The 54,591-nt window shown below is 32.6% G+C and overlaps 4 protein-coding genes across 5 annotated transcripts; all 4 read left to right on the plus strand.

Moving 5' to 3' along the window:
* The first annotated feature begins 3,479 nt into the window (after positions 1-3,479).
* On the plus strand, positions 3,480-29,293 carry LOC109546760. The gene is made up of 3 exons (XM_019917864.2): positions 3,480-3,778; positions 26,948-27,058; positions 27,941-29,293. Exons 1-3 carry the CDS (start codon positions 3,746-3,748, stop codon positions 28,454-28,456), a joined length of 660 nt encoding a protein of 219 aa, XP_019773423.2. The 5' UTR covers positions 3,480-3,745; the 3' UTR covers positions 28,457-29,293.
* A 1,419-nt stretch (positions 29,294-30,712) lies between these two features.
* Positions 30,713-33,023, plus strand: LOC109546670 (cuticle protein 7). The gene is made up of 4 exons (XM_019917720.2): positions 30,713-30,805; positions 31,422-31,481; positions 31,544-31,733; positions 32,887-33,023. The coding sequence occupies exons 1-4, from the start codon at positions 30,743-30,745 to the stop codon at positions 33,012-33,014; spliced, it is 441 nt and encodes a 146-aa protein (XP_019773279.1). The 5' UTR covers positions 30,713-30,742; the 3' UTR covers positions 33,015-33,023.
* Positions 33,024-36,304: 3,281 nt separating this feature from the next.
* Positions 36,305-38,975, plus strand: LOC109546771. 2 transcript variants are annotated; one of them, XM_019917881.2, is made up of 4 exons: positions 36,305-36,368; positions 36,622-36,702; positions 37,552-37,903; positions 37,959-38,975. In XM_019917881.2, the coding sequence occupies exons 1-4, from the start codon at positions 36,354-36,356 to the stop codon at positions 38,765-38,767; spliced, it is 1,257 nt and encodes a 418-aa protein (XP_019773440.1). In that variant the 5' UTR covers positions 36,305-36,353; the 3' UTR covers positions 38,768-38,975. The 2 variants fall into 2 exon arrangements, with proteins under 2 accessions (XP_019773440.1, XP_019773439.1); XM_019917880.2 differs by having other exon boundaries at positions 36,306-36,368; positions 36,619-36,702.
* Positions 38,976-48,370: 9,395 nt separating this feature from the next.
* On the plus strand, positions 48,371-52,125 carry LOC109546679 (cuticle protein 19). The gene is made up of 4 exons (XM_019917728.2): positions 48,371-48,433; positions 49,957-50,205; positions 51,492-51,680; positions 51,734-52,125. The coding sequence occupies exons 1-4, from the start codon at positions 48,422-48,424 to the stop codon at positions 51,848-51,850; spliced, it is 567 nt and encodes a 188-aa protein (XP_019773287.2). The 5' UTR covers positions 48,371-48,421; the 3' UTR covers positions 51,851-52,125.
* The last annotated feature ends 2,466 nt before the right edge of the window (positions 52,126-54,591 follow it).

A 54,591-nucleotide genomic window follows, 5' to 3' on the forward strand; every position in this document is an offset into this window, starting at 1 on the left:
GCTGTTAGTTCTCTAGAAATGTATAACAGATTGGACCTAGGAAAATACAGTTAAAAAAAGACAGGAAAACATTTATCACTATCGACTCAATGATTATAAATACTAAAATCATGGTTGGATTATACTCGATTATTAATTTATATTATAAAGTTTGTTTTTTGCAAGTATTTGAAAATGTGGCGATAATATCAAACATTGCAGACATTACACTGAGATCAGATTGTCTTTAAATATTTATTATGCAAGAATACTTTCACAAATCATTGCTGCTATCACTGCATCGCCATGTCCCTCAAGAAAAAGTAAATTTATGTCGAAGTTTGGAATATGTAAATTCTGTACTGAAAGTCATAATAAACATCAATTCGATCTAAAAAATTGAGACTTTTATGAACATCCTTATAAAAATCGATATGAAGATGTCAATAATTTTCAACTTGTGCTCACCTGCTGTTTTGCAGTCGTTCAAAAAATGTATCCACTGAAATGTTACTATTCATTCGGACATATGTTTTTGTGAAAGTTCAATTTTAGGGGACAATTTTTTGAACTTCAGTCGACTCATTCAGAACAGGATTCGCAGTATCAGTTTCATGAAGAATTAAATTTTAACAATAAACATCCCTGAGTTGTAGCTGATTAATCACAACGTAACGCTCCGAAATGATTACTTGTGCCATATAATAGTTGATCAATAATTTAGCGCTATTGCAAAGGGTCATTAACATGATAGAATTCGCCTAAACAAGAAACGATGATAATCATCTTATAACAAATGAGTTTAATGGTGAAACTGAAAGTACTTTTTGATCGGGCTTGGAGAATAAGATAAATGGCCATAAATCTGCCAGCCTGATAATTGCAAATCAATTGATGCAGAATGTAATCTTGTTATCATCATGGTTATGCAGTTGCTTCCTTTATATCCCATAACAAGAAATAGCTCTATTGTTATAAAGTCGAAGGCTTTTTAAATGCCGTCAATTTCAACTGAAGATTGCAATTTTCAAGATATCACGCTTCAATTTTGCACAAAAATCTTGTTCCGCATTCTCTCGGATAAGCCTGGGAACGGGTGAAAAGTAAGGGTTTTGTCTTTGATTAGAGCTGAAACAGAAAATAATATTATATTTGCTATATATTTTATGGTCGGCAAAGCCAAACCAAGACCAAAAGTTGCAGGAATTTGATCTTGCTTTTTCTCTTACACATAAAGTCTTCATATTCGAATAGAAAAGCTGGGACATCCAGGAAATGTTTTTTCTTAGAAACAGAGATTGTGTTGGCAAAATGTTGCATAGTAAGGTTTATGATAGCAAATGAATAGTCCAAATAAAAGATAACAAATTAATAAATGGTACAAATGAGATGAAGTAAAGTGGAAATTATTTTTGATTATAAACAATGTGTAAAAATTACAAATATGCAACATTAAACGATGATTTGACTCTGTGCAAATGATAAGCAAAAGGGGATAGTGGCGATGAAAAAAGCAACACACAAAATGTTTTTGAAATCGACAGCGCTTCGACTCTTAAAGATACCCTTAAAAATAATGCAAAATTTTCGAAAATTCGATATCCAGTTAAATATTTAATCTTCTGAGATAAATAAAAAAAACCGCTTATCTCAGAAGAGGCAAAATAAATCTGAGTACTCCAATGCATATTTGGGGGAGCGCCTCCGAAACTGTTTCTAATTATGTTTTATCTCAACAAGTTTTAAAAAGCTCAAAATAAAATTTAAAAATTTGCATTTTCTTAATGTTCGATGGAGAAATTTCTGATCTATACTTCGCTATGCAGTTTTTATCGAAAATTGGAACCCTTTCTAAAGTATTAATTATAGTTTCCGATTTTTGTAAAATAAAGACACAAAGGGTTCATTACAAGTTTTTTGTTCTTCTTGAGTTTTGCAGTTATTTACGCAGAAACAGGAAGACATATATTTAAATCTGAATGAAAGCTAGATCACCAAGATAGATCACATAATTCGTGAAAACGCTATGCAAATGACTTTCTTTAACCAGGTCAGCGAGTATCTCAGACCTTCTTCACAACATGATTGAATAATCAGCCATGCATCATATTTTATCTAACTTGAATCTAAATGAACCCTTAAAACGCATATTATGAATGTTCTAATGAACCTCAAGCTTCATCCCAATGGTTCTTTGCATAACTAATAAAGAAAATAATACAAGGGAAATGAGTATCGCGTATTTAATTAGGGTTCAGCATTCATATTTGGCAAGATTGAATTGATCATAGAGTAATCAGGAAAAGGGTATTTGTCGCCTTGGGGGCGGTTTCTTTTTGATTAACTTGCTCGTTATAAAGGAAGCGATTTTTTGATTTGCCATTGGCAAATCGCGTAATTTACATAGATTTCGAGGATTCCATTATTCTGGTAGGAAAACTTTGCATAAGGTGTGGGTGAGTGGCGCAATTTACTTCGTTTGAAAATTGGAGTTGTTTTTGCGAAACATTTGAAATTCTTGGCGGTTTTCAATGCTTCAACCCAAACTAACCCAACGGTTTTTTATTGTTTTTGTTTTACTCGTAGGAAAGGCATGCAAAACACCATTTAGTGAGATATTGCCAACTGAAATGAATACTTCCCTAATTGCATTTAGCTTTAGCTTAAAATCCAATTACTGTGCTTGCTGATTTAAATTGGCGTATTTTGCCACTAGACAATTGATGCGGAAAACCTCTGGACTTTAAGCAATTGTTACATAATAAACCAAAAGCCTGCAAGCAAAGCAACCAGTCGACATTAACCGAAAAGGAATATCCTGACAGAGCACAACCAAACCCACTTTCGTATTTAATACCATGTTCTTTAGAGGGTATGACACCCTGAAATCAGCAATTGTATGAAAACTGATACCGATGTAGCCTGTAATCAGCATTTCAAAGTTATTTCCTGGTATCATGCCACGCGAGCCTCGAGGTGGGCGAAGAAAGGATACCATAAACTCTTCAAACAGTATTTGAAAGATGACGGCAACTAGTTGGTATCCTGGTTTATAATTGATATTTCGTAACGTTCTAAAGGGGATTTCGATAGATAATTTTAATGTTTTCAATTGGACATCCTTGAACAATCAGCGGTGGATCTTTTCCTGTATTTTTATGGCTAATTGCTCGCATTAATTGCACAAGGATGTGTAGGTGGTTTTATAGATTGTTACTGTATTGAATGTAATTGCATCTGCAGGAGCAGCAGCTACAAGGAAGAGTTTTTAAACCAGAAGGAATCTAGCTCAAAAAATAACTTTACCACACAAAAATTGTTACTATGAACATGCTTACCGAAGTACATGAAAAATTTTGCAAAGCACTGAATTTAATTAGAAAAAAAAGATATTGAAGCCTTGATCATGCTATCATTATAATTAATATCGGAACACGAAAACAAATGCTCCATTGGGTCCGTCGCGGCGCTCCCACCATTTTTCTCTGGGACGACCATGGTCGCTGAAGCGTCGTGAAACAGACGAGCATCGTGGTTCTGGTTGCGAAATTCCAAAGTTGGCTGCGACCATACCAAACCACGATTAGTTGATTTAGACGTTGAATGTGATGCACACGCAATTACCAAATCGTGTGAATTGATGCGCTCAAGTGTCTTCCGATTTTTTCTGTCATTTTTTTGTTGTTGAAGCGCGATTTTGTCCTTGTGGTGACTGGAACTGACTTTGTTTTTGGCTTTGGCAATTTGGTAGGACTTTGGATTAAAGATGACCGTGATGAATGGGCAATATTTTTGTATGGTAGGTCAGCTGATTTTATTTTCTAACTATAGAGACGTGTGTACAAGACATGTTGGAGTCAAAAAATTTGAGCACAGATAATGCCTATTAAAAATAATATGAAAACTGCAATTTTTTTTTGTTTACTTTGCAAATTACCGCTTATTATAGCAGTTTCTGTATATATTTTTAAAGATTTAAGCAGCAGTAAATGTCAGACTTAATACCTTATAAAACCCCTTAAAACATACAAAATATTTTTTCCAAAAAGTCCTAGTCACATTCAAAAAGGTTGAGAGCAGATAATTGAAAATTTTGTGGAAACTTCAATGTCCTCGTTATTCCGAGTTTCTACATTAAATTCTTAAATACTAAACGTATTTCTTGGTTTATTTTAATTGCGTCTCTATATTCAACTCAATATTCAAAAAAGCTGAAGAAAATATATAAGAGGAAACAATGATTTCAAATGAAAAAATGCAAGAATGGGTCGAACTTTTATTTGGAAATATTTGCTCACTTACTTCGCATTATTTTTTTCAATTTGTCGCAAATTTCATTTGCCTCAATTTTGTGTCAATAATTATCAAATTGTTTTACGCCTTTCGCATCTTTTCAATTTACAGTTTAAAGATTTAGAAAAAATGTTATTACCCATGTTTGAACTACACTGTTTTACGTACGTATATTTCCATCCATATTCAAACGAATAAAAATACTCAATATTCTACGCCGGTGGCTTATTTTGCTAGATGTTCTGGTGTCGCTTTTGAGAACATTTTTTCTTTTGATTTTTCAATGCTTTCGGCAATCTATAGCTTATATTTAATGGAGTATTCTGTTGAAACTTTAGAATTGTAAAAAAGCACATAAAAATAATTTGCAACGTAGAATCAATTTTATTTGATTCCCCAATTGTCTAGCCCATTGTCTAGTTAATTTGCACACACAAGCCAAATTTTGAAAAAAATGTGGTAAAAAATTCTAAAAATTGATCGCTGAAAGTTAAATAATCCTGATTAATTATACAAATAAAATTAGAGTTTTTCGAACATTTTTAATTTGCTTAAATTTTTGCCACCCTTTTCAATTATGGTTCTATAAAACTTTTGGTGAACTGACTGTTTGAATTGATTGAAAATATTTAGTCTACTTTTTTTAAATGTTAAGAATAATGGGATCAGCAAAAACGCATAATCCTAGTAATGATTAATAATACGTAGTCGTAAATTTTGTATGCAAAAATGATCCTGCAGGATGATGAAAAAATTTCATCGCTCATCTAGGGAATTAAAATGGCAACAAAATAACACATTTTATGAGGTTTTTGTAAAAAGTGTTTATAGTTGAATAAACCGACAAAGTCATAGTAAGGAGAGACATTTGCTAACTTATTTTGGTGCAGTCGATTCAAGTTGTTAACAATAACGGCATTAAAGTTCGATTTCTACAACTTTCGGCGTTTGAAAATTACCTTTGTTCCTAAAATGGTTATAATATGCAATCAACAGTCTCTAAGGGATTTTGTGTAATTTCAATAAATTTTTTATAATTAGCTTGCTTCAAAGAGGCAAAATTACAATTTAGTCTGCTATCCAGTAAACTCATCTAGCTGGTTTTTATAGAAGCACCTCATATACCTATTTGGGATAATCTCATATATATTTCCTCAAATAATCGGATGTCTTTAACAGCATAAGAAAAATAACCAAAGGACAAAACAAGAAAAGACACAAAAGAAAAAAATATATTAATTTGGATTTATTTAAGGCTTTTCACACAGCCGTTTCTCTGAGAGAGGGTTTGGGATTAACACTGCTGCACTTGTTGTATGCTCTTAATTCTAATGATTTCATGTTGTATTTTAGCTAATTCCATCCTTCGCTTTGACTTTTTTAAGTTATTTCTAATAAACTTTGAAACTACATTGGTAGAGTCTGGATTCTTTCAATACCACAACTTATTTGCATTTTTCCTTAGCTGCAGCCGTTGAATTGCTCGCTTGCCATTTTGATCTCCATTGTCTTCAACTTATATTATTTTCGTCTTGACCATTTTCAACAACCCAGAGTTAAAAGCGCTATTTTCATAGCAATATCTTTCATCTTACTTCATCTACTATTACGCCCAATTTTCTACATGTTTGAAAGGCTGAAGAAATTTCAAAAAATTCGCAGCAACACTCAACTGTGTAACTTTGTCCCTTGCATAAGCTGCAGCAGATGCACTTTCTGAAATTAACAAGAATCGCATCTTACTATTTCGCAAAATATTTTTTTGCATTTTTTGCTGCTTCCAAATTTGGTGCTTTATTATTTCCCCACTGATCCTCTTTACTTGATCGGTGATAATTCCTTTAGCGAAGACGCAAGCCGGAGGTTTCTTAAGGCCAACTTATATCACTTTATTATATCATCTAGGTCAGTTCGAATGCGATGCATTAAAACTGAAATAAAACTGCAAGCCTTCGTTTACCCGATAACGTTTCTGGGTTATTGGTCCAATATTGTTATTATTTACTGCTCATTTTTTTTCGTCCATATCGCCATCAATTTTATTAAATGCAGCGATGCGAGATCTGCTTCTGTTGATGGAATATTGTGAAATTTTGAAGAAACGTGTATTTAGTAACTTTTACGCTACCATAGTCAATGTTCTATAGAATGTAATGTACGCGAATTTTGCAACTGTCGGTTGTAAATCAACAAACTTGTTTAGAAGAGGAATGATTTTTGAAAAAATCGTTACTTGCTATTTAAATATCAGATAACTGAAATATTTCAAAATAGTTGCTCCACTGTGGCTCCGGAGGCCAGAACTGGGAAGTTGTTAGAACAGATTCCCACACTTCAGTGCACGATTGGATGAGTTATTTATCATCATATTCAAATATTGTCTAAATTTATTAGTTTAAGCTTAAGTGTGTTAGTTAATATCTCTAATATTTACAAATTTTATTACCGTAATCTATTTTTATACATTTTGCAAGTGTTCTTTCTTCACAAACTGCTCCCAATTTTATTTGCAAACGCACCCTGCTTTAAGATAAGCGCATATATTATTAATAACCAATGGAGAAGAATGTGGTTGTTTTGTTCTCGGAAATAAACGTCATAAAATTCTTTCACGGATTCTTAGTAAGGCTTTACATACTTATGAGGCCTTCTAGAGTCGTCACAAAAAGTTGCAATGTGTGAACGCGCAAATTCCCCTGCATTCGATCCATCCAGTTTTATTAAATATTATGAAAAGTCCTGCAATTCGATGTCGTCAGTTTGAGCAATTTACTTAAACCTTTTCATGTGTTGGAACAATATTCATTCAGTAGTTTATAGTAATTTGTGTAAAAAATATATTCTTGTATGAGAGAAGAAATTAATATCGAAATCTAAAATTGGTGAACTAATTAATATTAGACCGTAAGCTCGAATCCATAAACATATTGGCCTTTGCTAAAAAATGCAACAAAATGAAGCAATTGCAACATTAAAAACACATGCATTAGCCAGTATTTGCCAATTAATTTTGTAAATCCCTAGCGATTAACAGGTAAAACGCATTGAAACATAGTCAGCATTAACGTGTTATAGAAAAGAAACTCTGCATTTGATTGCCACTAATTAAAAATTCTTGAATTTCAAACTACATCAAATAGGAAAATGTCACATTTAATTATGCAGTTTTTTAATGGAGCAATTTTGAAGTTTGAAAGGTTAAATTAATATTAAATTTAAATATTTGCCTTTCACAGTTCAGCGTGAGAGACCCGGCAGATATGATCAGGATCATGTAAACGATCATAATTATTATCTCGAGATTATGATGTATCTGAGTTTTTCACACGATTTCTTATCACCGTGTCTTCTTGAGCTATTATTTATGCATTATTAGAACCGGAGGCTATTGTGACAGTGTTTAGCTATTATAGAGCCATCTGATTGCTTCCTGAACCGTGTAAGACACGTTACGAAACAGCTCGTTTTTTTAAATCGAAACTGGATTAAATTAGGATATAATAAAAAAATTACAATATAAACACACTTTCTTCACAGAGATTTTCTTATTTTCATTAATAATTGATTTAATACTGTTAATTATCTGTGTAGGTATTGCGTTATGCTGCAATTGAGTATTTATAATTAAATGTTTGCTTTCATGGAATTAATACTTTGTTCGTTACGACCTGATTTTAAAGAATGTTTCCTTCTCCCTAATCCGGCCAACCTCCATCGTAAATAATACGTTAGATGTTCCCATTCAATTGCAAATAGTAAAATGCAATTGGCACATCAATAATGATGATGGTTTGTTCAAGTAATAGTGGCAAATTGTTTGGATTTTCCTAATTTTTGTAGATAATTCTTGGGAATAATAATTAAGTGGTCTCTTAGGCCCGAGCTGCCTCTTTGAATAAAGCGGATTGATTATTTTCTTGATTGATTGGTACCATCCTCTAAATTCCTGCGTTAAATACGAAGGTTGAACGAGCCATGATTTCGGGAAATATCACGACTTGCAATTGCCTACTACTAAAATTTTTGATACGAAAATTAGTTTATTTAATTCGTATAGAACCACAAGAATTTTTGTGAATTACAGTGAAAGGCAAATTAAAAAAACACACTGTTTAATAAACATYAATAATTAAAACGCTTATAAAACAGCCACTTATTTGCTGTTGACATTCATATTGAGTTGTTTGTCGTTTTTATAACTTTCAGCTGTTATGTAATTTAATCAGTTTTAACTTATTTGCAATTACCATAACGAAATTGAGACTTCCTGGCAACCAAAATGAGATTCTTATATATACGTATAACCTGCTTTGTGTAATTGGAAGATGTTCCAAAAGTCGTGCCAAAAGAGTCCTTCAACTTTGGAATAACCTCTTAGTAGATGGTGTGAAAATGTTTCCTCGATTGGCATTTTAATTACGTTCAAAGCTATTGAAATATTTATTATGTACGTGTATTTATGATTGTTTTTTTTTAATTAGTGTCAATATAAATTTAACTAATTTAATACATTGGAAAGTTTAGTGGGTGCAGAAAGGTGAAAGAAAACTTGAAGATTCGCAAATTGGGTTCAAAATGTCAGCGGATAAATCGGCGTGTTCAACTTGCATATTTAAATATTTAATAAATGTTTCATAATTGACATTATTTATTATCATAAAAAGTAAAGACGTTTGTCCAGTATTGTATAATGAGTTGATTTAAATGCATTAAGACCTTGTCGCCATGAAAAGTTGTTGTCCAGTTGCCCACACAATTTCACATTTTGAATGACAAAAAACCAACAAATTCGTTGAAATAGTGAAAAAAACCTAGTCGGTCGTGAAATCAGTTACACAACACATGCATTTTTACACTATCATGTAATGGACTTCTTCCTGATTTAGCCTCTATTGCATTCAATCTAAATAATCGTTCACTTACATTAATTATACATTCGATTCAGCGGCAAAAACGCGAAATCTCAAGCCGTTTTGCTGCATGCAGATGTCATTCCATGAAACCCACTTATGGCATTACTTATCTAAAATTCAAATTATTATCTTCGGTAATTCTTACCGATATGAAGCCATCAACTTGATAAACGAGTGCTGAAATAGAATAGCGTAATACCAGTAGAGTATTTGCTCTTTCTATTTAGCAAATGATGTCGAAACTGGCCGAAGGAAATTCGTTTGGAAGTAAAACCAGTCAATTCGTGATAAAAAGCCTGTATAATGGGGCTATTAAAGTGATAAAGGAGCATTCAATCTCACCTAATCGACTTGCGGGGCTTTTAACGACTTAATTGCTTAAAACTTCAATAATTGTTTGGATTATCTAGTCAAATCAGAGATCGATTTCCCAATTGCCATGTTTACATTATCTATCTAGTTGGGAAGAACATTTAAAATCAATAGAGTTTCAGAGTTTTTGTTGAAGCAGAAAAATTAAATTGACGCGTCGAAATAGTTGTTATTTCTTCATTGTCTGTACACTTAAAGAATTTATAAACAAAAGGAAATGCTGCTTTAGCAACAGAAAAAGGTAAAACAGGTCGCTTTTTCGATTCGAAAATGCAGGCTCTAAAAGAGTTAAATGAAGAATGAATTGATGTAGTTTTTCCAGTTGAGTTTAGTGTAGAAGAAGCAGTTGAGTTAAAATTGAAAATGTTTTAAACTTCTAAAAGAACGAATATTTTCGAGATAAGAAAATACTTAATAGTGTTTTTATAATGTTTATAATTTATTTAAGCAAGCGATTGAAAAGAAAAATTGATATTTCTTGAGGTGTTTGTTTCGCATATTTTGCCTACACGTTACACAGTGTTAATTATTAAATTAGTCATTAACAAGCCTAGAGAGGAAAAAAGCTGTTTTTAAAAAAGGTCTCTACGTTTTCGCCACATTCATTTTGTAATCAATTTAACAAAATGTTTAATTTATAAAATAATACACTAAATCCTGAATAGAATCTAATGGACTCAAATGATGTCTGAATATTTTGTATTTCGGTAACGAGAAATACGAGCTTTTAAAGTGATCAGTAGGAAGATGTTTCTTTAATTCAGTAATAATTGAACAGTATCGATAATCTTTTTCCACATTTTTATAGAAAATAATATTGTTTTCCTACCACACGCTTCTACATTAAGCCCCATTTACGCTTCAATATTACTAATTTCCTCTTTCCAATAATTGCATTATAGAAGCTTTCGTGATCATTCATCGCTTGTCCTAATATTGTCACAATCGTCATCATTATACAACAGGCGTCATTTCTTTGAAGATAAACTTTACCAATTTCATGTCGAATATCGTACAAACAATAGTAGGATCTCTAGGAAATAAACGGTTGGTTATAAGACACGCATCGTTACGTTAGAGATCGAACAGTCGTTATGTTGTTTTAAATTATAGGTACCCCTTTATTTTTTGCGCAAGACGGTCCAAGCTGGTGATTTAAGTGAAATCTTCTCCAGCCAATAGAAGAACAATGACATTATTGAAACGTTATTAACCCAGCAAATGGAATTAGCCAAAATGGTTTTATTACAGATTTTAAGACATTAAGCAACTATCTCTACGAAAATTGTTACGTTAATTACAATTACTTGATGCTCCTTTCCACACATAATGAATAGCCCTATGGGACTGACAAGATGCCGATGAGCCAGATAATGAGCAACGATAAACGTACTTTCCTCTGTTAACATTTCAAAGACAAATTAACAAAATAAATTATACTTGACCGCTTTCATTGTTGCTTGAATGGCGTGACTGATAGAATTCCTTATATAACCTATTACCGTGGTAAATAATGATGTGTTTATTTAATTTATTTAATTTGGGTCTCGGTCCTAGACACTTTCTTTTGTTGCATTAAATACCATCCAATACAACCGAGCTTTTTGAATGCAATTTCTGAATTTATTGAGATGAAAATGTTGAAGGATTTAGTGCAAGACATAAAAGTAACACATTCCTGTTTGATATAAAATACCAAATGAAGAGAAAAATGCTGTCTTTCTGGTGCTGTTTACTTTCTTTATGCCGGAACGATTTTAATCAAATCACGGTCTTTAATCTGGTTCTGAACCTTTAAGTCACTGTTAGGTGGGCCGCCAGTTATTTTATGGCATCTTGATTTCATTAAGAACCACTTTCCTACACAGTTGTTATTTCTTATTGGTCAGGTGTATTATTCGAAATTTATCCAGATGCTCAGATTTCTCAGTTTCAACAAACTTCCATTGCGTTGCATAACATCTCCACTAACAACATACACATTTTCGCACACTTGTGCTTTATATGAGCTTGAAGATAATAAGGTAAATATATTAGAGAAAGCTCAAGTGGGTATATAATCCGATAAAGTCTTTACGGTAAGATCATTACCGTAAAGATCTTCTGCTAAATCCGGTTGAACAACGACTCGTGCCAATGGATACGCAGATTAAGTAACAAAGTGCGGTGTTTTTGGAGCAATTATACGCAAATGAGAGCAAGAGTTTAGCATTTAGAAGATGCTTTGATGATGTTTCGTAGTTCTTTACTCAAAAAAGAGGAAGCTAACGGGAGTAGACAAAGATCAACTGAAGCGCGAGTCGAATCTTGTTAAAAGAGTTGAGAAGTTTTAAAGTAACTTTCGATCAAAAAATAATTCTAAGAATATTTCGCATCAGATGATTAATTTATCGAACAATTTCTGAAAGTACTATTTAAAAAGTAATGCTGAAAGGTGTCGTTGTACCACGAAATTATTTTTACAGATAAAAATGTTATGAAAATACCTACAGTTTTACAGCATGTTCATGAAGAGCTTCCTTGATCGGAACCAATAAACTAAGACTAAAATAACTTGCACGTCAAGCTTTGATTTCTCACCGAAATTTTCAGAAGAGGTTGAGGTCAATTTAAGAAAAAATATGAGTTTCGCAAAATACCTTCAAGTTTCCAACTCCTGGAAAAAAACACGATGCAAGCTTCAATTCTAAAATAATTAACGTTTTGGTTTCATTTTAAGCGGGTTTTGAGCATTTCCGATCTTAGGCCGACCCAAACACTTTACATGTATGTATAAGCACATTGTGGAGGTCCTTTGATGGAAATCCTACTCATTGAGCTAAAAAAAATTTGCAGGTGAAATCCTTTTTTCAAATCCAAGAGATCGCTTTTTTCAAAAAATATCCACTTTCTCAACAAGTCTTGTATTTTCCATTATTTTTATCAAAAATAAGCGAGAACTGCAACCGTATTCTGCAAATTCACGTTAGAATCTTCAGATCCAAAATAATCTCTTTTTTGGCCCCCAAATCGTCTGCCATTTTACACTATTTCAATCAAAGGGAAGCGAGAAATGTAACGGGATGATAGAAAATCACGCTAGAAGCTTCAGATTCTAAATAATCTAAATTTTTGGACTATTTTAAGCGGTTTTTGAACAATTCGGATTTTTAACCGTCGGTATCTCCGGTATTATACCGTCCAGAAACTGGGGGGCATCTTTGGTTGAAAACAGGCCGTTAACAAAAAACTCTTATGTGAAATTTTGATATTTTTCCAAAAATTTTATATGGGGCAGAGGTCGATTTCTTCACAAAACATTAAGTCTCTCAAAATGTTTCAATTTCTCCATCACATTCATCAGAAACAAGCGAAGAATGCATGAAGCTCCTTGAAAAACACGCTAAACACTTCAGATCTCAAATAATATTAAGTTCTGGCCTATTTTAAGTAGCGTTTGGACAATTTCGATCTTCAAAATTTAGTGTCTTAAAATGTCTTCAAGTCTACCAAAATTTACTTGCCGACCAGCGTGGAATGCTGAAAGCTCCTTGAAAAACACGCTGGAAGTTTTAGATCCAAAATAATTCAACTTTTAGGTCAATTTCAAGCGATTTTTGAGCAGTTTAAACTTGCTGCAAAAGATTCTTCAAATTCCACGCCATCTTCCACACCGAAGCGAATTTTGGAGTTTTGACCTAAAAATCGCAAGAACAAGTTCAACAGATTACCAGTGAACAATCCTTTTCAATTTTGATTTTTTCAAAAAAATGTTTCAACTTCACCCATTTCCACTTATTTTTCTTTTAATTATAATCAATATTCGTGTTCGTATATTCGAATAATCATTCGACCCGAAAAGTTTGAACAGAATAGAAAATTTAAATCACGACAAATAAAAAATATAGTGCAGATAAATCGGGCAATCTGACTGGCCACTCTAGAGACGCGCTCTGTTTCATATCGCAATCGACTGACTTATTGCTAACACGCCTAATGGTTATTCAATAGCGACCTCCAATTAATAGCGACTAGCATCGGAAGAATACAAATAGGCCCAGTTACACATAAATTTTTTTTATTGCAATATCCACCCACAATGCAATTTCTAGCAGGCAATTTATTGCTACAAAGCGTGCAATCGTTACTTAAGTGCTAGACTGTAATACAATCCCCTGTTTAACATTTAATCTAGCTTCCAAATTTCGTACATTTTTTCTCTAAATTATACAATTAAACTTAATCGGATTGACTTATCTTATCTAGATGGCCTACTGGAATACCAATTTAAGTAATTTGGTGTTACCCATATATGGACGGCGAACTACATACATATGTATTACATATTTTGGTATGTGGTGAATGGACTTGAACAATACGACTTTTTTTAATGGCAAGTTGGTTTCGGAATATTTAAGTAAGACGATGGAGGGTCGCAGTAATTATGTTACTTATGAAGGCCATCGTGGAATTAAAGCAGTTTCGAAAAATAGTCGTTTTTGTTAATAATGTGTGTAAACCAACTACAAAAATTGGCAATTTTCCTTTTAGGGTTTCTTAGAAATAGTTTGATTATTTCCAAGTCTCCTTAACATCACAATTAACACATAATTCCACAAATCCATCAAGTGTCGTTTGTTTTAATAAATAACGACTTTATTGCATAAAAAACGGTATTGTGTTCATGCTCTACAAACCGTAAAGTACAAAAATCCAACTCTAAAACAATAGTCAAAATAGCCGAGCAAATGGCTAATAAAAGTCTAACAATTGGCCAAACTTTCCAAAAATTTACGGCTGTTATTCAATCACAGAAACAATGAAAGATGCGCTTTAGTACCTAATTTACAACCACTAAAACATGTAATTATTTAATTATGCTTTCGGTGAGCTAATTTTGCAAGTTTGTTAAGTAAAAATTTATTATTCAGAAATTTATTACAATTTACACTTACATCTTTTCCAGGATGCTTTTCTGAAATGAAAGCTCATAAAGTGACTTTCTCGTTAAGCTTGGATATTATGCAACAAATGTGCGATTGTGGGTTGCAAGCTCATAAATAATATGCACAGTTGCATTGTTGCTAACTACTTAATGTTCGTTAAAAATTCTATTAATGTGTACACCAGAAGCCACTTTTTACCATAATCGCTTTTAAACAGACATAAAATTGCTCGATGCTTTTAACATAATCTTCGCTATAAAACGCACCTTAACTGCCGCAAGGGCATTTTATGAGTTTTTTCCTGCAGACTTGTTGTATTTTGCAACGATGTAACAAAATCACCATTAATATTTGCCTTTAACATTGACTTGACAACTTTTACAAAGTTACATAACAGCTCTTTAATTGTTTATTTGCTAGTTACAGTATCGAATAAGCCCAAAGGGGTGAACGGATTTATTTTCAAGATGTATTTGGCCTCACTTGCTAATGCATTTTAAGTACCAATCGATCACCTATTAAAGTGAAAAGACCAAATTAATGTGTAGCCACAATCAACTTTTCCAATTCGCTACGGGGTCTGGTAAATGAATTTACGAGGTTTACGCTGACCTATGGCGGTTACGTTTTATGAACATGTTAAATACACACTTCTGAATCAATTTTACCTTGGCAATTGTTACCTAATTTACTCAGATGTAACGCAGTTTTCACTACAAACGGTTTTAAAACAGACAATTGTATAATTGGAGAATTGTATTTTGAGTAAAATATTATTTATGCACTGTGATAGAGTAGTTGGGAAATTGTTTGAATCTAAATGAATAGAACGAACCATTTCACGCTTGAGTCAATTATTAGAATTAATTTTTTTTGTTAACAATTCAATATTTGCGTTTAAACATATGTATCGTCTCCTTTTTTCATATTAATTTTTGCTTCATTTTCTCTTGTTGTTTATTCTGACCATTCTCCTTCTCTTTCAGACATTTGTTCTATTTTTCTGGCAATTTGTCGTGATGCAATTTCAACTTCTTTAACATTCAAAGTCGCAACTCGTTTGAGAAAACACGACTAAATCTTGTTTGGATTGACTCTAGCTGTGATTGGCTAGCTTTAAGCCACGCCTCCTATCCAGGTTGATATTTCTCTTTCTAACGCGCGCAATTATGGTTCTGCCTTGTCCCCATTCGTCGACCTGGAGTGGTCTGGTTACGTGAGCATCCAAGAGAACGGTTTTAAACTCTTCCGCTCCAACATCTTCATTTAATTTCTTTATTTATCTATTATTTATCATGACTTATTTATTATTTACATGTCATCTATTATTATATTTCATTTTGGCCAGTTATCATCAATTGTCTTTATTATGCACCAACGAACTTTTTTGGCTTTTTGCAATCCTTTCCAGTACCAAATATTGTACGAACGACCTTTCCTCCTTCTTCCAACACTTCAGTGAAAAATCTGTTTTCACGCATTTTTAAGGCTTGTACTCATCTTTTCGCTGATTATTCTAGTGTTTAAGAAATGCTAGGTTCCCTGTTAAATTTTGATTTAGTTTATTTAATGTTTCGGTCCTCTTTGATTTAATTGAATTCTGGATGCTCATTGTCTTGAACTTCAAAATAATGCCTCTGTTGGTCGCTATACTTTTCCATAGATTTAGTTATTTACTTTTTGTGTTTTGATGCGTCTGATACATTTTACTTAACTCTTGCCGCTATCGTCAAGTTTTCACACTATTCTGAAGTTTCTTCATATGCATGAACTTTTTTCGTATTGTAAGATATTTTTTTGCTATTGCAGCTGCAACTGGTGATGGTTGCAAAACATAAATTTTTCAACAGTATAAAGTTGCACTTTATTCATTATTTTCTCAACTTTACATTAGCAGAAAATATGTGATTTATCGTTAGTAATCACACTGAAAAAAAATATTAAAAGCATTCATGTATTTAAATTGAAAAATTTTTTAAATTTGTTATTAATCAGAAACTTTATCGTGGAATCATCACGCTTTCAACAGCTCTTCAAATAAATTCAAGCGGTCTTCACATAGGTATTCTACTTGAAAAAACGATTAATTTCTTTCAACTAAAATAATTAGATGCATTTCATGAAATTAGCGTGGTAAAGCTCGTGGCTTTTACAGTTAATTTTGCAAGCTAATTGGTTAGAACTAATTGAATTAAGTGGTTAAACGATTTATATTCTCGTTATCAGATATCGTGGTCATAATCGTGGTGGGAATGGTAATGATAATGGATTTTTCTAGTGGGTAGGAAAAGGATGTTTTGAGCTTCAAAGCCCGACGTCCAAACAATTAAGAAAAAATTGTAAATTCTATTTCAGGACAATATTTTTGCTTCAAAAACTAGACAAAAGGCTAGAAAGACGAAACTAATTAAAGAACAAAAATGCGTAGTTTATAAGGTTTTAATCACTCAAACTAGTACCAGAATACTGCACCTGGATCAATTACTGCTATTAACTTCCATTATATTTTTTAGCTAATATAATTATCGATAAACTATATGCACAATTTGCAAAAAAAAACATTCATGGGCATTACATTGGAATCCCGTCGCATAATCTATAGGCTATTAAGCCCATAGAATTATTCTGCAATTTTAAACATATTCCACATAACGGACAGTACAAGCATGGTATTATCAAGTCATTGCAAAAGGTTAAAGAACATGCTTGTAAGTTTATGTTTTGAACTTGACATTAATATGCGATATACTGGAAAATTAAGCGTTTTTGCAAGACAGTGCTCTTGACAGATTCAGCGATTATAATAGCGGTTTTTTTTATAATGTAAAGATTGTCATTGTTTAAATGGCATTACATTGTTTCTGGTAATGAATAATCGGCTCAACTGAAGCGATTAATGTAAGCAAAGCCTTTCAATTGAGTAATCAATCCCCCAATTGACGCATAGAAGGAAGATTTCAAATATTATTGACTAGGAATGCGAGTTTTATGTAACTAAAAGCTGTAATTGCAAAATTTTGTGCTTCTTTATTTATCACTTGCTCGAATGGAAACGCAAAATGGGCACAAGAAACAAACCAAATATAGTTGAGAAGGTTGCGCTGTTCTACAAATCCACACAAGAAGAACATCAAAACCGTTTAAAGAGATGGTTTGTTTTGATGAAAAATTTCACAATTTCATGCTTCTTAACGGCCAGTAAATAGGTGACTTCACTTTTTTACTACAACCTATGTGTTGAGTCATTATTATTTATTGGAGTGGTTTGGATAAGAAATCCACACGTTTTATTAAGAATGGTTTTTTATTTATTTTCTGTTGTGTTCGTCCGAAGCTCATTAATTGTAAAATGCATCTAATGTTTTCACTTTGAGTTGGAATAAAGTGGAATATTGCAATTACTTACTTTCAAACAGCCTCCACAGAAAAAAGGTTTTTGACCAACTTTATTGGTCTACTGAAAGTAGGTAGCTGAAGCTGATTTTTGAAGACAATTCAAAACTTCAAAAAGTGTTTTATTTAATTTAATTGAACCTTTCAGTAAATTAAGATCTAGTTACCTTAGAGGCGATAGCACTAAACACTGATATAATTTTTGTTCTGAATTAACCGAATGCAGCAGCATTGTTTGCAATGTTTTTTTGCTGAAGCTTATTTAACTGTTGCTTTACATTAATAGCCCGGTTTGGTGCTTTACATTAACTTACTCTTTGGTTCTTTTGTATGTTTGCCTGTTACCTTATCTTAACATGGTTTCGTTTCTGGCTCAATTGTAATTAATTTCAACATACTTGATTGAGATTATTTGAATATTTTCTATTTTGTATTTACTGCGGTCGCTTGAAATTTGTATATCGTAGCTCGACTCTGCTTTAAAATCAAACATTCTAAAGTTTGCTTCTTGAAAAGTTTGAAATAAGCTTCGCCGCAAATTTAACGCATAGCTTAAATATTCCCTAACTTTTCACTGTGAAAATTCAGCTGTATTTTAAGACAAAATTTAAATTAGCAGATAGTCAAAAAATTGTGAAATAAACATATTGCACTCGGTGTTTAAATACGGTCATGTTTTCTTTGTGAAAGTTTAACTATTTCTGCGTGCAATATGGGAGAGCCGAAAGAAAAAAAAGTATCATCTCTTCGGAGTAGTTTGACAATATTTGTTAATTTGTTTATTCTGGGCCATTCGAGAGATATTGAATTTTTAATGACCAGACAAATTTTGAGGCCGAAATGTACTTGTTTTGTTCAAACTTGTTTTTTATTTGCGAAGAAACGACACCTAACAAAATAAACGTAGTCTGACAGCTCTAGGCTTGTAATGAAATATGATCTTTGTACAATTTTCCTCGCGTTAAAAAAAGTTTTAATAAATTTCGTCAGGAAAATATGACCGGGCATAAAAATGATCGACATACTCAGGATAAACACACGGTTACAGATCCAAATTACTCAGAAGACAAGAAGTTTTACAGCATATAATTTTTTCCTGTCTGAGCTTCCACATTGCCCTCAGACGGACTTAAACAATGACCAGAAAACATGTCACTATTAAAACACCCCCTGCAATATGTTTAAGAGTTTTTTGCGCATTCTATAATTAAAATGTTGCCTAATAATAGAGTTACAATTCAATAAAAAAATTGTTCAAATTCGATCACCGATCTAGAAAATATTCATAGCCAAAGGCTAGGAAATCTTTAAGCTTTGCGGTAAATTTGAGGCGCAGTGTATATAACTACTTATTAAAAATCAATAGAAAACCTTTTTGTATTAAAATAGCATGAACTGTTCATCCGGTATCATTTTCTTGGGTAGATAGCAATTAGACAACCAATCAATTATAATTATTGCTAGTTCTTTAGTAAGCAAAATCTTTAGCGGCATCACGACTGACAAGGTCATCAAAGTCGATCGTCATTGGAAAAGATCATTTTAATTATTGAAGATGATTCGCTTTAAAATAATTAACCTTGTGGAAATGAATCGTTCATATGGCAAAGCGGGAAACATCAAATGAGTAAAGAATCGGAACTTCAAAGCTGGCTAATCTCGAACAGTTATAATCAACAAACTGATGAATTGAATGAACAATCTTAGAATAGACTTTAAGCGACAATAAATTTCTAAAAACATTTTTTTTCCGTTTAATGATGCAATATTTACATTGAAAATGAGTGCAGCCATTAATCAAATTATTTATTATTCCAATATTTCCTTTTGATGAATTGTTGCATTTGCATAAGGAGTAGTTCTGTAATATTATGCGAGCATTAAAGGTTCGAGTATTAGTATTCAATTCTACAAACTGATTAAGCACATGCCTAAGCAATAAAGTAATGTCATATTAGGCAAAATTTATTTACCTAATAACCAATAAAGCTGCACCTTAATAAATCCCAATATACAATTAAAAGCTTTCATTGTTACTAAAACCATTTTCCTGGTAGCTCATTTTGGTAAGAGCCAGGAAATCAAACGAATGCAATTCCACTGTCAAAGTGATGATTTTTAATGCGAAAAAGGAAGTAGCTTCAACCTTCTTTATTCATCATTGTCCGGGGATCATTGCAGTGAACGTCATTAACTATATCGAATTCTCTTTCTTTCCGCTATCTCCTGCTCATGGGTATTTCAACGCAAATTGTATCGCACTTTCTTACATAAGTAAAAGGCATGTAAATCATAAATAATATGATTTTATCGAGCGGTCTAATTATATAGTATTATTATTAAGATTTAATCAAGTTTTTCATGAGATAATCTCCGCTGGTTTTGCATCGAGTCGCGTCGATGATGATGGTAGAATATGATGTTGACGATTAGTTTTGTTCATGGTGAAGGTACAAGCAATAAATACAGATTCCAGTAGAAGTTTAACATAAATTATATGTTACCGATTCTGGCTTGTGTTGTTGATTTGACTGATTTAGAACTTGCCCAGTTGAAGATCTTTCACCTGCAGATTTATTGGGTAATGCATTGGACCGAATTATTTCTCATCAGATTGTTATGAAAGTACACCATTAATTAAACACCCGTTATAGATGCATGCATTTACAAAAAGAATGCTTTCTCCTTACAGTGTTAGCTAATTATCTACTGAATGTTATATTTAAATATTACACTCAAAATTTAATTCTTATTTCAGTTACCAAAACAGGATCTCTTTTTATATTTTGCAATTGCATTTTTAATTATCGGTTAGTTAAAATAAACTAGCCAATTGCTGGTTTATTGTAAAAAAGTATTTCAATTTTTATATTTTTGTTTCCACTGATTTGAAGTAATTCGTTTATGGTTGCCTTTGTTTTTTCTCCATATTGACTTCCTCAATTTTTTCATCCTGTGATTCTACTTATTAATGTTTAGCAACGTCGCTATTTCGATCTTCATTTTATCAGTTCTTGCTTCATTCAGCATTTAATTTTTGTTTCTGTCTTCAACTTTAACGACTGTAGATTTTCCTGACTTGTCGCATCACTATTATTTTAGCAACTTTAACTATTGTGGTTAAGTTTTTGTTCAATTTTTATAGTTAGATGTATTTAAGCGAAACTTTAAGCCATACTCTTAGATATACTTAAGCAATTTCAAGTTTGCTATCTTCCTTTTTCTTAGTGATATTCTCTTTACCCTATTCATATTTTGATTTTAGCATGAATTTATTCAATCATCATTCTTATACCTTTCTCAGTGAGAATGATAATATTTTTCCGAGAGATCTAACATTTTGTATTTTCGTTAACTTATTATTTTTGTGGTTCATTACTTTGTTTGTCATTTGGTAAATATTTGAAATCTCTGCTTTTCAACTTCCATATATTTGGAAAATAGCTATGTTTTCCATGTAAATCGTATCTTACCTATCCATTAAAGTTTCTCAAGCCTAAAATTTAAGCTTAAACATTATCTCATTTGGAATCTTTAACATTTGTACCCTGTGTTTGTTCCTCGATTCTTTCTGTATTTTTGCATCTCCATTTCTAATTTAAAACATTTATTTCCGATTCTAAAACTTCAGGTTCTTTACAAACTGATTTATTTCATCTACTTATCTACTTAATCTTCCTTACTTTAAACTTATGGTCAACTTTCCTATAGGAATTCATATATGAAGTGCACACTAAACTCTAAATTATAAACGCATATATCACGAAAATAGCATGAAATGCTTCAAGTTTGCGGTTAGCTTCTTATCTAGAACTTGAGACACCTTATTGGTCAAACACTCGTTCATTCACCTAAAGCACATTAATTTCCCATTTTTATTAAACGAGAACATTCTACTATAAATACCTTGAAGCAGTAAGAATTCGTTACAGATAAAACAATCACATACTTGTATATGCGATTATAATTTATTTTCCATTGTGATTAGAATCAAGACAAATTTTCTCCATTAAACGAAAGCTTACTTGTTCAGTTCCCATGAGTCGAACATCCTGAGCACCAAACTGCGGGTAATAAATTACCTTTGCAGTTTTAACAATTGTATTATAGTAAGTTTAAAATTCCATGTTACTTCACTTAATCGCATCGTACGCAGTGATGTAATACGTAAGAGAAAAGCGTATTCGCTTACCTACAGTTTTAAACGGAGGTTTAAACCTTCTGTGGGTTCACGTTTGAGTTGAAATATCAATTTTCATTATGGTGTTTAACGCCGGATTTTAGCAAAGTGGAGAGGTCAAAGCATGGAATTTTTAAGCAGGCTTTATCTGATGTTCTAGATATGCTCCACTAGATAATCACTAGGTGGATATTTAATCATTGCAAAAGTTGTGATGTAAATTGAGACCAAAAATGTTCTTCCAAGATACTAAAGGCTTTATAGAAATTATTACCACTGGATTAACAATTTAGAATGCTGCTACTCTTTTTTCCTATTCCAATTACTGTCTAATAATGTGCAATTCATAAATTAATAACTATTTTATTTGCAATAATTATGTTCTGAAATGCATCGTTTGCCATTTTCGACGCTGGCGGAAGAAATAAACTGGAAAACTAATTTAGCTTACGCTCAAGAAAAAAAGTACAAGTTATTCCATCAATGTGTTGCTTTGTCTCTGTACGATTTGTAAGAGGCATTTATTTGATTAGTTTTATGTAATCGGTAATCGAAGCCGGTAAATCACTCCAATCTCCCAGAAATGATGATAGATTGCACTGGTAGTGAATGCACCGGTAATTTCAAATTTCATACTTTTTGTAGCAAGCAAATCGGTTTATAATTTCTCTGCAAAGCAATTACCAATTTTTGACTCAATGGAAAGAATGTTCAAAAATATTTTACACACAGAACAATCTGTGCGAATATGCCCACAGCAATTAACCCAGATCAAGTACGATCATTTATAGCCAAATTAATGCAAAATGTATGCTCATATAGCTGTTGGAAATTTTTGTGAAAGTGTCGATTTTTGCACTATTGTTTGAAACTTAATTCTGCTTGCCAAAGCTAAATTTTACATCAAGGATTTCTTGTTGTTTCCATTTAATGGCTTGCCTAGAATATTTAGATACTTAAAAACATGTTTCCAAGACATGTTGCATTCAAACTCCTTTCTATTACATGTGATTTTGTTTGTCACCTATAAAGTATATAGTTTAATATCCGTTTAAGTGATAGTGGACGCTTTAGCTAGCAGACGGCTTTATAGCTTAATTAAACATAATTTTATTGCTGTAAAATGGCTATTTTGTTTGCTTAATTTGGGCAATAAAATTTGTCCTCTTTCTTAAAATCAGTAACTCAACTGCAGTGTAAAAACGTTTTAAAAATTGCTACTAATTAGGCTCGTATTGTAGGAAAAGATAAAATTAGTGCGAAATTATACAAACTAATTTAGCACTAGTAATTACTAGCTACTAAACAGGCCATTTAAAAATAAAGGATTGAGCTGTTGATGTTATTACTTACAGATGTAATTAGCTCTTAGTTCAGTGCAAGTTGATAGTCCGTTTCCTTTCCTGTTTCCATTTTCTGTTTAAATTTTCTCTAATTATTTTACGCAATTTGTGCAACTAACCAACTTCTAGTTTGAAATACTTCCAAACTGCTTATAATAATTATTTATTGGGTAAAAAATCATCATCATTAGTGTGCGTTCATTTTAACACCTTGTTCTATAGGTAATTGATAATTACGTGAAGAATAATTTGTACTTTTAATGAGTCCTCGTAGTTAGGTAAATGTTCAAAAAAATCCACTTCAATCGATAGATGTCGATATCACTGAAATGCATTTTAATTGATCTTTATTAACGCGGATGTTATTATAATTGCCATTGAAAATAACAGCCAATAATTACACGCCATACCTACGTTTTTATTGACTGCCTTATATTTATATGTGTCATTAAGAAATTAGGTGCAATTCTTAAGTATAGTTTATTATTAATTTTACGTAAAAACCTTAATTATTCGTCATTATTTACATGACTTTTCTCGGTACTCCTATGGTTTCTTCGAGAGCGCAGGAGAATGTTGAAATTAAAACCCGGAACTAGCGGTGTTTTCAGATAAATAATAATTATAAAAGGTTTTCCATCGAAATATGGTTCATGGGCTTTTAAATAAAACAGGCAGTTTATGGGCGAATAAATGCCTAATGGACTTTTATTGAATTGATTTTCTGTCTTGGTTGATAGAAAATTGAGTAAGTTTGAAAAATTACAAGACTATGGGTTTTAATGTTGTTGCAACTAGCGATATAAATTTTTATATATAAAGAAAAACATTTTGTGTGAAAACAGTGCTTCAAATGGCGCGGTTTGAATTAAAACAAGCAAAAAATAAGCTTTTTTCCAAATAAAAAAAATAGTTTCTAGCTGCTTTTTGTACTGTTTTCTGAAAATTTGTGCAGCTTCCACAACAACTGAGTTTTAATGGCTTTCTCGAGAACGTTCCAAAATATAAGAAATTTAGATAAAGCAAGAAATATAAAAATGTCTTATATTAGCGGGTTAGGGGTTTTTACTAAGCTGTTTGTTTCCCACACTGAAAGTTCGCCCTTGCTACAGAAACTTAACATTTTCTAATTTTGAACTGCAGCTTTTTTCGAATCTTCTCCCACATTTCCAAGTTTAAGTTTTTTATGTAAATTTGGTGTCTAAAATAGGCAACGCCAGAGTTTCATATTACTGACGCTTACCAAAATATGTTGAATATGATTAAATGTATTTTTTTCTTTTGAAATTACACTGATTTAAATAAGAACCCCTAAAGCCTGTTTTGTAAAATTTTTTGTTAACGTTAAACTGTTACAAAATGTTACAACTGTTTGAGACTGCTTTTCTTAAGAAATTCGTTAAAACTTTCAATTCCACTTTAATGGATCATAAATTTTGTTCAATGAATGCAGGTAGGTATATTTAGTAGTGAAACTCATAGATTTTCCGTATTTTTCGCCTTGCAACAACAGCGCCAACCTAATTTCCCAATAAGTTGTGTCAATTATGAGGTATGTATGTTCACGACACAAGTAAGCAAGGAATTATTTAATTATAATAGCCGATACGAAGTTAATGAATGCACACCCATGTGGAAACAATAAATTTTAAAATATTCAGTCCATCGCAAAGCTGAAAAACGTTTCGCGCCTAATAATTTTGCAATGTTGCAGTTGCAAAATCATATATTATGTTTACTCGCTTGTATGTACTATGTAGGTATGGTACAACTGGAGTAAATCTGCGTGTACTTATTTGCTAGCAAGAATGTGATGAGCAACGGAGTGTAACTAGATGCTGTTAATTATGAACATGAAGAATTTTGCTAAGGATTTCATGCTGTTTAGTTATGTGATGTTATGTTGGCATGCAAGCCATTTTCTAACAATCTTATGTAATGCGATTCATTATGGGTTTAAGGAAGCAATCAATCAGTGCCTTCAAAGTATTCCCTATGAATAAATAGGAACAATCATGGAACAAGGAGGTGAAACTGACTGATAGAATCAAGGAAAATTTGCATTAGGTTTGATTTGTTGGTTTCGAGTTCCTGGATGTTCATTTGATATTGCAGTAAATCGCAATTTTTTAAGTTTGATTTATAATATTGTTAGAACCGCTTGCCTGTTAAGGTGCCTGCTAAGCATATTTTAACCAGCCAGCAGTACCGATTTTCATATTTCCGCAAGTTAATGAATTGCCTCACGATGGCATGAGAAGACATGTCTTTACCTAATTGGTAATTAGCGAAACTTGTCCACAAGTTTCTTACATCAATCTTAACTGGAAAGTTGCTGCTTTCAGAGACAATAAATTTATTCATTTTTACAGTTTCCGTGCTTGAAAAAGCAAGGGGTTTTTAATACACAATATCAATATCTGATTGCAATACTGTATGCATTACACAACAATGACGAATCGAATCGCTCCAATCCATAGCTGCGATCTTATCGAAAGATCTTGCGATAAATCTGCAAAAATTTTAAGCGCCGAGATCAGTTGCCCATTTATGTAACAATGCATTTCTTAATTACATGTTTTACCCATCAAATTGCCGTAATAAATACAATAGTGTTAATTAAACTATACAGTAAAAGTAATCACCGTCAGGCAACTTTGAGCAGGAACTGAAAAAGTTGGTATCCTATTTAGGAGGTAAAACAATCGAATTTAACCTACACAAAATTAATTTTGGCGGGTAGTCAATCAAAACGTTGTTATGTAAATATTTGCTCGAAAGAAGCATTCGACGGATATTTTTTTGAATTGAAGAAGATTAGTTTTCAGGAAATTGCCTGTAATTAGTTCAGGCAGTCCTTTGAATATTTAAGGCGATTAATTCTATTTTTAAACGTAATTGCCTCTACACGGATTTAGGAATAACAACTTGATTTTAATCGGAAAACGTAGTTGAAAACAATACAACCGAAACATGGGATTTTCAGGTAAATTTCACTGTCTGGGAGAAAATATTGACTTGGAGCTTGCAGTTAACTCAATGTAATTTCTTTATCGCGGCAGCTTCAAGAAATATATTAAAATATCTTCGTCGTTAAGAAAATAGATGAAATACATTCCAAACAGGTTATCTTGCAGTTGCACTTCGAAGAAAAAATTGAAAAATTATCCGTACAGAATGTGCCGCTCCACCGCACAACATCAATGGCAAAACAATAACGGAAGTTTCTTGCAATCCCTTTAAAATGCCACTTTCAACACATCAGCGAATGTACAAAAGAACAGCAAAAGAACTCCATATCTAATCAAATAAACACTTTGGAATTGTAAGCTCAATTACACTTGATTCTGTCGTTTCTTGGGCAAACTAGTAAATATTCCACAGGAAAAAAATTGCTACTAAACGGCAAATATTAATTATATGCATTCTGAGGTACTTAAGAGTAATTACCATCCTGTAGCCTTCATCTCATGTCGGACTTGTGCTCCTAGTTCATTGTCAACGAGGCCATAATTGGTTTATATTCATATGAAACAACCATTGTTTCAGGTATTGGTACTTTGGTTCTCGGCCTTGGATCTCTGTCAACCCATTAAAGTGGAATTTGGTACCAGTAAAGGCCCGATATTACCCAAGGAGCCGATAGAAAACGCCGCAGAGGTAAGTGAGTAGCATTTATGCAGTTTACCGGAATTTGCCTTAAAAAAATTAATAATGCTTCATATGGCAAGATCATAGGTACAATTTAAGCTACAATTCCTATTAGTGCCCGAGAATTTTTATAAAGCATCGCAAGCTTTGAATATGAATTTTTCGCCGACTTTTATATGATTTTTATGACTCGGAGTAAGTGAACTTATGGATTAAATAAAATAGTTACATTTTCGTGCATGCCTATTTCGTTGTCTCCAGAAGTTAATAGAAAGGGTTGCTTATGTTTAATAAACCTGAAGCTACGAGTCTATATTTATTTTATTAAATGAATGCTTCTGCTTTTCTTCTCGTTTTCTTTCCCTTTGCTATTTTTAGTTGCTCCTGTTGCTCATCTGATTGAATTATCGAGATTATGCTGTCACCTATGTGATCTGAAAGTTTAATTTTTATTGTGCAATTGATGCTTTGAGCTTTTTCTTTAAATATCTGAAAGTTTTCCGTATTTTACATTTATTGCAGTCGCAATTACCTTTATTAACATCGTGTACATGGTTTCGTCATAAAGTTTCACTTTTGAGATTTAGCTTTCAGATGACTTTTGTCGTAATTTAAAGATAATCCTAATATTAATTGTCTTGTTTATTTAATTAATCGAATTAAATTCTCCAGGCACTTGGCAAAATTTTTGATATTTTTTAAATACTTCTTGTTCTATTAATCTTAGGACTTGTTAAAGTTTAAATTAATCCTCATTCAATTATTTATTTTTTCCAAGATTTTACTCAACAACTCCTAAGCAGAAAATACATATCTACCCTATTAGAACTCACCTATAAATGGCTGCTACTCAACAACATTCTAATAAACACAAATGTTTGCCTTTTTTAGCCTCGAACTTTGGTCCCTAGAAGTCCAGCACCAGTCCGGGAAGAGCAGGAAGACATCCCGAATCCCAACAGTTACCGTCCACCGATTCCCCATCAATATCGAACAAAACTCTACTCATTCAAGCCTAATCCGAATCTCATTCTGGGAACGCCGTTGGATCAAAAATATACTCCAAGTTTGCAAAAGTACAATCTTCACAGGAAGCAATATGCCAGGAATCTTGGACCTGACTATACGGGACCTCACACGTTTGATAGGCAAGACTATGAACTATTTGAGGTGAGGAAGACGACTTTACAGCCGTCAGTCAAGTACAGTGAGGAGGAACTTCGGCATCGAGTCAAGGCGGAGCAGCAGCAAAAATACGTTCCTCAAATAGGCGTAGTTTACTCTGGAGGCGTTAGATATTATGTTCCTCAAATTATCTATTTGACGCCCAACAGTGAGAGTGGGGCGGAAGATAATTCAGTTTACGACAAAAGTGATGAAAAATACTTTGTTTATAACAATCAATAGGCGACTTATTTAGCACAATAGAATGCAGGATTTTTTTGCCCAATTGCAAGTGCTGTTTTTCTAATTCCAGTATTGAAAATATTGCAAATCGTATAGATATATTATTAATGCCATATAGACGAGATCTGAAATTATGTCTGCTGATTAGAGCCATTTCACTTTCCTTATGATGCCAGTTATTTCTAAATAATATACTTCTTAGTCAAGGCTTCCTAACATTCTAATTTTATAATAATTTTTATTATTATTCTCATAGTTTTCCATTGATTTTTTCTGTTAGCATGATTGTTGCAACTGAGCAACTTGAAAGGTTTGTTTCAATTCAATTCAAATTTCTTTGTTTCTTCGACTATTTAAGTATATTCTACTGGACTTATATCTGTACATAATACTTAGTATGCTGCTTGGTTAAGAAAAGATATCACTATATTTGAATTCAATGTAGTTTTTATGCTTATGTTTATTTCGCGCTTTTTTTTTAAGTTATTGACTGTTTGGAATTATGCAATGATGTAATTTGATTTTTTATTGAAAATTGTCGAGAAGAAACTGTATATACAAAACTGAAATATTTTGCTGGCCAATTAGAATATTTAGAGTACCATTTATATTTTAGTGTGAAGCATAAATTGAGGTTTTCAAGTAATTTGCAGCCCAAATTGTGTATACGTAAACTAAAAAAAAAATAACACTGTATTGATTTTTTAATAGGGAATAATTCCCTTTCTATGTACTAGTATATAAAAGAATTGATTTAGTTTTTATGATTTTAGAACGTTGTACATATTAGATGTAAGGTATTTTTGTAAAAAGCTGCAAATAAAGATTTATGATATGCTTGGTAAATAATTTCTTCTATACGTATTTATCAAATAAATGAAAATTTACAAAACGACAAATATTTAATTGCTTCCTCCAAATAAATATAAACTTTCGATAACGGATTACACACGTTTTAAGGTGTAATTAACGTTATCTAAAAATGCATTAATGAATTATGTTATAATTTGAATGTTAGAATTTAGGCAATTATAATTCAACTCATTAATAAAAAAATATACATAAATAAATCATTTAAAATGTCAACAGAAAATTGTCGCAGTAAATTAAAATGTAAAGTGTCAAGGTCAAAGATAAAAGTTACAAAGAAGTACTTTCTAATGTGAGTGTTTTAACATGAAAATCAAGAAATTACTTGCTTGTAGGGGAAAAACACCTTGTTTCCAATCATAGAAGTTTTAAATTCATATAAGTGAAAACAAAAATAAATAGAAAAAATCTGGTGCATGCAAACTAGCTAGAAGAATGGAACAACACAACAACCTATAAATGGTATTTCGGAAATACATTTTCCATTTTAGACGAAAATCAGTATGAACTATTGGCAGTATCCAAACTGAATTGACTATAAAAATGTGAACTAAATCTAAACTATACTTTGTTATAGCCATATTTGTAGTCTAAAAAGTTAAAATATTGAATTGTTGAACAAAACCTACCTGCTCGCCGTCCTTGACAAAAAAGTTAATTTTCGGTCATACATTCTTCTGCAATTAATTTCATTGTCACTATTAAATACCTGCCATCCTGGCTCCATGTGCTAACAAGCCAATGTTGTATGCAAATTTGAAATGAGCCAATTATATGAAATGATATAGTTTAGGACCTTGAATTTAAAATTAACAATTCTTGCTTGGCTGATGCTGGTTTGTGATTTTTTGTTATGAAGAACTTGATGAGGATCGGTTAATTTTCATTGGAAGACTTGAATGGCCATGGATTGTTTTGGCGAAACTAAAAACAAACAAACCATTAACGGTAAGTTGGAGAATTTAAAAAAAAATAGAAAATACCTTGAGAAGATATAGTTCTGAAATGAGGCGTTTTCTTTGATTTGATTGATTAATTACCTTTATTAATGTCTGTTGATCATACACTGAGATTCCCACAGTTTTAACTATTGTCAAGTAGCAATATTATTACTTTACATATTGATACTTGAAAATGTTCTTAATTTTAACAAAATCAATATAAAACGACCTATAGCTGTTTTTCAGACGTAATGATAGAATAATACAGATTTGTGAACAATAAGTTGCCAAATTCTGACAAAATCGAGGTTTACTTTTCGCAATTTGTTCCACATTTAATACATGTAGCAACATGATCAGCTCTTTCAATACATCTTTATTTGGTAAATTAGAATGTATCGTCGCAGAATTCCCTACCCTCCGATTGTCAATGAAAGCACGAAACCCATCCTAACCATCACGATACCACTAATTTATGGTGACTTGTTATAGTTTATGGTGCGGATTATTTGCAGTTCAGAAAACGATGCACAATTTGGTATGTAGCTTATTATTCAGGGAACTAAATTCATTTTAATTCGAAGTAATTGGCTTGAATTCAACAAATCGCATTTAATTTTCAGCTTTAGTCGGGGATTCTTTCAATCATATTTCTTAGTTTATAATTAAATAGCTTCTACAAGTAGAAAAAAATTGGGAGAATAAGCTAGCAGCTGACGAGTAAAACGACTTTAATTCAGTCCATTGCTAAGCCTTTTAATGCTAAATTGTGGCTTTCAAAGCTTGCTTTGCGTGAACTCGAAATTGATAGAGATCAATGCAAATTAATAATTTAAAAATCCATAAAAAACTGACAATGCATTGAAATATTCAAAGCGGTTAAATTGGTGGATTCAATATTCAAATTGGCATTTAGATCGATTTATCAAAATAGCCTGTATAGTTGATCAGTCGGTCAAGATTGATGAATGATAGAAATCGGCAAATTGCTTGCGTGGGTTTAGAACTAATTTTGTTGCAAAAAAAATGATGGAAAAACGCTCAACTAAAGCGAATTAACGTGGAATAACCCTGATATATGCAAGAGTAGGTGCTTTTGTACTTTTAACAAAGCGATTTCATGTGAAAATTAATTGGAAAAATGTTTATTTCAGATTTTTCTTGTCGCTGTTTGGAAATTGTTGAGTTTTCTACATTGCGTCGGAGCTGAAGAGGTAGATTTCAAATTTTCTGCGGACTTGCAGGAAAATTGTAATTTGTTTTTGTGTATTTTCAGAATTCGTATGCTTTTGAATACGTAATTAATTCTGGAGGAGTTTTGAGCCAGCAAACCGAACACGGACACAACGACATTGTAGCTGGCTACTACAGTTTTCTTCAACCAGATGGGAAAATTCGGGTTGTTCGATACAAAGCTGATCCGGAACGGGGATTTAGAGTTTATGTGAAATACCGCAGATTGTCTCGTAAGTCTTCAAGAGTCGCTTATTCTGGCATCCATTTCGGTTCCATTTTCCATTTTTATTTGACAAATTAAGGTTCGCCGGTTTTTTTTCTTGATTTCAAATTAAGGAAGTTGTCGATTGATGTGGAAAATATTTGAAGATAATTATCATAAATCCCTCACCTTTAAACGTGTATGCAAATTAGAAAATCAACTCTAAGCCATCAGCCCATAACAGGTAGCAACACCCAAAAACCACCTGTATAGAGATGTAAATTCCCATATATTTGATATTAAAAACCATTATTCTTTGTCAAAAGGCGTCTGGTTTAATTTCGTTCAAAATTTCATCAGTTTTGCACTAAATTCTTTAAAAAATCGCTTGCCCAGTTTTTGGGTGTTTCGAGAAAATGTCAAGAGCAACTTATGTGTAGCAAACTTAAAGTAGGATATTTAATTATTTCGTATAAAGCACTGTATATTTATTTTTAAGTAATGTGATTTATTGAATTACTAGTGCTTAGATTAGCCTCAGATTTCGGTATTTTTCATCATAAGTAGCCATCCATAAGAACTCCGAAGACAATTTTGCAAGAGAAGTATTTGCACACTTTTTAGAGATTAAGGGTTTCTAAGACTGCTCTTAATTAATCAAATTGTAAACTTTGCTTAATTTGATTTATAGGTTCCAAGACGAATTAAGATTTTCAAGAAATTTAGTTGAAACTGGCCATTTGCTTTTGATAAATTAGTTAAAATTGCGAATAAATAAGTTATAAATAACGCACAAAATTCTGTAGTGGGCCAGCGATACACAATACATAACAGCCTTTGCGCAATTAAGCCGAAAGGTTACTTGCTTCTTAAGTGATACACTTTTCTTTGTTTGTTGACTTAAACGGTTTAAGAATGTTGATACAAGGTGACCAGATGTATATAGAATCAATAAAATGCCATATGATGCGGCGTCTGAAGCACGTTTAGCAATTTAGCACCAATCATATTTTTAATTAACTTTACTAGTGAATTAGTACGACTTGGACTATACAATTATGGAATCAGGACGGCATTTACCATATAAAACCGTCTTATTCTCAGTTTAGATGCGTTCGGCAATAGACACTGATTTTTGCAATAAAGTAAATGTTGAAAAAGTTTTGTTATCATTCTTATAGAAGCTGTTCTGGGGCCATTGAGATTTCCTAAAGACTTCCAACATCCAGTGGTTTTTGCAAAACCTGCTGTTGTTCTACCGACTCATCTTGGAACTCGGGGTTACAAGCAGAAACATTTTTACAAATGAAGACTGATTTGAGGCAAAAAATGCTTCCGATTTAGATGTTTAAATGAAGCTGTAGAACAATTGTGTTTCGATTGGGTATTTCATCAAAATAAAGATATTTGGTCGATATTAAAAAATGTGTTTTATGGTTTTTTCTTGAGCAGAAAACAAAACAATTTTTTCCTTGATTTTGCAGCAACTGTGATTATCAGAACATTCAGGTCTTTGATGGTTTTATTGCCAAAAAAGCGGTTACCATTAAGTATACTCGTTGAAATGAAACAAAAAATGATTTCGTTCGATCCTAATCAGAGGATGGCCTTGTTGATGATGGATTTATTCACTTAATTAATTGCACTGCAGGATTTTAAACTCACTTTATTACCAAAGAACGGTGATAGGTGGTTTTGAGTCGTTTTAGGGCATTTTGCATTTAAACCGGTTGCAATCCTTTCTGAGTTTAAAATAAGTTGAACAGGTCGCGATTGTTTTCGATTAGGAAACCAACCTTTATGGTAATGTCAATAGAAAAAAAATAATTTGATGTTTTGAAAAGAAGACTGCAAGTCACGTTCTATAAATAATAATTTTTGGCTGCTTTAAAGCAGTCAAATCTCATTGCTTAGAATGCGATATTTAAGTGAGTCTTTCGATAAAGAATGACCCAAACTAACCCAAACTTTTCCGTCCTAAACCAAGCTCACTCTTCGTGATTATCAATAGCTTGTTTCGTCTTACCTGTAGTTCAATTAAATTTAATTAAAAACATCTTCAGGTTTTTCCCGTTTCTTTTCACAGTTCATGCTCAGTTCAGTTTATCATTCATATTAGTCATATTAATCAAAAAGTACCTTAGTGGAGCCATCTACACAGTACCCTTGATGGTTTATAGTCAACGGTACTTTCTACCGGCCATCTCGCTTAGACAGAATTAAGTACAAAACTGCAGAAAAATGTAGGAATCAAATTTGTAAACTAACTCAGGAACAATGAAGTGAAAGTATATTGAATCAGTTGACTTACAGCAGATGGCAGCCTTAGCATTATTAGAAACGCAATAGTTATCGTCAATATTGCCTCTAAAATACCTTTAAATTTGAAAAATTATAAATATAATAAAAGCGAATGTTATGGGATTGCGCAGCAAGTAAAAAGTGTAAGAAAGGTCGGAAGAAGAAAATAAAGTATGTATTAAATATTTGAACGGGTAATGAAACGAAATTTTTAATTATTTCAGAAGATTTTTTAGATGAAAAGGAGATTTTATTTCAGACAATGTTTTTTACTGCATAGTTCATATGTTGACTAACTCTCTTCTAATTCAGTTTTTTGTTCATTCAAGACTGCATGTCTATAATTTTGGGATATTTCGGATATACAAATATTTTTTTATGTTTGCAAGATATTTTGTGAATAATTCTAAACATAGACCTAACCACTTCATTATCGTTACAATAAACTGCCTATTTTTAGCAGAGAAATTCACTTCTGATTTCCATATAGAAGTTTATTTTCCAAGAAAAGATAATTTTTTCCCATTAGTTTTCTCTTAAGGAGGCTGATCTACTTACTCTTGCAACGTGCCAGAATGCAAAATGACTTAAGAAGATTATTCTGCATATAGAAGCGGCATTAGTAATTTTATAGCGGTGAGCTATATGGCTTTGAATCGGTGTTTGGCACTGAAATAAGGAAATTATTAATTTATTAACTTGGTATGTGATAGTTTCAACAAATGTATATAAGATTGGCTGGTAAATACATGCAAAAAATATTCCCGGTTTCTAAAGTGAACAGAATCATAAAAAAATATAGACAAAACTTAAATTTCTAAAGTCATAGCCAAAATCCAATATGAATTTTGACGAGTTCATCACTCTCTGCGATGTGTTCTCGCAATTTATTGTAGCTTGCGAGAAAGTATTTTTATTAACATTTTTCGTCTTTCAGCAGATGGTTTGCCGTTACAAAATTTGAGCTCATATGATTGAAAGACATATGGCAACACACTATTTTGCCGCAAGTTAGATAGCCTATCATTTATTTTCAAGGCGAAAGTGATTTGAACATTTGTAAGGCTAGCAAAAATTAAGATAAACTAGAAATTGTACAGGTTTTCTTAACGTTATTAAATATGTTACAAGTTACAATATTACTGAGCAAAAAATTGAATATTTCCCCGATGGCTGGATGAGACGATTGCAAAATCGTTTCTTGAACGACTGCATGCATTGAAAATGTGATTTAAATTTTAGTGGCGGGTTTCCGTAAATCTGAAATGCTTAGCAAAATTATTGCATATAAACCAAGAGAAAATGATACGTGTTGATTGTATGTAATTGCCTTTAATGGTTTACGCGGTTTGGGGAAATGCATTCAAGAAATAATGCAGTCTGAATGTGCAAACCAATAGTTTATGTTTGCGAAATGCGACGTTACTTGCAATTTCGGATCCGTACGTTAAGACAAAAAATGAAAGACGTGATTTACGCCTGCAGCTGATATAGCAGGACTATTTTAAAATTATTCCAAAAGTTTCAAATTTTTCAACTCAATAGACGTTCCAACGTTTTCTTCATTAATTTTATATTCTGATTTATTTTCCTGACTGCGTGTACTTGTTATGATATTCTGATCATTCCTTGGTCTCAGTAAAAGTGTGAAGTAAAATAAATGAAAGAAAACGATGTTCAAAATTTTTACTTCACACTTGGACTGAGACCCAGGAAAGATAAGAATATCATAATAATTAGTTTTATATTTATTAGAAACCTTTCAGACATTAATTCGTTAAAGAACGCATGGGACTTAATCAATAAAAAATATATCAAATATTGATTTAATGGAATCCAACTATTATGGTATTGTGATACTTCATGAACTGCAAATTCAATTTCTCATTATATTCTACAGTCACGAACAGAACAATTAATTGACTTCTGTTTCAATCCAAAAAAAAATTCCGAATAAAAATGTCTTTAATGATTATAAACAATCATTTTCCTAAAACAATACAACATGAAAGTGTAAGTAGTGTGACTACGCAAATCTTGAGCAGCTTTTGAAGCAAATTGTGTATATTTTTTTACTTTCATGTTAAAACACAGGAAAAACCTTTGGATAATAAAACAATAATTATTGACCATATGGACACTTTTGATATAACCAAAGATGCATAATTTCACTAATTCGAAACGAATTCTTTTCTAATTAAGGTGCCCATCAAAAATAGATTTAAATAAAAAATCTATCCAAAAGTGGCAAATAGTAGGGTGCTGTTGGACTTTATAAAGAAAGGTAAAGATCCACAAGAGGCAGTGTGTGAAAGTAGTGGTTTAGTAAATTTCTTCGAACTTGAAGATGCGGTTTCTTCAGGTGGGTCACGGCAAAATCGAACGCTTTGCAAGTTCATTGGCGCATTATCTCGCGAATAATTATATTTTTTTGAAGTGAAGAGTGTACGAATTATAATGAATTGATTATGATGGTGTTTAATTGCTTTTCATTCACTTTTCCGATTAGAAATAATTACAAATTAACTATAGCATTAATGTATAATCCTCTTCTACCTGTCAATTAAAGTTAATTGTTTTATAATTATTTATAATATTTTTATGTGTCACAGCAGTCAACAACATGGATAGTTTTAGTGGCAGCTACAGTTCAATGCCATGCAATTTCTGTTCATCAATATGCTCCAGAGTATGATGTAAGTACATAGATTTACTTAAAAAAAAAACAAATTTAAAGAAAAGACATAACTGAAATGTATTTAAATTCGGTTTTTTAATTGGGTTACATAGATGTTGTGTTGAAATGTTGAAAAAGTTCAAATGCTGTTTTAAATTTAGCTCCTTACAGAATGTTTTTTGTAACCTTAAAAAAACCTTATTTAACCTTATTTTTTAGTTAGTAACCTTAGTAACCTTATTTTTGCATGGAATGAAGCAAAATCTAACAACAATATTGTTCCCAAATTATCACAGGATTGATGAAAATAGTAAAAATTGCAAACGAAGGGAGAGAGAGCTTCAAAATTTTGGCTCAATTTTGGGCAAAGATCTCTTTGTAATTTCAGCAGTTTTGAGTTAGATTTTCGGATGATTTTTTTAGGAAAAGTTCGAATTGTGTTTTATATTAAGTGTTTCACAGAATTTGTTTTGCGGTTTTGAAAAAACTATATTTTCGCATCGGTTCGAAATTGGACATTCCAATGGGGATTTCCGCGTTAAAACCCCATAGAAATTCAGATCGTAAGCATACGCCCTGATTATTGAAAAACGCGTTTTAAAAAACTCATCGGTCTAAGATTTTCCTTAGTATCATTATTTACATTGATAGACTTAATCAACAACTTGGATATTTGCTTATAATTATATAGAAATTACATTTCTTCTCATAACGTTTCATAAGTTAGCTCTTTATTATGTCACAACATCAAAGCAAAATTAGGTTTCAAATATTGTTTTCTTCTTATTCCTCTAGTTTTTCAATATGTAGGTACTACAACTTTAACCCGAACCGCCATATACATTTCAATATTTAATTTTATTTGCAGAAACCTACAGACTACAGTTTTAGTTACGGAGTTAAGGACCCTCACACAGGCGATGTGAAGCACCAATGGGAGAAGAAGGAAGGTGACACTATCAAAGGCCAGTATTCGCTGGTTGAAGCTGATGGATCAGTTCGGGTTGTTGATTACACAGCGGATGATAAAAGCGGCTTTAATGCTATCGTGAAGAAAAGTGGTCCTTTGCGACATATCACGCACGATTCTAAAGACGCAATTAGCCACAATAACGTGCAGCTGAAGCATGGTGGAGCCCATTATGAGCAAGAGGTTGCTAGTGAGGAGGCAGAGCCTCAACAGCAGTTTGAGTACGAGTATGCAAGAAACAATGAAGAAGGTTAGTAATCGGCTGGTTATTTTGGCAAGCTAATATTAATAATTGTTATGTTCAGGAGGTGCTGCAGTGGAAGAGGGACAGGAAGGACAGGAAGATGAAGATCAGAACCAGGAGTACATTTACCTTAAGCCTGAAGAAGCAGCATCGGCGCAAGAATCACAAAGAGTAATTTCCAAAACTCAGTACATCCCAAGAAAACCCGTTATTAGTGTTAAAGAGGAATATGAAGATGTAAAATTCCTGCCACATCTTCCAATTGATTTAAACCTGCTGCAAAAGGACACCTTGGAAAAAATAATTCCCTTGGACATTCAGCCCATTAAACCGATAGAGATAAAATTCCAAGAAGAAAGAGCTCACGAGAAGCCAACAATTCAGTCCCACCCAACGCATAACACTCCAATAGTTCCAAAAAAAACCTCCCAGAAAGACAACGCAATGAAACCGAGCCATGAACTGTCTCAAGAGGAGCTTAATAAGTATCTGCAGGAATATTACTCAAAAGACATCAGCATGAGTAACTCGCATCAACCAGTGATCGAAACGGGTTTCAAGCCGATCAGACCCAAGACGAAAAACCCGATTACTCAGCCGGTCGCTCCAAACACATACAAATCTGGCAAGAAACCTCAAAGCACTCCAGGCCTGAAACACTTTTCAACTAAGCCGAATGCAAACAGCAACTATGCGAGTAAATTTAACTCAAGATTACCCCAAACCAGCTACGGATACCCATACATGCCACTGGTGAAGCAAACATTGACTGGTAACCGACAGAAGGCGGAACTCACTCGATTGTATCGAAGTGCGTCTAATAATGGATACACCAGGTATGCGAAAAGAGTCAGCTACCAAGACGTGTAATTTGTAAGAAAGTGTCTAAAGGAGTTTTAGATCATTTAGTGTTGAAGCAAGTAGATTTTATTGAGCATCCAGATCCTGTTTGGTCTGGATGTGGAAGTATGTATTTATTGAAACGGTTAGCTAAGTTGTGTTATTTATTATAAGGGACGCTTTTTAACTGTTTTCTAGAGTGGTCTGAATTACGTGCAATAAATTCTATTGAAAATGGGTTTTTGCGTCATTGCGCAAAAATATACACAATTTGCTTCAAAAACAGCTGAAGTTTTGCGTAGTCCCACTACTCACACTTTCATGTTGTATTGTTTTAGGAAAATGATTGTTTATAATCATTAAAGACATTTTTATTCGGAAATTTTTTTTGGATAGAAACTAGGAAGTCAATTAATTGTTCTGTTCGTGACTGTAGAATATAATGAGAAATTGAATTTGCAGTTCATGAAGTATCACAATACCAGTTGGATTCCATTAAATTAATATTTAATGTATTTTTTATTGGTCAATTCCCATGCGTTTTTTAACGAATTAATTTCTGAAAGATTTCTAATAAATATAAAACTAATTATTATGATATTCTTATCTTTCCTGGGTCTCAGTCCAAGTGTGAAGTAAAAATTTTGAACATCGTTTTATTTCATTTATTTTACTTCACACTTTTACTGAGACCAATTAAAGTTAAGAATATCATAACAAGTACACGCAGTCAGGAAAATAAATCAGAATATAAAATGAATGAAGAAAACGATGGAAGGTCTATTGAGTTGAAAAATTTGAAACTTTTGGAATAATTTTAAAATAGTCCTGCTGTATCAGCTGCATGCGTAAATCACGTCTTTCATTTTTTGTCTTAACGTACGGATCCGAAATTGCAAGTAACGTCGCATTTCGCAAACATAAACTATTGGTTTGCACATTCAGACTGCATTATTTCTTGAATGCATTTCCCCAAACCGCGTAAACCATTAAAGGCAATTACATACAATCAACACGTATCATTTTCTCTTGGTTTATATGCAATAATTTTGCTAAGCATTTCAGATTTACGGAAACCCGCCACTAAAATTTAAATCACATTTTCAATGCATGCAGTCGTTCAAGAAACGATTTTGCAATCGTCTCATCCAGCCATCGGGGAAATATTCAATTTTTTGCTCAGTAATATTGTAACTTGTAACATATTTAATAACGTTAAGAAAACCTGTACAATTTCTAGTTTATCTTAATTTTTGCTAGCCTTACAAATGTTCAAATCACTTTCGCCTTGAAAATAAATGATAGGCTATCTAACTTGCGGCAAAATAGTGTGTTGCCATATGTCTTTCAATCATATGAGCTCAAATTTTGTAACGGCAAACCATCTGCTGAAAGACGAAAAATGTTAATAAAAATACTTTCTCGCAAGCTACAATAAATTGCGAGAACACATCGCAGAGAGTGATGAACTCGTCAAAATTCATATTGGATTTTGGCTATGACTTTAGAAATTTAAGTTTTGTCTATATTTTTTTATGATTCTGTTCACTTTAGAAACCGGGAATATTTTTTGCATGTATTTACCAGCCAATCTTATATACATTTGTTGAAACTATCACATACCAAGTTAATAAATTAATAATTTCCTTAATTCAGTGCCAAACACCGATTCAAAGCCATATAACTCACCGCCATAAAATTACTAATGCCGCTTCTATATGCAGAATATTCTTCTTAAGGCAGTTTGCATTCTGGCACGTTGCAAGAGTAAGTAGATCAGCCTCCTTAAGAGGAAACTAATGGGGAAAAATTTTCTTTTCTTGGAAAATAAACTTCTATATGGAAATCAGAAGTGAATTTATCTGCTAAAAATAGGCAGTTTATTGCAACGATAATGAAGTGCTGAGGTCTATGTTTAGAAATATTCAGAAAATATGCTGCAAACCTAAAAAAATATTTGTATATCCGAAATATCCCAAAATTATAGACATCCAGTCTTGAATGAACAAAAAACTGAATTAGAAGAGATCCGTTAGTCAACATATCAACTACGCAGTAAAAAAGATTGTCTGAAAGAAAATCCCCTTTTCATCTAAAAAATCTTCTAAAATAATTAACAATTTCGTTTCATTACCCGTTCAAATATTTAATACACACTTTATTTTCTTCTTCCGAACTTTCTTACACTTTTTACTTGCTGCGCAATCCCATAACATTCGCTTTTATTCATATTTATAATTTTTCATATTTAAAGGTATTTTAGAGGCAATATTGACGATAACTGTTGCGTTTCTAATAATACTAAGGCTGCCATCTCTTTGCGTTTATGTCTTATATCATCTTTGATAAACGCAAAGATGATATAAGACAAATAACTTCTGAGAAATATCAGAAAATTAACTTCTGGTCTAGACCAGAAATATATTCTTTTATGATTTTCTAAAACTCTTACAATCCAGATGTTTGCATATTGTCATCCTCTGACCCCGCCATTTTATTACCATAAATCTTCAACCAATCGAAAGAAGCTGTTTCATTCTCCAATTGGGAAACCCTCTGAGCGAAAGCAATATTTCAAACCATTTGGTATAAGTTGTAGCTGCAACCGGTTTCCAATTGAAGTATCGACTTAAAATGCATTAAGTCCAAATTGTCATTCACCTTTTCTACCACTAAATAGGTTACAAAAGCCATAACTCGAACACTTATACGCACACCCATAACTCTCGGTGAAAAACAGGCTTTCTCAAAAAAAGTCGCAGTCAATCAATATTCAAACGGAAAATCCATCTAGAACACGCAATCTCATTAGGATTTATGTACGTTGATCTAAAATGTTACCCTTAATTAATAGGCTCACTGGCGATTTAAATAATCGCATAATCGCCTTGTTTTTCTTCAAGGAAAATAATCGACGTACTACGAAACGGGGCAAGAAATGAATTTAAACATGTGCCATTAACTCCAAATCTGAACAAACATGCCATTATCGCGACACATTCCACCTACCTTAATCTGAATTAGATTGCGTTTTCATATCTCAGCCAGGTATTGTTTGCTGTCTGTTAATTGAACTCCTACATAAGCACAAGTTTCATAAGAAGAGCAATTATTTGGCAAATATGGTACTTGTTATAAGCAACCATAATCATAGATTTATGTTCATGGTTGATCGAAAGGCTCATCAGCTACCAACTGTTCGAAAATCACGTGAAATCTGAATAATAGCTTCATTTAACTGGCGTTTGTACATTGTTTTAAAAATATTGCAACACTTACAAACCATTTGATTAAACTTTTGCGGCCTTGCCGGAAACCTTTTGGTCAATCAAAAATAATTTCGTACAGTTCACTGACTCCGCATTTCTGACAAGGCCGATTCTGGGATTTCAGCTGTAGAATAATGAGTTATTGCTTCAGTTCTTTTTTAGTGGGTATCACTATCATTGAATAATTTAAACTGTCGTTTTTGCCATTGGGAGAAAATAAATGAAAGATTGATAAGCCACGCAGACTTTAACCGAGTGAGAAAATTAACAGTGATAAATCTCACCTAAGAAATTATCGTAGTATTGATAGCATTTATTTAAAAAAGGCCCCCAGTTAATTCACATTTATCACCGCATGATGCAAAGTTCAAAGTACACATTTTCAAAACTGCATTGCTTATACAATCGAAATAACTAATGATGTTTTTTAATATACATTGATAAATTCATCATTTTTTTAAATATATTTTTTCAAAAATAGAGCATTTTTATAAACATTTCTGAGTAGAAGGGAAAATAATGTATAAAATTTCTCGAGTCGCGGCAAATCATCAAATCAATCGTAATATGCTTTATGACGCCAGAAAATTTAAAATACATTTTATAGTCAAAGCAAATGACACCTAAGAACATAGACAAGAAAACAAATTGACAAAAATCTTGCAAGATCAAAAGAGAAAAAAAGATACAATAATTCACAGATACAAAGTTAATCGTTCTGTTCACAATTATTTATAAACTGAACAAGCAGCAATCGAAATAATGAGGGTTTTAATGACAGCTTTGATTAAAGTATATTTTTCGGAAAAATTCATAATTTGGATTAAAATTTGTGACTTCAAACATACACCTAATAAAAAGAGACAAAAATCATAAATCACACAATTTTCCAAATCTAAATCATCAAATCAATGAATCAAAATATGCTTTATGGCCACAGAAAATTAAAAATAATTTTTTTTGGGCAAAGCGAAAGCATAAGAACATAGACAAAAATAAGAAATTTTGAAAAAAAAACAATTTCAGTCTGAATTCTTATAATTTGCACTTTTACAAGAGCAATTCTGTACTGTAGTAAAATGTTTATAAAATATAAGAACTCAACATTTGCAGCAATGAAATGGAACACTGAAAATGTAAACCTGCCGATTTCAACTCGAAATTGGCATCTTTGGAGTCAATCTTCAGGTGGAAATGAGCGACTGAAGCTCAATAAAGCTCACATTCCTCGAAACAAAACACCTTCATAGTCTGATAAAACACCTTCACCTAGTTAAATAACAAAAAAATACATTTTATGTTTTTAAGAGTTTTTTTTAGCTGCTACGTGAAGGTATTTATTTTTCAGGATCTCATCACCAACGGCAATAAGAAAAAGTTATTTTAATCAGAAGGTTATAAAACTTCATCTTAAAATTGTCTTTACTTTTAAAAAACTTCTAATAGTTATTTACGTGAACGCAAACAAAATATTCTGCAATTTTCAATTTCCATGAAATTAGTGCAAAAAAGGAAAAGTAGGTAGAAGAGTAGAAGGCGACAAAATTACAATGTACAAAATTTCTCGAACCTAAATAAATCATCAAATCAATTCAAAAATGCTTTATTGTCACCGGCAATTTAAAATCTTCAATTGAAAATGCGCGACTGAAACGCGGTTCTGAAAATTTCCAAGCAAAACAATTTCACTTTAGGAAGTAACGAAAAAATACATTTTACATTTTTGAGAGAGCTGGAACCCAAATATATTTATTTTTAGGTTCCAATCACTAACGACAATAAAACAGTTATTTTGATCAAAAATATTTCAAACTCTCTTAAACTTCCAACTCTCAAACTTATCATAACTTTCAGATCGTCGTAATTGTGATTTTGAATGGAAAACTTCGAAAATCAAATAAAATTCACGAATTACTGGAACGCAACGAAAAATTCTGCAATCTTCAATAAATTAAGTAAATCAATCGGCCCCAATTGCCCGCTTTAAATGTCTGAAAAAACTACGCTTCGAAACAATACTAGTACTAGTTACAAAGAACTAAATAGAACGAAAAAATAAATTAAGTGCAGTGCATAACAAATTAAGCAAACAATTGCTTAAGACAGATAAACATTGAAGAAAAATAAAATCCTACTAGAGCTTTAGTAGGCAAACCATGAACATACAAGCACTTTATTGAAGTGCATATTCAGAAGAAAAATTGATCATGCCAGATGTTCGACCAAGAGCTAGAAAAACGTACCACTCGGTATCGTTTGCATAACGAAACCAGTGCCACTAAAGTCGTCAATCTCAATCCGTATTACACTTCAACCTAATTAAGATTTTAACAACAAAGACTGCAAAAATCCAAACTATGACTAAGTAAGTGTTACCTAGATTCTAAGCCAAAGATAAATTCAACTCAGCGAGGTAACAGTGAAAGTCAAGTGAATATGCGTTCGAATTGTAAAATATAGCAAGGACCACGCCCTATTGCAGTAGAGTCTCCTGCAGATCCGTAGCAAGATTACAATGATCATATTATTGTTTAATCATATAAGATATTATGAGCATAAGACACATTTAGTGTACATTTTCCTATCTCTCAGAGTTTAATTCGTTCTTATATCTGCTTAAAAGCTCCTGCAGAGCTTAGCTGAATAGCTGAAAATCTTTGGTATTTTTGCCTAAATATTTCCATTAATTTTGCGTTGTTTCATTTGATGGTATTGAAGGATGTTTGAGGTATTCTGCAATGAAACTTCCTCCATCAGCATTTGTCAGATGGAGGAACATTGGAGAAGTTACAGTACTGGTAGAATATGAGTTGACTGAACCAAAGCGCTCTGTTCAAGCCAGGTAATAAATTTAATAGTGCCGTTTGCATGCAGAAAAAAACCGGATTAGGGGACCCAGATCGACGTTTAAGCAGCAAATGGCACTACATGGCTTTTTATGATCCAGCAACGCGTTAAAATGGTTTTTCGTTAACCTCGATATAAAAAGTGGACCTAATAACAATTGTAACCGATTATATCGATCATTTTCGTGTCAAAAGTTGACTTGAACAGAATAAATTTGAACACGTTTTTAAAATGGACTTGAAAGCTGAAAAGCGATTGATTCTAATTGATTCAGTTCACTGAAATGGGCAGCACTAAATAATGAATAGTTCACGAAAGTCAATTGTATACAGGCATAGGAGATTTGTTTTCTTTTGGGCAAAGGTTTGGCTGATTTTTTTGTGAGGTGTTAAAATTAATGCTTACAGTTGCAATGGATAGTAATTTATCTTTTTTATTCGACAGGTGAATTTAATAGTAGGTGTTCTGTTTGGTAGAATTTAACCGATTTTAACAAATGCATATTTTATTTTTCGCGAAGCGGTAATCTCCTAAACCGTTGGGCTGAGAAGCGGCCAATACGGAAGTAAAATACAGCACACTTATATACTGAGTGGCAAAAAAGTGATAATCTCTGAATCTATCAATATCCGTATGTTGGGAACATCTTGTATACCTGAGCAATTAGAAAAAGCCTAGCGAGAGCCAGAGAACAGTCAACTAAAAAAATGTCCCAAAACTGTATTTTACTTACAAAGAGTCAAGTTTAAAAGTTTTATGTAGACCTTTAATCAACTCTTAAACATATTCAAAAATTTTATTTTTTTTTATTATAAAAAAAATTTGTTGATGCAAGTAAAATGCAAAGGTATTGTTTATTTACAAATACAAAAGTGGGTTTTTTAACATCGCTACATCGATCCAAATTCTGTTATTGAAATAAACCAACAATTCAATTCGGAAATTATTTTTCTTGTTTTCTTTTTAACATGTATTTTAGAGAAGGGCGGTTTTTTCTATCCACATATAACATCTAACAAATACATTTCACAACATACACTTCAAAAAGTTTCACTCGCTTCAAGTAATTCTACTAGAAAAACAGTTGTTTCCCTGAAAGAACGTCGTCTTTGAAGTTTCGGTTTTGATCTGCAGGTACTGTTAGAAGCATACATTTTTCAAACATTTACCAGACTTTAAATTCATTACTGTTAAATTAATTATAAATTTTCTTCTCTGCCCGGCTGAAGCTTTATAAAACCTGGTATCTACATATAAATAAATTAATTATAAAATAAAATGCGTGATTTTTCATGTCATAGATGTAGTAATCCGTCCTACATTATATCACTGTTCTGCTAGAACTACATATATTTTAATGATATTGGCAAGTGACATAATTTATCTAATTGGTAAATTATTATAATTTAGCGTAATGTCTGATAGGTCGGGCTATTGAGAAAATATTGCCTTGAACGATATTAATACCTGGGAATGAATTCCATTTATTGCAAAGGGTAAATAGTACTCTTGCATTATGGCTGACGAATGAGCAAAAGTATAAAACTGGAATGAAAAAAGTGATTTATTCAACACCAATCCTAAAAAATGCCTGCAAATAGCAAATATAAACAGTATTTTTCTCTAGTCGCTTTTATTGTTCCATAAAGTTTATTTGATCTTTAACCCAGTCGTATTAAAACCCACTCTACTATTATTATCCACTGTTTAAATGCAGCGAGTACAGATGCGGAAAAATCCAAAACCACGATTTAAAGATATTAATATTCCTCCAACAAAGGTTAATGGGTATTAAAACAGCCGATCCAGCTGCTGAGAATTTATCATTAATTTCATCAATGGCTGCAATCCAAAGAAGTTTTTTGGGTCTTATTGGTGACATGCTGAACTAAGTGTTCATTCGCAAATAACAACGGTCATCTGGCTAATGCCAAGTGAGACTGCAGAATAGCAGAAGTCAATCGGTTTTGCAATAGAATCGCATAAATCCTCGAAACAAACATCTGCTGTCCAATTTTTACCTGCACTTAAAGTAATGCAAATTTATATTGTAACCCGGCCACACCTTAATGGAATCTCGGTTGAGTGTAGTTGCAAATATGTAGATTGGAATTAAATTGGTGATTGTGGTAATCTGGAGGTTAGCACTATTCAATTTTGGATCAAGATCTTAAATATACGTTACAATGAAGCAAAGAAGCTTGAAAAAATGATGCAAATTAAAAACAAACAGTCATGTTTAGTGATAGATTGGGAATGTGTATCATGGGAGAGGAAGGGAGGAATTATTTGCAACGCACCAGCTGTATAAGGAAGACACTTATTCAATAGCAGAAAATTGTTTAAAATGTTTCAAATATAGACTTCGGAAAACTCTTAAAGTAGAAGATCAGGCGTGAAAATGTTGCTGACACAAAATGCAACAAAGCCGAATCCGAAAAACAGGAAAAATTTCGAAACTCCGTTAACAAACTTACACAAAACCGACTTTTTGTATAATGCATGACCTCTTTGTATTTGCCCCTCACTAGTAAATTGTAATTCCTGCGACCTCGAACTGACGTAATTGGGTGAGCTGTAATAGACTCAAATGCACTTTGACCTATCTTGTGCTACACTTTCCTGCCATGTGGTAATTCCTTGGGGATTTTTTCGATAATCTGTTGAAACGTACAAACAATAGCGATCTAATCTGTGACATTAAACTGGGTCGTCCATTCAGTCCAGCATTTGCTGCATGATCATTGCATAGAGAATTTTCCATATTGAAGTACCTTAGAAATGTTTTCTTTAGTTTGTTCACTCTTCTGAATTTGGCTAATTAAGGAGCAAATACCCAGCCATTGAATTTCGTTCTGAATGGTTTCTACTCATAAATAGCTCCTGGTATTGTTGAGTAATGACTTTTCTAGGATAGATAATTTTGATCCATTGGCCAGGAGAAAGGATCCAGATATACACCAGCTTAATTAGAAAAGGGCTCGATTCCAGATACTCATTAAAAAACAGTTCGACCCGCAGGAAAATGTTCTTTTCCTAGGGAAGAAATAGCTTAAAGCTTCAACATGAATACCTACTTGAAAAAAATAAGTTTTGGAATCTGAGGTTTTGGCGCATCAACCTAACAAAGATCGCAAAACTGCAATACCAAACAAACAAATTTGTCGTTACAATTGCAAATGCAACCAACAATTCGCACACAATTGATGTATTTCCTTGATAGCGCCAAAGCCTCGCAACAACATAAATTACATCATTCTGATTTAATGACGAATCGTGCTAAGTACGTAGACCACCCTGTATCATGTTGCAATTTCTACTTGAAGTGTGTCTTCCAGACCCGCCCATTTTGCCCACACCATGGTGAATTGCATCGACCTTGCCCACAATTTTGTGACTAACTGCAATGGGTGCATTTTTTCTAAAAATCTAAACGGCAAATTGCGATTGCATTTTTTTAACTGGCCAGCACGGTTACGGGGTTGTCAACCAGCCTATAAAAGCGTTTTGGGGCCGATACCTTAGCTAGTTTGTGTTTACGTGTTGAATCGTATCGATAGATTATACAATGCAATTTAAGGTAGGGCCTGATGCACTTGTATGTACTTTTTCGGTTAATATTTGCAAAACAAGTCCAGAAAAGTATTTTTTTCCGAGATTTGCTTCCTGTGATTGAAAGAAACTGTTTGAAATAAGTTTTCTAAATTTCAATTTGCGCAACCCAAGTAATTCTTTAGGGCTCAGAAATAAGTTTTTTAACTAGAATACATAAGAAAAGTTCAGAATTCACTCAGTGTGTAAGGGAATGAAAACGGGAAAGTTTCAAGAGTTTGAGCCTTAAAGCCCCAAAAAGTTTACATGTTATTTGATGGTCTATATGTAATTTATGAAACCTCAGGCTTTTGCGTACTTCTTAAGCAAGCAGGAGGTTTCTAGCCGGATTAACCCAAATCAACAGATTTCTAATTTTTTCGCATTTTCCTTCACACGAAAATGAATGCAATCTGAACAGAATCTACTTATCTTATCAGCCAAAATTTCTCTAACTTCTTTATTCTGTCGAGTCAGAATGATTACTAAATGACTTTAACTGTCCTCAACTTAGTTTTGATCGAAATTCAATTCAACAAATCTGCAATCTTGTGATCGGCTTTCTGAAGATCTGGGTTATTAAAGAAACGTTTCTATAAAAGTCGAAATAGGCATGGTAGAAGTGATTTACTATTTGCAGTAGATGTTCAGATAAACATAGTGTTAGCACTTTCTACAAACCGCGTTTATTAAGCATAATTAATCAGTCTAGGGCAATGTGAAGCCAAATTAAATAAATTAGATCTCAGTGCGAATTTATTAAAGAACCATCATCCTGCTACATTCGTTGTTCAAGTATAGCACTAATTTTGTATTTAAAATTTTTAATTTTCAGATGAAATTTGGCCGTTTAACTGATCAGCGAATACCATTTGGTTATAAGCTTCCAATTTCAACAAAACTTTCTATTGAGTGAAAAAAATATGCTAATCTTAACTTATGAAGCTGTTAAAAGTCCACTTTGAAGACTTGCTGAATTATTAGGGATTCATATACAAAAAGCTACACTAAAAAGCAAATTGAAGTTGGATTTTAAAACAAAAACCAGATACATGAATTGTTGAAAACTATTCAAGTAATCACTAATTAATTTTAGGTAGTATAGTTGTTTATTCAAACTTTTCTATGTTATTAACAACAATGGACTTAAAAATCTACAGGTTTTCGTAAGAACAGTCAATATCTCACCAAAGCTCCTTCCAATTTCTTAAAAAAAGTCTAGCTTTTCCTTCACTTTTATGTATAGAAACGTAACTTTAAATTCAAACTAATTTGTCCCAGACCTAGAAAAACCATTTTCGATATAAATAAATCGATTGCTATTTCACATTTTATTAAATCTGGCTCTTGTAACTGAACCGAAACGGTTTTGTTTGTGAATGAAGTAAGTCTAGGTCGAGGCTCCATGATTACTCGCTCGTTTCATTTCATTACTCCTGACCATTTAAAGCGCTGGTATTGATACACCTGATTAAACATTTTTTAAGTTGTTCATCGCTGTTTCTGTTAAAGCTTATCACATTTGTGGCGTTCATCGCTTCATCGAAAGCTGGTCTAATTCCTGCTGGTCCAGCTTTAAGCTATGGATACGCCGCTCATGGCCCTGCTCTATCGCTCCCTCCTTCCTATCCAGCTTACTCAGCCTACTCGTCTTACCCAGCCATTGCTCCTACTTACCTAAACCCAGCCGCTGTTGCTGCCCCATATGGCCCTACTTTGGTAAAAGCAGCAGCTCCTGTTGCTCCCTCAGTAGATTACGTGGTAAGTATTAAAATCCGAAATTTTATGGGCTACAAGTTGATGTGTTTTCACTCTCCCATCGGGTCGGCAAAATGCCCAGCTCTTGACCCACAGGCTGATGCGTTCAAGCTGTTAAAGAACCAGAAATGTGTCCGCGATCTTCTCGCATTTTCACTTTCAATGAGGTTTCAATGGGGATTATCGCGAACGTTGAATACCGGTAAACATCTGTTGTCTGAAATTTGTTTTCTCCGTAAATAATGTATAAGTTGTAAGGTGTGTAAGTGAGTTTAATTGCAAAATCAGCATTTTTGGCCGCCAGTTTGATACAGGAAAGATTTCTATTAGAAACGATTTTTTAATGTGTTATATTGTTTTCCGTGAGTGTTTTGAAAAAGCTTCTTTAGAGGTAAAGATTGAAGGAAAGGTGTGGTAACGTAAAAATGCAAAAGCTCACTGAACACGGAAGTTTCACCTACATTCAAATATAAACTAATAGAAAAATATATAGTTTTAGCTGAAAATAAAATTATTTTGCTTATTAAAGTCGCTGACTATTCCTGCGGTCGCCTTCGCCATGCAGCGGAGAATTCTGCAGACAAATCGGAATTGCTGGTGCGATCTGTGGTTACTTTGGAAATTAAAAGTGAATGGATTGGCTTCAATGTGTAGTAGTTTGCAATGTTTTTCTCCTAGTTTAGTGCTGGCACCTGGTTAAATGATTGTAAACTGTCTTGGGATCAATTTTTTTATTTAGCGTCTACTTGCCTTTACCAAGCCGATTTTGCAGGTGTAAGAAAATTTTCCGATAACCAGTTGAAATCACTTTTGTCTTATTACATTTTCTCTTGACGCTCGATAATAAATTGTGTTTCAAACATTTCAAAATTGCGTTTCAAAGAAGTGTTGTTGTCAATTTAAAAAAAAATTGTTTTCAAAAAATTAAAAATATTCACATTTATCGAGACAAATTAATTCCAACTTGTTGTCAACAGTAAGTCCTAACAGCCATAATTGTATTTTTCATGTATCTAGTTCAATGTGACGAAATACATAGGCTGGGCCAAACATTCGGTATATCCATATTTTAGATTATTGCATAAACTAAAACACATTATTATTTTGCAATACTTAATTATTGCGCTTTGGAGCTACGTTTCGTATAATTAGTGACAAATCTAGTGCTTATTTAACTTTTAAGTTTCTAGAGCAAAAAGTGCAAAAATTCAGCACAGTTTTGAAAAATTTATTAAATTTCGCTTATCCTTGGTATAAACATTTTTTTAGAAAATCTGATGCATTTTTAGGCTTATCCAAAATACGAATTCAAATATGGAGTAGCTGATGGACACACTGGAGACCAAAAATCCCAATCGGAAATTAGAGATGGAGATGTGGTGAAAGGCCAGTACTCATTGGTGGAAGCTGATGGAACAATCAGGACTGTTACCTACACTGCTGATGATCACTCAGGATTCAACGCGGTTGTGACCAGAGTAAAAAAATTCTAAAAGTTTTAAACGGTGAAAATTTGAAGGTTTTTTTTCAGACTGGTCATGCAACTCATCCAGCTACTCCGATTGGCGTTGCTCATAAAGTAATTGCTGCTCCACCTTCTTATGCAGCTCCAGCCTTAGCATCTCCCTATGGCTACCTCAAAGGCTAATCAATCCTCAATTGCCCTGCATTTCAAAATGCCTTAAACTGCCATTAGCCTACAGAATGCAAATTATTATTGTATTTATTTTATTGATATGTGTAGTGTTTTATTTAATTTGTATTTTGTACGCGTGACTCGGGTTTACGGCTCAACGACTTCGCTTGACCTTTAATTTTTCGTAATTCGTTTGTACATAACTAAGCTCTAGTTTAAGATCATCGCAGTATTGTCTCATCTGTATATTATAATAATATTACAAGAATATATCAGTTTTAAAAATATTCATGGAGTTTCTCTACTTATCGGTTGGGGAAGTGCAGGTTTTGCCTACCTGGCAAAGGTTTTTTTCGATTGGACGGAGAAAAAATTAAAAAAGCTGTGTTTAAAATGCCTGATTCTCTTAGTTTAAGGAGAGTAATAAAGGAATTTTTGGGTCTTAAAATTCGATATTCCGTCAAGGGCATGTTGCAGAATGGAATGAGCTTAAAATGAACGTGGGCTGCAAAAAATTACGTGGAAATCAGAAGCAAGAAGTTACTTAGTTAACTCATTAAATATTCTGTTTTGACTCAACAGTGCAACTTTTGTGGTTCGTTCCACAGACGCTCTGCTATAAAGTTTAGTTAAACTTCGCTTTTCTCTAGTAACGGACAAGGAAATATAAAAAATTAGCCTCCAAACTTCTAATAAAATTGGATTTTTTATGCTCTAAAATTGAATCGCCAAAATGCTGCTTGCTGAGAAATATAAATGAATTCTAAGAAATGAGTCTAAGAAATATAAATGAATTCTTAGAAAATCTAAACTAAGTTTAAATTATTCCACTAAAATGATTCATTACAGAAAAGTCTCTGTAAAATTCATGCCCAAAGGCACATTAAAATTTCAAAACAAGTTCAAGTTTATTTGCAGTTTTATATATTTTTATATGGATGAAAGGAACTAATCAATATTTGTTATAATACAAAAATAATTAACAAACTTTTTATAATTACTCTCTAGAATAATAGAATAGAATTGAGCTTATGATAAAAGAGAATTTTACAAAGTAAAAAAGTGCAAAACAAACGAAAAATACCAAGCATATAAAGCACGTCTAAAAAATATATTACTTTCTTAAAATATCGCAATAATTTTTCCTTTCGTCAGCCTGTTTCATAATTGGCATTCATAAGTGAATTTTCACAATAGATCCATCAACTAAACCAAAACCTTTGCTGCGGCAAATTCATCAACTTTAATAAGGTAAAAAATTCTTCTTAAATGCTTCGTATGCTTTAATTTCACTTATTTAACCATTGTTCTCTTATGTTTAGATATGATAATAGCGCAACTCCAATATGTTCAACAGGTTGAAAGGCAAGCATTAATGTTATAACAACTTGCATAACCGAAAAGATAGATAACTATCTACTAGACATATAATTGTTCTAAAAAGAACAAAGTGTCCTCGATGGAGAAATTTCAGCTCACTGATGCATGCGAAATTGATAATTTAAAATACGCATAAATGTTGATGTTTTCATGCTTCGATTCTCAGGTATTTTAAAATGTTAGTTAATCAAACTTGATTAGCTAATTGATCAAATCAATGTGTTGGTGGTAATTCCAGTTGTTTATATAATTATTCCTATTAATACTAAGCGCTGGCAACTGAATTAAGCATTTTTAAATGTTTTAAAATATACTTATATTTTCTAGTTTATGCAGGTATACATTTCCTATTAATATTTAGGAATTTCTCTGTGGCATCTTGAGCAACGTTAGATTTATTTTCACATCAGGTCTGCAACATTATTTTACATAATTTTTATGGCCTTATTGTCCAAGTGTATTTTACTAAGTATGTCTTTTCCACAACGTTGCTTCCGTTGATTAAATTGGCAATTAAAGCGTTGAGTACCATTTAGTGATACGAAATGTTGGTAATTGGTGAGAAACGTTCACGCATTGTTTGCCCAACATCAAAACAACAGTGATAATAGTTTAATTATTTGGAAACCATCTAGGCATAATCGGACGGATGTTAAGCAAATACATTTGCCTTGGTAACTTTGTTTTATATTTTAAACTGTTGATTAATTATGAATTAATATTTAAAAAGCAAAATTGAATACGCAAGATAATCGAATACTTTCTTATTTCAGGTTTTAGTAGAAAAGGTAACAAATAAAATAAAACCACAACTGTTTCTAATGTTGTAGATAAGTTCTATATTGTTGAGGCGGATTCATTTTTTACAAACTTCTTTTTGGGTATTTTGCCTCAAAATTTTTTGAGACAGAATTTCCTCACGTCTTTTATTACAGATTGATAAATAGTGCTCCTATTTCGCAATGAGAACGAATTATTTATCAAGAACTATCACCTAGAGGGTATCCTGCGACACACTTAGGCTCAAGCTGTAAGAGAAAATTCCAATTAGTAGAGAAATTAGTTTGAAAAATTACCTTGACGTTTCGATAGCTATTTTCTGCTATCGTTATCAAAAGAACCTAAATGAACTAAAAAAAGAGTATGTTAATAAATTGTGTAACAATAGTAGGATAATACAATATATGGAAATTCGCTCTGATAATTCGTCTGTGCAAATTGTCAGGTATGTGACTTGATCTCATTGTTTAAATTAATAAAGGTAATGTTAATTAATTATTTTGGTGTAAATTTAATTTGGGTGTATGTTTCTTTGGTCTACTTCAGATTTTAGCATAGGTAACCATGTATGACTTAAATTAAATGAACATGAA

This window comes from Dendroctonus ponderosae, unplaced genomic scaffold (genome assembly GCF_020466585.1).
Source record: "Dendroctonus ponderosae isolate FM_Combo_2020 unplaced genomic scaffold, Dpon_F_20191213v2 Dpon_F_20191213_3, whole genome shotgun sequence".
NCBI classification, from domain to species: Eukaryota; Metazoa; Arthropoda; class Insecta; order Coleoptera; family Curculionidae; genus Dendroctonus; species Dendroctonus ponderosae.

Bases quoted from the DNA above. Each gene is read 5' to 3' on its own strand.
- LOC109546760 (XM_019917864.2), top strand. From the start codon at position 3,746: ATGACCGTGATGAATGGGCAATATTTTTGTATG. The intron at 3,779-26,947 runs GTAGGTCAGCTG...CCATTGTTTCAG, and splicing joins ATGGGCAATATTTTTGTATG to GTATTGGTACTTTGGTTCTC. The intron at 27,059-27,940 runs GTAAGTGAGTAG...TGCCTTTTTTAG, and splicing joins CGATAGAAAACGCCGCAGAG to CCTCGAACTTTGGTCCCTAG.
- LOC109546670 (XM_019917720.2), top strand. From the start codon at position 30,743: ATGGTGACTTGTTATAGTTTATGGTGCGGATTATTTGCAGTTCAGAAA. The intron at 31,482-31,543 runs GTAGATTTCAAA...GTGTATTTTCAG, and splicing joins ATTGCGTCGGAGCTGAAGAG to AATTCGTATGCTTTTGAATA. The intron at 31,734-32,886 runs GTAAGTCTTCAA...TCATTCTTATAG, and splicing joins GAAATACCGCAGATTGTCTC to AAGCTGTTCTGGGGCCATTG.
- LOC109546771 (XM_019917880.2), top strand. The intron at 36,703-37,551 runs GTAAGTACATAG...TTTTATTTGCAG, and splicing joins AATATGCTCCAGAGTATGAT to AAACCTACAGACTACAGTTT. The intron at 37,904-37,958 runs GTTAGTAATCGG...TGTTATGTTCAG, and splicing joins TGCAAGAAACAATGAAGAAG to GAGGTGCTGCAGTGGAAGAG.
- LOC109546679 (XM_019917728.2), top strand. The intron at 50,206-51,491 runs GTAAGTATTAAA...ATGCATTTTTAG, and splicing joins CTCCCTCAGTAGATTACGTG to GCTTATCCAAAATACGAATT. The intron at 51,681-51,733 runs GTAAAAAAATTC...GTTTTTTTTCAG, and splicing joins TCAACGCGGTTGTGACCAGA to ACTGGTCATGCAACTCATCC.